Source organism: Globicephala melas, chromosome 4, assembly GCF_963455315.2.
Source record: "Globicephala melas chromosome 4, mGloMel1.2, whole genome shotgun sequence".
NCBI lineage: Eukaryota > Metazoa > Chordata > Mammalia > Artiodactyla > Delphinidae > Globicephala > Globicephala melas.
This window is the reverse complement of record NC_083317.1, coordinates 15,559,374-15,631,462: the sequence shown is the minus strand read 5'-3', so window position 1 is coordinate 15,631,462 and position 72,089 is coordinate 15,559,374. Positions and strand designations below refer to the sequence as shown.

General features: G+C 39.2%; 1 protein-coding gene across 1 annotated transcript; it reads left to right on the top strand.

Annotated features, from left to right (window-relative positions):
- The first annotated feature begins 28,152 nt into the window (after positions 1–28,152).
- On the top strand, positions 28,153–64,569 carry MAP3K7CL (MAP3K7 C-terminal like). Its single transcript, XM_030880985.3, has 4 exons — positions 28,153–28,241; positions 41,572–41,633; positions 52,240–52,355; positions 64,389–64,569. Exons 1-4 carry the CDS (start codon positions 28,172–28,174, stop codon positions 64,567–64,569), a joined length of 429 nt encoding a protein of 142 aa, XP_030736845.3. The 5' UTR covers positions 28,153–28,171.
- Positions 64,570–72,089: the final 7,520 nt, after the last annotated feature.

Genomic DNA, 72,089 nt, shown 5'->3' with positions numbered 1-72,089 from the left:
CGAACCTATATCCCGTCCATTGGCAACCCCGTCCATTGGCAACTGGATTCTTTTTTTTTTTTTTTTTATCATTAATGGGTGTTGTTTGAATGAGTTTCTTTCTTTTTCTTTTCTTTTTTTAAATTAATTTATTTATTTTGGCTGTGCTGGGTCTTCATTTCTGTGCGAGGGCTTTCTCTAGTTGTGGCAAGCGGGGGCTACTCTTCATCGCGGTGCGCGGGCCTCTCACTTATCGCGGCCTCTCTTGCTGCGGAGCACAGGCTCCAGACGTGCAGGCTCAGTAGTTGTGGCTCACGGGCCTAGTTGCTCCGTGGCATGTGGGATCCTCCCAGACCAGGGCTCGAACCCGTGTCCCCTGCATTAGCAGGCAGACTCTCAACCACTGCGCCACCAGGGAAGCCCCAGCGACTGGATTCTTAACCACTGTGCCAACAGGAAAGTCCTCAAGTTGGTTCCTGACCTTCTCTGCTGATGGCTTACCACTTCCGGTGAGCCAAGCCATCTGTTTTTCTCACATCTGGATACTTCCAAACCCAAACTTTGTGTTGCTGCCTCTCCAATTCTCCATCTCCTTAAGGTTCTGTGCTCATTCATTACAAGACCTTTTGCTGTAGTTTTGGAAGAATTGAAATTAGATGCAATCCTCTATCCTTATAGAGGCAAACCTTTCTTACTCACTTTGCTTTGTGTGTCTTTCTTATAATTAGTATACAGCTAGGATTTCTTTTTTAACCCAATCTGACAATCTCTGCTTTGTAGTTTAATGATCGAGGCATTCTATTTATTCCACACCTAATTTTATATTTTTTATTTATTTTAGATTTCTATTTTTTTCTTTTTTGTTTCTTTGTTAGATCTGATCATATTGCAATTCATTCCTTTTTCTTTGATAATGACTATACTTTTCCATTGTATCTTCTCTATGTGGTCCTCATAATTATATATGTACTTCTTTACCATTGCTGGAAACAAGATATCACTTATTTCTCTTATCAAGTTGTTCTTTATACTTTACCATACATCCCTCCCATCTTGATTAGCCGACTCCTCCGGAATATTTTACTCTTCCTTCCACCTTCCCTCCCAGCAAATGAGACCTCTGGAAGTTTTACTGTAAATCCTCCCTACCTCCCAGCTTTAATTCTCAACTCCACTACTTTGGGGTGAAATAGTTGAGAACTTTTGATTTTACACTCCTGTTAGAATTTCTCCTTGCCATATATTTCTTCTTCAAGTGTCCCTTTTTGAGAATGATGCAGGGTTGTTGTGTTTAAAAACATTGGGATCCGGAGCCTGGGTTTGAATCCTGGTTCTGCCCCTTCCTTGTTTTGTGACTGTGGTAAAAGTCACAAGTTAAGTAAACTTAATCACTCTGTGCCTCAGTTTCTTCCTTGGTGAAGTGGGGGTGATACTAGTGCTGTCCTCATAAGGGACTTTGCAAATGTTTAGTTACTGCGTGACAAGAACTTAAAACAGCACCTCTTTCATAGTTAAGTAAATGTTAACCTATATTTTAAAATAAATTTATTTTATTTATTTATTTATTTTTGGCTGTGCTGGGTCTTTGTTGCTGCCCACGGGCTTTTCTCTGGTTTCAGCAAGCGGGGGCTACTCTTTGTTGAGGTGCACAGGCTTCTCATTGCGGTGGCTTCTCTTGTTGCAGAGCACGGGCTCTAGGAGCACAGGCTTCAGTAGTTGCAGCACACGGGCTTGGTGGCTCTGTGGCATGTGGGATCTTCCCAGACCTGGACTCAAACCCATATCCCCTGCATTGGCAGGTGGATTCTTAACCACTGTGCCACCAGGGAAGCCCAATGTTAACTTATTAATACTTTTAACTCATTCTTAGATATTAAATCATTGTTCATTTACATATATATTATCAAGATATATACGTATGTAACTACGTGTGTGTGTGTGTGTATATATATATATATATATATACAGATACATATATATATAATGTTTTAGTGCTTATATTGACCTATCTATATTATGTATGTATGTATATATTCATAGTTTATTACTCATTTGTTTTTCCTCTTTTTATCTCCCTCTGTGTCTTGGAACCTCTGTTATTGTTTTTACTGGCAGGATATTTGATTATAGAATTCTTGGATTGTAGCCATTTTCTCTCCAAATTCTTTATTTTTCTTTCATGATTTCCACCTATTTATGTTTTTGCTTTGTGCTTTAAGATTTTTATTCCATTAGATATTTTATACCACTATTTTGAATCTCAACATGGCTTTCTTTTCCTCCAACTCATCTCATGAAATGTCAGCTGGAAATGATCATTTTTAGCTTCAGATTGTTTTTGAACCTGATTTGGGACTTTTTTCATTTCTTTTCCCTAGGCATTCTCCTCCACCTCTATTTCTCCTGGCCTGTGCTAAATCGGAACAATCCAATTGATTGCTCTCTCTTTCTCTGACCACTAAGCCTCTTACATGTATCAGTTTTTCTTCATTACCCGCTGTGGCGTAGTTCTGCTTGTGGAGGTCTCCAAATGGCAGCAGCCAAGCCTCCTAGGAAAGCAGAATAAATGCAGGCAGACCACTGGCCCATTGCTGAGACACCTGGGACAGTCTCGATTCCTTCTGTCTCATGCTTTCCCAGCTTTGTGATCTGTGAGTGCTTAGCTCATCTCTCGAGGGCCAGGGAGACGGTCTCCCTGGGGTCCATAGATCCCTGCAGGCCAAGCTGGGTTCTCCAGCTCTGATTGCCAAGTCCTCTTCCAACCCACAGGAAGAAAGCCCTGCACCACTTCTCTCCTCTGCAACCCCCCACAGAGCCCAAGGCTTTCCTTGGGTTGCTTATTACTCGGCATCGTGTGAGCGGGGGAGAAAAACGGGTTGGAGTTGGTAGTGGAAGGGAAGGGAATATTGATGACTGACTCCCTGAAAGGAGCCTCCAAAAATGTGGATAAAGCAAAGCAGAGTCTAAGAAGCTTCCTGGGGGTAAGATGGTAAAGGTGGGGTATTTAGGGTGTCTGGGGTAAAGTGGGTCTTTCCATGCGGCAGGGGTTGACTGGGCTTGGGCAAAGTTTGTAATATAGTAACTGAGACTTGGGAAACATAAAGAGAGTTGTGAAAACAGTCAGGAAGCATAAACATTCATCTGATAAACCTGGTTAAGGAAACTGTTGCTCTGAGAAGGGGATATTTGCTCTGAAGAGGACCAGTGAAAGGTCTAGTGCTTGGATAAATGAATTTTTTGAGGAGGTTCCTGAAATGCTCAAGTTATTTGCAACTTCATCTTCCAAGTTTCCTGGAATAGTAGAGTGATGTTAATGTAGATAGTAAGATGTGTGGTTGCAGATGGTTCCTGGGTTCAGGGGTCAAGATCAGACAACCATTCTCCCATGCTTGTCTGCTACTAGCCACAGCCTTCACAGGTGTGTCTTCAGCTCTGCTTTTTGAGGGTCAGTGTTTCTGACTTTTGGTTGCACACAGAGCAATGATGCCACTAAAAGGAATTCTAGGCCAGATTGGAGGGACAGGTTGTCTCACAAAAAAAAAATGAAGAATGGATTTGAGGTTGGGGAAGACATTTCCGGAATCCTTACCTGGTCCCTGGTAGTTCTAAGCAGGGAGACGGGCTGGGAGACCTCCTAAAGGACACTGCTGTTGGTTAATTGACTAAATATTAAAAGTCATAGAGGCTCTGTGCCCTAGAGCCACGAGCCACAACCACTGAGCCCATGTGCCGCAACTACTGAAGCCCGTGCGCCTAGAGCCCATGCTCTGCAACAACAGAAGCTACCGCAGTGAGAAGCCCACACACAGCAACGAAGAGTAGCTCCCACTCGCCACAACTAGAGAAAGCCCGTGCACAGCAACGAAGACCCAACACAGCCAAAAATAAATAAATAAATTTATTAAAAAAAAAAATGTCATAGAGGCTCATATCAATTAAGCAGAAAATCATAAACTAGTCTAAGAACTATGGGATTCCATTGCCTTTACCGAATCCAATCAGAAAATAACATGATTGGATTTATTTATTTAATATGGTTTATCAGAGAATGCTAAGGTTCTTCAAAACCATTCGTTTCTTATAAGACTACACCATCAATTTCTGGGTCTGTTCAGTGTTGCTCACACGGTTCTAGTCCACACTGGGCAAGGGCATTTGGCAATGAGGAGTATACTCGGTTTAGGATAGCAGCTTCCGGACATCACTCGTGGCGTAGTGGTTGCGAGTCCGCTTGCCGACGCAGGGGACACGGGTACGTGCCCCGGTTCGGAAAATCCCACATGCCGAGCAGCGGCTGGGCCCATGAGCCATGGCCACTGATCCTGCGCGTCCAGAGTCTGTGCTCCGCAACGGGAGAAGCCACAATAGTGAGAGGCCCACGTACCACAAAAAAAAAAAAAAAAAAAAAAGCCCTGAGAGGGAACATAGGATAGCAGCTTCAGTGGTTCTCCTTGGAGATATCATTCTTGTCCAAGTCTGGGGGGCTTTTTTTACGACTTGGGGGGCTTTTTTTTTTACACTAAATTAATTATTTTTTACTTAAAAACTTGGGTGGCTTTTTTTTAGTGGACTATATTTGGAAGTTAGTTTTACAATTAATAAAACAAAAGATTTTTATTTTGATTTAAAAAAACCAGAAGCAGAATGCAGATAGAAAGCTAAACATTAGCAAATGATGATGATGATGATGATGATAACTTTCAGAGCTTACGTGATATGGATCAGGCCCTGGACTCATGAGGAATGTCTGCAGTCCATTCCCTTGAGCTCATAGATTTTAGTCAAAGCAAAACACCCACAGTTCCCTTAGATAGAAGATGAAGATGGAAAGGGTCAGGCAGGAAACTCTGAAAGCTGAAGGATGCAAATGCTTCTCTCAACGGGTTACTTGACCTTTGACTCTTTGACTCGGAGCCCTCAGGCAGTCTTGACTCTTTTCTTTAGTATTTGATCCTTAGCTGATGCAAGCCTTTTATTTATGTTTGTCCATTGGACCACAGGGCAGTTAGGCTGTTTTCACCTCTATAAAAGGAAGCGCAGAGTGTTTCCTTTGATCTGACCCACCCCTGCTGTGGCATCGCCATTCTCAGCTAACTTGGTCTTCCCCATGTAGGGCTCTGGATCCCACTCCTAAAAGCTCTAATTTAGGGATCAGAGCTTGAAATAGCCAAAAGGTATCCTGTTTAGCTGGTCATTTAAATAGCTAAGTCCCTGCCATGGCCATTTAAAACCCTCTCACCTTTCATTTAGCTAAGCAGTTCTTTTTTCAAATTAGGCTTTTTTGTGAATGCAGCATCTCTTTTTCTTTATCCACTGCAATTCTGCATCTATAAAAAGCATTGACTGAAGGAGGAGAGAGTGAAATCAACATTCCTTTTAGTAAATCACTTTAGTTGGAATTGTAGAACTAGCAGGGAACTGAGCATAATGGCTTCCGATGTCTCCCCCCTGAGTTCAGAGGCATGTAGGGTATGAATCCTGGCTCCAGTGATGGCTAGCTTTTTGACCTCTGGCAAGTTACTTAACCTCTCTTTGTCTCAGTTTCCGGATCTATAAAATGGGAGTGAGAATAGTGTTAATCCTCTAGACAGGACTGGTTATATAACTTGCAGAGCCCCTTGTTCAAATTCCAGTGTTATGAAAATGCTGTGCCCATTGATCCAATTTCAAGATGGTGGGAACAGAGCATTAAACCAAGTGTGGGGTCCTTTGGAGCATGAGGCCTGGTGTTGCTTCCCAGGGAGCTGGCCCTGCTCTTAGGACTGTTGTGAGGATTAAATGAATTATTGTGTTTAAAGTCCTTAGAGTAGTGTCTGGCACATATGCAATCTATGTAAATATTAGTTAAATCTAAAAAATGGCAGTGGGTTGATCTGGGAACTGAAGAGCTTGTTACCAGCTCAGGGAAACAGTGAGTTGGTGGTAAAGTGAGGCTTAGCAGGGTCTGTGCTATGGCTCCCTGCCTAGTTTATTTACATATACTCCATGCTTTCTTCAGTGAAGTTCAGTCCTTCAATCAGTATTTTTGAATGCTTTTAATGTTCCATGCACAGTGGTAGAAAGTGACAATATGTAGCTCATGAGTTTTTTAAATTTATTTGGTATTTGTTCTTTATTGACAGTGCTGCAGAACTCTAGAATAGACCCCAAGCTATTCTAACTCTGTCATTGGACAAGCCATGAGATTCTTACCTCATTATGCCATAAGAATTTAGAAGAGTCAAGGAAATGACATTGGGATCTTGTCATTAAAATATGAACAAAAGTTGTGAGTATAAATTATTTTAAAAATATAAATATAAATTATGGATGAGTTTTCTCATGGGTTAAACCCGGGGGTAATTTAGGCGATCTAAAAGAAATCTTCCAATTGCATGGCGGCCTGGCCCGGGCTCGCCGCCTCTCAGAGTCTTGGTGCTCCTGGGTGCGCGTTTCGCCCTTACCCGCCCAGTTGTTGCTGCCTCGCCCCCTCCCCCTTCCAGGTACCTGGAAACCTCGGGCTGGGGAGCCAATTCTTGCTGGGGACGTGGGCCTGGGAGGCCGCGGGAAGCCAAGGATACAGTATTACATTTAGTCTTCATGTCTCAATAGGCTCCTCTTGGCTGTGACAATTTCTCATACTTTCCTCATTTTTGATGACCTCGACAATGTTGAGGAGTGCTGCTCTGTTCTAAAGCCTCAGAGTTTTCTGCTTCAGTTGGCAGAAAGGGAAAGAGACAGTGGAGGAGCCACTTCAGATTCATAAAAACCCAAGCTTGGAGGTAAAGATCAAGATTCTCCTTATGAATAGCCAATTATTTCTCCGCTATTTGTTGAAAAGGCTTTCCTTCCTCCCATTGAATTGATTTTTGCCTTGGTCAGAAATCTTTAGAACATATAAGGGAGCTGTCCTTCCTTCTTTATTTCTGGTATGGAACGATGGAGATCTCCTCTAGCACCTAGTGCTAAGGCAACATTTTCAATTTGAATATTCCATTGGTCAGGCTGCTGCTGGCGGCCTGGCTTTAGAAGACTAGCTGCGTGGCTGACAGAGTCTTGGTGCTCCAGCTGGGTGTCAGACCTGAACCTCTGAGGTGGGAGAGCCAAGTTTAGGACATTGGTCCACCAGAGACCTCTCAGCCCCACGTAATATCAAATGGCAAAAGCTGTCTCAGAGATCTCCATCTCAAGGCTAAGACACAGCTCCAATCAATGACCAGCAAGCTACAGTGCTGGACACCCTATGCCAAACAACTAGCAAGACAGGAACACAACCCCACCCATTAGCAGACAGGCTGCCTAAAAAATCATAATAAGTTCACAGACATCTGAAACATACCACGAAATGCAGATCTGCTCAACAGAGGGACAGGATCCAGCCTCATCCTCAAGAACACAGGCACTGGTCCCCTCCAACAGGAAGCCTACACAACCCACTGAGCCAATTTTACCCACTGGGGAAAGACACCAAAAACAATGGGAACTATGAACCTGCAGCCTGCAAAAAGGAGACCCCAAACACAGTAAGTTAAGCAAAATGAGAAGACAGAGGAATATGCAGCAGATGAAGGAGCAAGGTAAAAACCCACCAGACCAAACAAATGAAGAGGAAATAGGTGGTCTACCTGAAAAAAATTCAGAGGAATGATAGTAAAGATGATACAAGACAATAAATGAAATTTAAAATTCTCTAGAAGGAATCAATAGCAGAATAACTGAGGCAGAAGAACAGATAAGTGATCTGGAAGATAAAATAGTGGAAATAACTACTGCAGAGCAGAAGAAAGAAAAAAGAATGAAAAGAATTGAGGACAGTCTCAGAGACCTCTGAGACAAAATTAAACACACCAACATTCGAATTATAGGGGTCCCAGAAGAAGAATAGACAAAGAAAGGGACTGAGAAAATATTTGAAGAGATTATAGTTGAAAACTTCCCTAATATGGGAAAGGAAATAGTCAATTAAGTCCAGGAAGCACAAAGAGAAAATTCAAGGAGAAACATGCCAAGGCATATATTAATCAAACTATCAAAAATTAAATACAAAGAAAAAATATTAAAGGCAGCAAGGGAAAAGCAACAAATAACATACAAGGGAATCCCCATAAGGTTAACAGCTTATCTTTCAGTAGAAACTCTGCAAGCCAGAAAGGAGAGGCAGGACATATTTAAAGTGATGAAAGAGAAAAACCCTGCAACAAAGATTAGTCTACCCAGCGAGGATCTCATTCAGATATGATGGAGAAATTAAAACCTTTACAGACAAGCAGAAGTTAAGAGAATTCAGCACCACCAAACCAGCCTTACAGCAAATCCTAAAGGAACTTCTCTAGGCAGGAAACACAAGAGAAGGAAAAAACCGACAAAAACAAACCCAAAACAATTAAGAAAATGGTAATAGGAAAACATATATTGATAATTACCTTAAATGTAAATGGATTAAATGCTCCAACCAAAAGACATAGACTGGCTGAATGGATACAAAAACAAGACCCATATATATGCTATCTACAAGAGACCCACTTCAGACCTAGGGACACATACAGACTGAAAGTGAAGAGATGGAAAAAGATATTCCATGCAAATGGAACTCAAAAAAAGCTGGAGTAGCAATTCTCACATCAGACAAAATAGACTTTAAAATAAAGACTATTATACGAGGCAAAAAATGACATTACATAATGTTCAAGGGATCAATCCAAGAAGAAGATATAAACATTGTAAATATTTATGCACCCAACATAGGGGCACCTCAATACTTAAGGCAAAGGCTAACAGCCATAAAAGGGGAAATCGACAGTAACACAGTCATAAGAGGGGACTTTAACACCCCACTTTCACCAATGGACCAAAATGAAAATAAATAAGGAAACACAAGCTTTAAATGATACATTAAACAAGATGGACTTAATTGATATTTGTAGGACATTCTATCCAAAAACAACAAAATACACATTCTTCTCAAGTGTTCATGGAACATTCTCCAGGATAGATCATATCTTGAATCACAAATCAAGCCTCGGTAAATTTAAGAAAGTTGAAATTGTATCAAGTATCTTTTCCGGCCACAATGCTATAAGACTAGATATCAATTACAGGAAAAAAATCTTAAAAAAAAACCTATCCTTCTCAAACTCTTCCAAAATATAGCAGAGGGAGGAACATTCCCCAATGCGTTCTATGAGACCACCATCACCCTGATACAAAAACCAGAAAAGATGTCACAAAAAAAGAAAACTACAGACCAATATCACTGATGAACATAGATGCAAAACTCCTCAACAAAATACTAGCAAACAGAATCCAACAGCACATTAAAAAGTTCATACACCACGATCAAGTGGAGTTTATCCTAGGAATGCAAGGATTCTTCAATATATGCAAATCAGTCAATGTGATACACCATATTAACAAATTGAAGGAGAAAAACCATATGATCATCTCAATCGATGCAGAAAAAGCTTTTGACAAAATTCAACACCCATTTATGATAAAACCCTTCAGAAAGTATGCATAGAGGGAACTTACCTCAACATAATAAAGGCCATATATGACAAACCCACAGCCAACATCATTCTCAATGGTGAAACACTGAAGCCATTTCCACTAAGATCAGGAACAAGACAAGGTTGCCCACTCTCACCACTATTATTCAACATAGTTTTGGAAGTTTTAGCCACAGCAATCAGAAAAGAAAAAGAAATAAAAGGAATCCAAATCCGAAAAGAAGAAGTAAAATTGTCACTGTTTGCAGATTATATGATACTCTACATAGAGAATCCCAAAGATTCTACCAGAAAACTACTAGAGCTAGTCAATGAATTTGGTAAAGTAGCAGGATATAAAATTAATGCACAGAAATCTCTTGCATTCTTATGCATTAACAACAAAAAATCTGAAAGAGAAATTTAGGAAACACTCCCATTTACCATTGCAACAAAAAGAATAAAATTCCTAGGAATAAATCTATCTAAGGAGTCAAAAGACCTGTATGCAGAAAACTATAAGACACTGATGGAAGAAATTAAAGGTGATACAAACAGATGGAGAGATATACCATGGTCTTGGATTGGAAGAATCAACATTGTGAAAATGGCTATACTACCCAAAGCAATCTACAGATTCAATACAATCCCTGTCAAACTACCAATGGCATTTTTCACAGAACTAGAACAAAAAATTTCACAATTTGTATGGAAACACAAAAAACCCCGACTAGCCAAAGCAATCTTGAGAAAGAAAAACAGAGCTGGAGGAATCAGGGTCCTAGACTTCAGACTATGCTACAAAGATACAGTAATCAAGACAGTATGGTACTTGGACAAAAAACAAATATAGATCAATGGAACAGGATAGAAAGCACAGAGATAAACCCACACACACATGGTCACCTTATCTTTGATAAAGGAAGCAAGAATATACAATGGAGAAAGGACAGCCTCTTCTATAAGTGATGCTGAGAAAACTGGACAGCTACATGTTAAAGAATGAAATTAGAACACTCCCTAACACCATACACAGAAATAAACTCAAAATGGATTAAAGACCTAAATGTAAGGCCAGACACTATAAAACTCTTAGAGGAAAACACAGGCAGAACACTCTATGACATAAATCACAGCAAGATCCTTTTTGACCCATCTCCTAGAGAAATGGAAATAAACACAAAAGTAAACAAATATGACCTAATGAAACTTAAAACCTTTTGCACAGTAAAGGAAACCATAAACAAGACGAAAAGACAACCCTTAGAACGGGAGAAAGTATTTGCAAATGAAGCAATGGAGAAAGGATTAATCTCCAAAATATACAGGCAGCTCAAGCAGCTCAATATTAAAAAAACAAACAACCCAATCCAAAAATGGGCAGAAGATCTAAACTGACATTTCTCCAAGTAAGATATACAGATTCCCACAAACGCATGAAAGAATGCTCAACATCACTAATCATTAAAGAAATGCAAATCAAATCTACAATAAGGTATCACCGCACACCAGTCAGAATGGCCATCACCAAAAAATCTACAAACAATGAATGCTGGAGAGGATGTGGAGAAAAGGGAACCTTGCACTGTTGGTGGGAATGTAAATTGATACAGCCACTATGGAGAACAGTATGGAAATTCCTTAGAAAACTAAAAATAGAACTACCATATGACCCAGCAATCCCACTACTGGGCATATATCCTGAGAAAACCATAAAATCATGTACTGCAATGTTCACTGCAGCTCTATTTATAATAGCCAGGACATGGAAGCAACTTAAGTGTCCATTGAGAGATGAATGGATAAAGAAGATGTGGCACATATATACAATGGAATATTACTTAGCCATAAAAAGAAACGAAATAGAGTTATTTGTAGTGAGGTGGATGGACCTAGAGTCTGTCATACAGAGTGAAGTAAGTCCGAAAGAGAAAAGCTAATACTGTACGCTAACAAATATATATGGGATCTAAAAAGAAAAAAAGTGGTTCTGAAGATCCTAGAGGTAAGACAGGAATAAAGATGCAGTTGTAGAAAATGGACTTGAGGACATGGGGAGGGGGAAGGGTAAGCTGGGACAAAGTGAGAGAGTGGCATGGACAAATATACACTACCAAATATATAATGGATAGCTCGTGGGAAACAGCCACATAGCACAGGGAGATCAGCTCAGTGCTTTGTGACCATCTAGAGGGATGGAATAGGAAGGGTGGGAGGGAGTTGCAAGAGGGAGGAGATATGGGGATATATGTTTATGTTTAGCTGAATCACTTTGTTATACAGCAGAAACTAACACACCATTGTAAAGCAATTATACTCCAATAAAGATGTTAAAAGAATTTTTTTAAAATAAAAGAAATCTTCTAGTTCTAACATTAGTAATATACTTACATGTGCCCTAATTCTTCTTTCTTACTGCTCATGTAGACACAGTGGAAAGGCCTAGTTGAAATTACTCTACTTTTTGTTCTTAATGTGCCCTTCAAGAAAATTATTATAAACAGATCAATGGCAGATAAAATTTTCTTAAAATCTTAGTTTAAAAACTTAAACGAGGGCTTCCCTGGTGGCGCATTGTTTGAGAGTCCGCCTGCCAATGCAGGGGACACGGGTTCGTGCCCTGGTCCGGGAAGATCCCACATGCCGCAGAGCGGCTGGGCCCGTGAGCCATGGCCACTGAGTCTGCGCGTCTGGAGCCTGTGCTCCGCAAGGGGAGAGGCCACAACAGTGAGCGGCCCGTGTACCGCAAAAAAAAAAAAAGAAAGAAAAAAAAACAAGTTAAACGGAGTAAAAATTACTATTCTGTCGATATTCTTATTTATCTTCATTTACTTTTTCTTGGTAAAAAGGGAATATCATTCTTCTTCATTGTGAATTTCAGAATCTAAATTTGGAAATAGAATTCTAAAGGCATGCTAATTAGACTCTGAAGAGAGTTCTTTAAGATTTTGAATATATAAATAATTTGACCATTCAAAGTGTGAATTGGTTATAGTTAGTCTAGCGGGCTTTTTAAAGTAATACACTTTTTTCATGTTCAGGAGTGTTTTTCTGCCATTTGTGTGGAACTCAGACCATACAGAGCCCTGTAGTACAGACTTGTCTAATGTGAATTGTTTGGATTAATTTGGCAGTCTGTGAAGTACCACTTTGATTCTTATCTTGGTTATGCTCACCTTAAGGAAGGCATTTTGTTGGTTAATAATGCAAGCTCTCATTTTATCGCAAAAGCATTTGTGAACTCTGTCCTAACTATTGATAGATTTCTTATATTTAATGTATTCTTAAGTCTCATAAGGAGGTGATCTCCTGTCGTTCACTGGGATTTTTCTGTTCCAAGAAAATGTCAGTTTCTATTTGTAGACTCTTATAGGAAATCTTCATTCTCCTTTAGCTGGAGCAATGATGGGAAACTGCCCCTTCTCTGATGGACTTAACAATGCTATTTCTGCAACTCATTTGAGAGGCTGGCCAGCCATTCATTTGTGGTTAGTACTGTAATTCTTAAAATGTATTTTTAAGAAGGGGATGGAAATAACTGAAACTCCATTTTAATTTGAATGCTATCACTGCTCAAGCACATACAGAACTGTCAGCAAAATGTTTGTGTTGAGCAACTCCTATGAATTGAAAGTAGCTAAGCTAAAAAAAGGGAAATTGACAGGTGTCTTATTAGGCCTTAGCTATTAGTCATTTTTGTATCTGCACAAGTAATTGACACTCCACTTCTAAACTAGGAGTGTGCATTTGCATGCTTTCAGGAAGAAGTCCTGCTGGGTGATTCTAATCCACTATTTTAGGATGTGATGGTTTAATTTGAAAAATGTTTTGATGAACAAAACATGATCTCTTCCGTGTCACTCTTCTGGAAGTCCTCGGGGTTCACAGTATAATCAGGGACTAAATGGATTTTGCTCGGGTATGAAATATCTGATGACTAAGGGAGTTTAGCAGTAAAATTGGGGGTGGTGTTGGTAACCGGCTTCAACAGGAAAAGGAAGAAGGATTATCTTCATTCTGTTCTTTTCTGGACGATTGCTGTAAATGTATTTTTGGTTTATTACAAACCATTTGACTCTTTACTAAATCAAAACTAGGGAAAGAATTCTGAGGATAATTCCTTTTTCAATTAGGGGCTGTTCCACCTCCTAAAATGAAAGCGTTTAGAACTGTAAAGAATTTCAGAGCATCAGTTTTAAATCTTTTGCTTCCAGATGAGAAACTGTTGTCCAGAGACATGAAGTGACAATCTCGATGGGGCTAAATGAGTTAGAGACAGAACCAAGATGAAAAGATTACTAAACCAGTTTGATGCCATTTATGGATCTAGACTCCTCTTTCTTCTGTCTTTGTGACTTTTCCCACAAATAGATGAATTGCTAAACCACATCCCACTCCCCACCCACTGCACTTCTGTGTTGTTTTGCTTTTGACCCTACCTCTGAAAACATGGAGTACATCTAAACTGATCATCGAATGGAAAAGTTTGAGTTAGTGATTTGATGAATTAAATACCACTGCCTCAACGATAAAATGTTTCCCTACCAGCAGCTTCTCATTTAGGTGATTGTTGCAACTCACCACGCTATTGGTCTTTGTGACACTATTCAGGAATCGTGTCATACCTAAAAGTGACAGTGCCCTTTGGGTAACCTCTGTTGTCTCCCCACAACCAGCCTATAAGGGGGGTGTGGGGAGACAACAGAGGTTACTCAAAGTGGGGAAAGGGTTCAAACTATAGTGAAATCACCAATGCCCTCTAGGACACATTAATACTGTTGAGCTGACTGATGGCCCTGAACCTTTGTGCTGTCATGCTGTGTGAGTTGGCACAGTGGGCAGTGGGGTAATTTTGGTAGGGATTTCTACACTGGCTTGGCCAGCAACACACTCTATATTGAGATAGAGAACCACATAAATATATGGACATTAATGTATCCCCAACTCAACTTCCATTTAGCCAAATTCTCACACCTTCTCCATTTTCACCCATTGCGGGTGTGGAAGTGTGACAGAGGGGAAGTTGGAATGGTAAGAGACAAAAGTCTTAACCCATGCAATGAAAATATCTTACTTTTGCAAAGTTTACAAAGACATATGACCATATGAACCCATTGTAAGGGTCCCACCCAGGGCTTTGGAAGTGGTCTGTGTGAGTGAGGGTCCCTGAAAGCTGCCTCTGCTCAAGAGATGCTTTCCACAGAGAATGATATTGACCCAGTCCTCTCTTTTTAAAGAAAGGTAAACAGTGGTGGCTGTGGGGAGAATGATCTAGAAGAGAGTCAAGGTAGTTTAGTGATGAAGCCATCACGTGGATGTTGTGAATATCTTTGAGGAAGAATTCACCCCATTTGGTTGCCAATTCTGCATGCAGAGATGATGGAGAGGAAGTCCTGTTTGAGAAGGATTGGTGAGATTAGGAATTTTTCCTACCTCACTTCTACCTTTCTTTCAAAATCTAAATGTTATAAATCCCTGCCTTCTCAGAGTCTCATTCTGCTTTCAAAGGTATTATTTGGATAGTATTACTGTACTTCTGTATAAATTAAGCTAAAAAACGGAGAATGATGCTGCTGCAACAGGCATAAACTTTTAGCACTAATCTCTTTCCTTTTTGTTCTCCAGTTCAAAGGCATAACAGTTTTGCTGGGCCTGTTTCCTCAAGAAGGAGGTAGATTAAGATCCTATTCTATTCTAATATTCTGTGTTTTTCTGATTGCTAATTATATGGACTTCATATTAATTCCTTGCACAAGGAATAACATATGGTCTTATTCATTGGATGAGGTGATCAGATTTGTACCTACCGGTATTAAATTACTAAAATAAACAAATCTCTTTGTATTTCCTGAGACTTTGCACCTCATTGCTTTTTGAGACTCCCAGTCTGGCAATAGGAAAAGGTATCTCTTACAAAAGCAATTTTAGCCATATGCTTTAAACAGATTTTGGTTTGTAGATGAAGAGATTTATTTTGGCAAACAAATTGGCTCCAATGCTTTATTAGCTCTGGAACTCTGGAGAGATTACTAAAACTTTCTGAATCTCAGTTTGTTCTTCTATAAAACAGGAATGACAGTAGCTATTTTAAAGGGATGTTTTCAGAATTAAATGGTATCATATGTATGAAAAGAGCTTAGCTGAGTGTCTGGCCCCATCAAGGTCATTTTTAATCATCATCTTGGAGCTAGAATATTTTCATGGGACACAGACACATCCTACTTATGAGGATATTAGCATAGGATTTTTTTTTTTTTTCTTGCGGTACTCGGGCCTCTCACTGTTGTGGCCTCTCCCGTTGCGGAGCACAGGCTCCGGACGCACAGGCTCAGCGGCCATGGCTCACGGGCCCAGCTGCTCTGCGGCATGTGGGATCCTCCCGGGCCGGGGCTCGAACCCACGTCCCCTGCATCAGCAGGCGGACTCTCAACCACTGCGCCACCAGGGAAGCCCTAGGATTTTTTTAATAGATCTTTATTGGAGTATAATTGCTTCACAATACTGTGTTAGTTTCTGTTGCACAACAAGGCAAATCAGCCATATGCATACACATGTCCCCATATCCCCTCCCTCTTGAGCCTCCCTCCCACCCTCCCTATCCCACCCCTCTAGGTCATTGCAAAGCAGTGGTCCCATCTCCCTGTGCTATGCTGCTTCTTCCCACAAGCCAACTATTTTACATTCGGTAGTGTATATATGTTGATGCTACTCTCACTTTGCCCCAGCTTCACCCTCCCAGCCCATGTCCTCAAGTCCATTTTCTGTGTCTACCTCTTTATTCCTGCCCTACAACTCGATTCATCAGTACCATTTTTTTTTTAGATTCCATATATATGCGTTAGCATACAGTATTTATTTTTCTCTTTTTGACTTACTTCACTCTGTATGACAGACTCTCTAGGTCCATTCACCTCACTACAAATAACTCAATTTTGTTTCTTTTTATGGCTGAGTAATATTCCATTGTATATATGTGCCACATCTTGTTTATCCATTCATCTGTCGATGGACATTTAGGTTGGTTCCATGTCCTGGGGCATAGGATTTTTAAGTGGCCTTTTCTTTTCTTCCCTCCCTCCTTCTTTCCCTCTTTTCTTCCCCCCTCCCTCCCTCCCTCTCTCTCTCTCTCTCTCTCTCTCTCTTTTTCATATGCCCAACATTAATTTATCAATTTGGAGAATTATTCTCTCTCTACTCATGACACCGTCCAAGTGCTCTACTCCTTTTCCACAGCAATGGACATGGCACTCAAGCTTGACCAGTGACTATTCTAACCAAGTGTTCTGAGGGAAATGATATTCTCCTTCTGTTGGGCTTTTGAGCTGGGGGTATGTAAGTTTAGGCAGCTGGTAGCTACCTCATGGGGACACTCCATCTGAGAACGAAGTTAACATAGGAGAAAGCTGACCCAGGAGGTGGAGAAAGACCGATTCCTGATGTCTTTTTGCCTTTGAATAAATCCATTTCTGAAACAAGAAGCCTTCCGGATTTCCTAGTGATGTGAGCCTGTAAATACTCTTTGTTATTCAAGCCAGTGTTGAATTGGCTTTTGACTCTTGCAACTAAAAGAATCCTAAATCAGATCTAAAACTTTTTTCTTTCCTCTCATTCACACGGGAGGTTTGCCTGGCATTTGGTCCTCTCTTGCACAGAAGGTTTTTGAAGTAAAGACCTACACTGAAAGGGCAGAAAGCCACCATATTTAATGGATCATGCAGCTCAGTATTTGGGATTTTTAGAAATAGTTCAATGAGTTTCCTTAATAATTTTAGTAAAAATGTGACCTTAAAGTTGAAGCTCATTTGAGAAATGTCAGAAAGGCATTTGGGATACATCGCTTTAGGCCTTTTGATTTTAACAGGCTTGTGTTCATGCGTTAATATGGTACAAATGAAGCAGTTGTGGTACATGTGGTACAATAAAGGTACAATAAATACATGTGGTACAATAAAGGAGGCCAACGTTTACAGACCCCAGGTGTTCAGCACTTTCCTTAAACGTGTGCTTGTTGTATGAAGGCCAAGAATGTCATGGGTACCACTCAAACATGGGTTTCAAAGCAGGTCACAGAAGAAAAGTCCCACAAGGAACCAGTCATCATGCCCATGTCAGGGTGGAGAGGAGGAGCCCTAATGTATCAGCACTCGAGGAGTCCTATGTTCAAGCTGTGTGTACTTGCTTATTTTCAGGAAAGCATTCTGTCATGTTACATTAATGTGGTCAAATTCTATTTTAGCTTTGGTGCTTTATTTGTATTCAATTTGTAAACTTGGTTTTATAAGAGCCTTATAAATTTGGTTTTGTAAGAAGGTTACACATAGTTTTATGCTGTTCTTACTTAAATAACATTATTATCAAAATCACCTAAGGTCTTCATCGCTGTGCGCGGGCTTTCTCTAGCTGCAGCAAGTGGGGGCTACTCTTCGTTGTGGTGCACGGTTTTCTCATTGCGGTGGCTTCTCTTATTGTGGAGCACGGGCTCTAGGTGTGCGGGCTTCAGTAATTGTGGCTCACTGGTTCTAGAGCGCAGGCTCAGTAGTTGTGGCGCACGGGCTTAGTTGCTCCGCAGCCTGTGGGATCTTCCCGGACCAGGGCTCGAACCCGTGTCCCCTGCATTGGCAAGGGGATTCTCAACGACTGTGCCACCAGAGAAGTCCCCTGTTTTCTTTTAAGAATATTATTCACTGCTTATGAAGTTGTCCTGCAAAAAAAAAAAAAAAAAAAAAAAAAAAAATCAGGCTTGAACCTGATCAAGTTTCTGGATCTCATTGTCAATTTACAGGTAATCTAGAGGACAGAGAGGCATGTTAAATGACATGATGGGGGTGCAATTGTGGGAAACTCTATGGTTTTTAAAACAAATAAATTTCCAAAAACTTAGTTGGAGGTGGTGCCTATAGATTTTTAAAAATGTAAGAATAGTAGGAATCAATTATATATTTGAAACTTGTTTGGGCCTTGATTGACTTAAATGGTAAGGAAATCCAAAAAACAGGGGATACATGTATACATATAGCTGATTCATTTTGCTGTACAGTAGAAACTAAGACAACATTGTAAAGCAACTATACTCCAATAAAAATTAATTAAAAGCAAAAAAAAATACTAAAAACAAAAACGGTAACTCAAAAAAATAAGTTAAGACATTTGTGAGAAAACTGGAGGTTTGAATGTTGTTTGGATAGTCGATGATGTTGGGGAGAGTTATGACTGTGGTAGTTGTTGTTTGGTATGACAGTGTTTTTGGTTGTGTTAAAGACGGGAGTGGTCTCGCCTGTTGGGGTGCACGATGGGAATTTTACAAATAATAAGTTTATGTTTTCCTTAGGATAACATGAAAACAATAAGCTAAATCTATCTGTACTATAGTGACAAGTTATAAAACTTGGTTTTAGTAATCCTTCCAGATTGTATTCTTGGGAAAGATGCAAATGTTGATATATAAGATAAATATGATTTCTCATAGTCAACAATATTAAAGGAAATTTCATTGTCTCTCCAAGAGCCTGATGTCTAAGTTATTTTAGAAATAGGAACATGTGAGTCAAATCTAATCAACTATATATGATATGCTTATAATATAAAACCATACAAATTCTACATAAGGTTAAAAGGCAAAACAATGGCTACACACACACACACACACACACACACACACACACACACACACACACACTATATTATTCCAATTTGGGAAACCTTAACTTTTCCTTTGCTTGCTTGTTGGCTAATTCTATAGGTTAAGGGTCTGAAAACTATGGACCTTGGTTCAGATCTGGCCCACTATCTCTTTTGGTGTGGTCCATGAGCTAAAAATGCTTTTTAAATTTTTAAACCATTGACAAATATTAATAAGAGAATAATATTTGGTGACATTTGGGAATTGTGTGAAATTCTAATTTCAGTGTCTATAAATACAATTTTACTGGAATACAGATGTGCCCATTTATTTACTATTTTTGTAAATGAAGTTTTATTGGCATCCATCCATCCATTTATATATTGTCTATTGCTGCTTTCCACAATAGAAATGGCAGAGATGAGTATAGTCTTATCCCTCAGCAGTGGATTTGTTCTAGGACCAGCCCCCCCATACCCAAATCCATGGATGCTTTAGTCCCTTATATAAAATAGTGTGGTACAGCATCTGTATCCACGGGTTCTGTATCTCCTTGTTCTGCATCTGAATCCACGTATGTGGAACCCGGAGATATGGAGGGTCCACTGGAAATGCCACAGAGATTGTACCGCTTCCTAAGTCTAAAATATTTACCCTCTGGCCCTTTACAGCAAAAGTTTGCAGACCGCTGGTATAGATGAAAAAACAGGTCCCAGAGATGTAAAGTGTCTGTTCTAAACTCACACAGCTTTTGAAGGCAGAATCATAATTCAAACCTAGATCTTCTAACTCTTCTAATACTGTTGGGTGTGGTTTTCCCTATGTTTTTTGCCCCCATGAATTCATAATTTCTACTTACATAGTGCTTATTGTCTTTCTGGCATTGTTGTAAGTACTTTACTTAGAAATAGAACTCTTCGAGTGGTTTAAAGGTTCTAATCCTACTCACACCTCTCTTGAGCTTTAGGGCAAAAATGATAGAAAGTTGGTCACTCTGCTATCTTAAGGCTGAAGCAAACTTGGACTACGAAAGTGTCTCCCAGTCACCTTTAAAATGAAAGGCTGTGGTAGTGTATGATCAGAAGTTCTTGGAGGAGGGCTATCTTGTTTTTGCTTTGGAGCTTCAGTCCTCGCTTTGTGATCTTTCACTGTATTACCCTGACAAGGAGGTTTGGGAAGGAATGGCAACACCACTGGAAGTAAGAATTGCAAAGAGACTTCTTTGGGACCGTGGGAAATCTTAGCTGAGGCCTGACTGGGGTCAGGAGGAGAGGAAGAGACCACTCAAAAGAACAGTGGCATGAGACCATCTCACAGCACACAACAGGTCCTCACAATGCTTTCCCGCCCTTCACTTGCAGTCCCGTGAACAAAGGGAAGCATCTCATCGACTGAATCTCTACAGCTTTATTGTGGTGCATCTCATAAAAGTTTGCCTTCCCCTCATTAGACCAAGGAAACATGCTAAATCCTTGTACTTATTTGCTTATTTAAGTATTTATTCCCCTGTGTTTGTTTCAAACAGATGTATCTGTGCTTTATAGAACAGCAGAGTTAAGAAAGAACTTTGGGAAAACCACAATTCAAAAAGAGACATGTACCACAATGTTCATTGCAGCTCTATTTACAATAACCAGGACCTGGAAGCAGCCTAAGTGTCCATCGACAGATGAATGGATAAAGAAGATGTGACACATATATACAATGGAATATTACCCAGCCATAAAAACAATGAAATTGAGTTATTTCTAATGAGGTGGGTGGACCTAGGGTCTGTCATACAGAGTGAGGTAAGTCAGAAAGAGAAAAACAAGTACCAGATGCCAACGCACATATATGGAATCTAAAAAAATGGTTCTCATGAACCTAGGGGCAGGACAGGAATAAAGACACAGATGTAGAGAATGGACTTGAGGACACAGTGGGGGAAGGGTAAGCTGGGACGAAGTGAGAGAGAGGCATGGACATATATACACTACCAAATGTAAAATAGCTAGTGGGAAGCAGCTGCAAAGCACAGGAAGATCAGCTCGGTGCTTTGTGACCACCTAGAGGGGTGGGATAGGGAGGGTGGGAGGGAGGAAGATGCAAGAGGGAGGAGATATGGGGATATATGTATATGTATAGCTGATTCACTTTGTTATACAGCGGAAACTAACACACCATTGTAAAGCAATTATACTCCAATAAAGATGTTAAAAGAAAGAAAGGAAGAACTTTGGGGCTGTTGTGAAGGAAAGTCTGACATGTAAGAGTTTTTCTGTGGGGATGGAGTTGGGAGGGATGAATAGAAGAGAGGCAACTGAGAGCGGCAAAAAATGAAAAGTTAATTTTCTCCAAGGAGACTCTGCCCTGCCCCTCTGGGAGAGGTATGTCCACTGGAGCTTCAGACTGTGGTGAGGTGAGATAGGAGCTGGTAAACTATGGCTGTGGGCCAAATCCAGGATGCTGTCTGTTTCTGTAAATAAAGTTTTATTGGAACACAGACATGTCCATTTGTTTCCCGTTTTTGTAAATAAAGTTGGAGCACCTCCATTCAAATACATCTTGTCTGTGGCTGCTTTTGTGCTACAATGGCAGAGATGAGTAATTCTGAGAGAGATTGTAAGAGCTCATTCAGTGTAAAACATTTAGTATCTGATCCTTTACAGAAAAAAAACTGCTGTTTTTTTTTTATAAAAACTGTTTTTTTTTTTTTTTATAAAAACTGACGGTTATAAGGGAAAACTCATTACTTCACCATGGTGAAACATTTCTTTTGGAGATTATAGGCTACCTACATCACGCAGCAGTGGAGAGCTAACTTTAAAGTATTGATGAAAATGTCTTCTAAACCATTCTTTAAATGCTGTACACAAATATTAGCACTTCTTGTTTAAATTTATAAAACCCTGGACCTACCCCAGCCCTACTGAGTCACCCCCATGGCAGAGCCTGGGAATAGGTATTTTTAAAAGGCATGAACCCACAATGAGGCAAATTTGGGAAATGCTAGACTGGCACATACCAAGTCTTCCCAAGATGCTTATTGAATTGTACCAAGAAATTGAGATCACATTAATTGTGATAACAGTCTGTACCATGAGCTGCTGTGTGTATTATAGACCATAATTCAGAAGCAAGTCAAGGATTCATCATTTGAAAAGCTCCTTGAATTCCATTAAAAATAACTTTCCATGTAACAGTAAAAATCCATTTACTGTTGAAAAGGAGAAAATAAAAAGTTTACACATTGCTTCTATCCAGAGACATACTGTTAATCTGTTAATATTTTGATGTACACATACTGTCCTTTCTGGATTGAATTAGTATAATTCTATTGAATTCTTAAAATACCATGTAGTTATTTTGGGTTACATTTGTGGGAAGGGATTTCACTTGAGTTTCAGATTTGTTATCCTCTTGGAAGTGTTTAGATAAAGAGCCAAGAAATACATCACTGCTCCCATGGGAACAGAAGAACTGGTGAATATTATTATTAAAGCCTTGAATTTATGTGATCAGGCTTGGACAGAGCACATTTAGACTATTTAGATGTATTCTTTTTGTTTCTTTCTTGTTGTTGTTGTCATATTATCCTTTAATGACATCTTTTCCTTTGTATCTCTTTACCAACTGGCATCACCATACCACTGTTGATGTCATGAGGATGCAGCCACTGACATTGCAGCCCACACAATGGATGGTCCCCAGGATTGCTGTAAAGGTGCTGGAGAATCCTCTGGATAAAGATCTATGCGCATCTGTCAGGTGCTTTTGACAATATCATAAGAGGTGATATTTCCATTGTATTTAATATATAACTGTCGTGTTCTATCTCTGGTTGGTTCGCCAAGGGCTTTTATGATCAGGGCAGAGGAGGAAGGTGCTACCTCATTCTGGGCCTTTCCATTCTGAAGGGTCAGTTTCACTGGAATCCAGATGCTTCCAGTTATGGATTTCCTTGGCAATGTCCTTGTCACCACCAGCTTTTCTGAAGTCACACCCATGGGCTGATTTGGGAGCCAGTGCAGAATTGGTATCCACTTCCCCACCAGCACACACAAGATCCACAACTTCGGTTTCCTTGAGGTTGAATTTAGGTGTCACGGTAAAGATAGCTGGTGTCGGATGAACCTGGATGCTAACAGATCATGAAGAAAGTTATAACTTTGTCTCCTTCACTCCAAAAGTTGAGTGTCAGACATCGATAATGAAACAACTCAATTTGATATTTCATACACAGTGCATCCTGGTATAGTGGAAATAGCATGAACTAAAAATTGGAAAACCTGGATCTTATCTGGGTCATTATTCCATAATGATCATTTATCCTTGAACCTTTTACTTAAATTGTTTGAGTCTCAGTTTCCTCATCTGTTAAATAGGGCTGACAGTATTGGCCATGTTTATTTCATAGGATTATTGGGAAGATGAAGATAAACTCTTTTAATAAGACTCTTTCTGGGGCTTCCCTGGTGGTGCAGTGGTTAAGAATCCTTCTGCCAATGCAGCAGACACAGGTTTGAGCCCTGGTCCAGGAAGATTCCACATGCCACGGAGCAACTGAGCCCACAAGCCACAACTACTGAAGCCCGTGCACCTAGAGCCCATGCTCCACAACAAGAGAAGCCACCACAATGAGAAGCCTGGGCACCCCAACGAAGAGTAGCTCCCGCTCGCCGCAACTACAGAAAGCCTGTGCTCAGCAATGAAGACCCAACACAGCCAAAAATAAATAAATAAAAATAAATAAATTTATTAAAACAAGAGTCTTTTTAATCAATTTTAATGCAATACATAAGACGATATTATTATCCATAAAATAACATCAAACAGTAATAATAATTCCTGGAAAGATTTGCAGTTAGAAATGCAAATAGGTTTATATGTGAATGTTTTTAATCATCTGAATCTATGCCCCTTATTACTGTGGATAGCATAACAAATTAACCTTTTATTCATTAGACCAAGGAAACCTGCTAAATCGTTTTACTTATTTAACATTGTTTGAGCAGTTTAAGGTTTACAGAAAAAAAAAATGAGTGAAAAGCACAGAGTTCCCTTCTATTCCCTCCCCCCCACTTCTCCTCCCCTATTTCCCCAATTATTAACATCTTGCATTAGCGTGGTACATTTGTTACAATTGATGAGTCAATATAGACACAGTCTTATTAACTAAAGTCTGTAGTTTATAACTCTTGGTGTTGTACATTTTATGGGTTTTGACAAACATATGACATATATTCACCATTATAGTGTCACACAGAATAGTTTCACTGCCCTAAAAATCCTATGCTCCCTATTCATCTCTCTCTCCCTCTCTTTAAACCCCTGGCAACTACTGATCTTTTTCCTGTCTCCATAATGGTGCCTTTTCCAGAATGTTGTATAGTTGGAATCATGCAATATGTAGCCTTTTCACATTGGCTTCTTTCACTTAGTAATATACATGTAAGTTTCCTCCATGTGTTTTATGGCTTGATAGCTCATTTCTTTTTATTATTGAATAATATTTCATTGTCTGGATGTACTACAGTTTGTTTATCCATTCACCTATGAAAGGACCTCTTGTTTGCCTCCAAGTTTTGGCAATCATGAATAAAGCTGCTATAAACATCTGTGTGTAAGTCTTTGTGTGGACATACGTTTTAGTTCCTTTGGGTAAATACCAAGGAGTGTGATGGCTGGATCATAATGGTAAGTACATATTTAGTTTTGTAGGAAGCTGCCAAACTGTCTTCCAAAGTGGCCACACCATTTTTCACCCTCACCAGTATTTGGTGTTGTTAGTGTTTTGGATTTTGGCCATTCTAAGAGGGATGTAGTGGAATATCAATGTTGTTTTAATTTGCAATTTCCTCATGACGTATGGTGTTCAGCATTTTTTCATATGATTATTTGCCATCTCTATATCTTCTTTTGTGAGGTGTCTGTTCATATCTTTTGCCCATTTTTTTTTTTTTTTTTTTTTTGCGGTACGTGGGCCTCTCACCGCTGTGGCCTCTCCCATTGCGGAGCACAGGCTCCGGACATGCAGGCTCAGCGGCCATGGCCCACGGGCCCAGGCGCTCCACGGCACGTGGGATCCTCCTGGACCGGGGCACGAACCCGTGTCCCCTGCATCAGCAGGCGGACTCCCAACCACTGCGCCACCAGGGGAGCCCTGCCCATTTTTAAATTGGGTTGTTTTCCTACTGTTGAGTTTTAAGAGTTCTGTTTATATCTTGGATAGCCATCCTTTACCTGGTATGTATTTTGCAAAGATTTTCTCCCAGTCTGTGCATTCTCTGGATACTTGTTTATCTTTAATTATTTAACCTCAACATCAACATCCAACTCTTTTAAAGTTCTACCCATCTTCAGGTTGATAGCTATTAAAAAGTTTGAACAGTTTGAACTTTCCCTTCCTGTTTACCATTGACTCAGTTTGCGGTCGGTTGCATCGTAGATGGGATCAAGTCATCAAGCCCAACAGCAGCTCAACCTCAGACCTCACGTTCTTAAGCCGAATCATCGCTGCCATCATCTGAGAGTCGGCTTGTGGCCTGTCCAAGCTGGCTGGGTCCCGGGGAGCTGACTGGAGCGGCCGACATTTTTGCTGACTGGAGTCATGCTATCTTTGCCAGTTTGCTGGAATAGACACAGACACCGATTGGGTCACGCTGAAGACATTCCTGTCTTGTGAAGCAAGTCTGTTTGTATTTTAGGTTTGCCAGGACTAATGAATTAAAACATTTGGACTCTCCACGACTTGCTGTTTATCAATGCCTCTGACAGGAGGAGGGATTTCTTTTGCTCTTGCTTTTTCTAGAAGCATGACAACATCCTGGCTGTTGGAGAGACAAGGAAAAGAGAGAGGGGTCGTGGAGGGAAGTGCAACAGGGAGGCCCCGTGGGACGCCGGAGTCTGGGGGACAGCAGGTAGCAGCGAGCCGCCCTCCCAGCTGTCACTGTTCCTCAGATTGTCAGCGGCTGCTATGCGGCAGGTGCAGCCTGCTCTGCCACTAGGTCTGTACTCCACAAAGGCAACGACCGGCCAAGGCAGTGGCTGGCCCTCGATTACACAAGTGCAGACACTCAACTAAGTGAGGTAAGGCGACAGGTGTGAAAACCCAACTAAATGCTCAGAGCACCAGCAACTTAACCAAAGCTCTGCTACCGCCGAGAGGAGGAATCAGTGGCCCATTTCCCCAGGCGGTGTGATGAAAAGGCAAGTTGGTTCAGGGGCTCTTGTGGCTGACACCGTGTGGAACTCAAAATCCACCCAACTTTGCCGCCGCCATCCTTTGGGAGGCGGACAGATGTTCTCTGTTGTGTGGAGGGGAGGGACTCTAATTAGCTGTGTTGATCAATTCCATTTCTCGTGGCTGGAAACACTGCCAGAGATCTATTTACAAAATCCCAGGAGGCAAACTTCTACCTCTTCTGGTTTATTTCTTGGTGCAGGAGAGCATTGGGAGATTTAGCCAAAAGAGGAGTGAAGCTTTTCATCCTTAGATGTTATGATAAAATGGTTTGGTGATGGTACAGGGCGTAACAATAAGATTTTTTTCTTTTCGCTACAACTTTAAGGGGTTTTTTATTGTCTGTTTTGTTAAATTTGAGACAGTCTGTTCTATTCCCTAGGAACAGGTGGCTAACAAGATGGTTGATTCTAAGCAGACGAGACTACACAGAAATGTATGTCAGAGCTAAGATAAAACAAATTTTGAGTCAAGTAACAGTGATTTTATATTACCCTTTTCTTGAGTCGAATGTTTCACATTAATACTTCTTTTCTAACTTAGAATGACATGACTTGGAGTGCTTTATGGTTCATTGCTACTTGTAGTGTTCAATGAATGGGCCAAATATGATTCTAACTGGGTGATGAACAGTTGCTGGTTTTTCTCCAAAGCTATACTAGGTGTTTAAGCATGTTCTTTTTTCATATACTGGTGATAAGATGATTCCATATGTATGTATGTCTAAATATATATATTATATGTATATATGCATTCGCTTTGGCTCTATAAATAATTGTAAAAACAAAATTCAGTGTTCTAGACACTATTTTTAGATAGAGAAAAGTTATGGGAAAGAATCAGAAACCTTGCTGTGAGAAAATGTCCTGCTAAAGCAGTTCCCAGAATCTCGCTAAGGATGGTTAAAGAGATGATTTATATTTTGCCATTTTTAGAGACATTTTCTTTAAAACATCATTCAGAGTTTTTGGTTTACTGTCTCCATGAGAAGGAAAGTAGAAGGCTTAGGGGAAAGCATGACTAAAAATAGAAAAGTTAAATATATGGATTTAAATGACAAAGATATCTTGTGTTTATAATTATATCTTTTCCCAGACCCATTGAACAAAAATTATCAAATATCTTGGTTAAATTATTATACAAAGAAATTTTCATGTATTTTCACCCACCCCAACCCATATTATCTGTAGCATGCTTTTCCATTCATTCTATCTTAGTTTATTAAATGATAAATTAGTAGGTGATGTAGATCATGAATAGGATGTTTTTAGGATGTGTCTTTTGCTCATATCACACAACCTTAGAAATGTTTGGTAGATTAATCGGTAGCTTAATCAGATATTTAAAGCGCATACTATTCATAATATAACTGGGGGATATTTTAAAATAGTCTTTGGTATTCTTGAAATAATTCCATGATAGGTATTTGTTACCACTCCCAGATCAATAATTCAGATCCAATTTAGGCTTTTGAGTGTGAAAAGATGTCTGTTGCCTTATTAAGACTTCTTTATCCCCCTCAATTAAAAATAAAATACTATATAAGACCTCAAAGGGCCAGGGTTGGACTGGTCAGTGTAAGGGATACTAAAAAAGTGAGGTGGGTGGAGATTTTGCCCCATCTTTTATATTTTGTTCTAGATGTATTTCCAAAGCAAATGTTTTTATAAGCCAGAAAAAGAATTATAAATGGGACAGGTGTAGGGAAAGCAAGCTAGGAGCTAGGAATATCTTTAAAATAAGAAAGCAGTGCTTACTAACTTTCCCCTCTAAGTTCCAAAGGCCTCTGAGTATTCGAGGGGTAATGTTGGGTAAAGTGACAATGGCTCTTTCTTGTCATTACAGCTGGAAGACCAGGAGGAAGGCCAAGGCTCAGGTGCCCACATGATCAGCACAGCCAGGGTACCTGCAGATAAGCCAGTACGCATTGCCTTCAGCCTCGATAATGCCTCAGGTATGCTCTGCTTTGAGGGAAAGTGTTGCCTCCTCAGCCTGCCGCCTTCTTACCATCATTTTTTCTAGTTCCACAAAGGGCATTTAAAAATGCATGCCTGGGGACTTGCCTGGTGGTCCAGTGGTTAGGAGTCCGAGCTTCCACTGCAGGGGGCACGGGTTCGATCCCTGGTCGGGGAACTAAGATCCTGCAGGCTGTGTGGTCAAAAAAATAAAAATGCATGCCTGGCATGAGCCAATGATGGGGAGAGTGATTCTTCATCATGCATCGTTGGAGAGTGGCTTCCAGAAATGCCTCTGGTGACGCTTCCATCTCCAAACCTTTGGTCGTTTGAGCACATTTCTTCTTCTTCTTTTTTAAAAAAGTATTTATTTATATTCATTTAGGCTGTGCTGGGTCTTAGTTGCAGCACTCGGGACCTTCCTTGTGGCATGAGGATTTTTAGTTGCAGCATGTGGACTTCTTAGTTGCAGCATGCATGCGGGATCTAGGTCCCCCACCAGGGATCAAACCTGGGGCCCCTGCGTTGGGAGCACGGAGTCTTACCCACTGGACCACCAGGGAAGTCCCTCTTCTTATTTTTTTACTTTTTCCATTTTAGTTTTCTTTTATTATAAAATTCATGGAGCTATAACAATTTCTAATGAGAACAAATTATGTCATTGTTAAAACTGCACGAGGAAATGTTTATTAAGAGCTGGCAGTTGGCTAGGTAATATAAAAATATCACTGTCCCGGTTCCAGCAGCATTTCCTGAAGCCTAAGTTCCAAATGCTGGTTTCTCACTGGTGCTCCCACACTTCCGGCTAATAAACAGACTTCAGCGGGAGTGATGAATGAGACAGGTGAGGCAGACCTTCTTGAAATAGTATGGTCTGAGGTGAGGCTGCCATACATAGAGCCCTTTGTCATGGCTTCCTTCAATGACCTCTTAACACACATACTCAGTTCCACCGTCTTTGACAGGGGACCTCAGGTGGTGTGAGGTCACAGCAGTGAGGAAGGGAAGGCTTGGATCTCTTCCACTGGTGTCATCTTTTGCTTTCAGTCTAATGTCATCTGTTAAAATCACATAGTCATACGCTTAAACAACATTATCATTTAAACCTTGCATCTTCTGAGCATTGATTCCCTCCTTCCTTCCTTCCCTCCTTCCCTCTCTCCCTCCCTCCCTCCCTTGCTTCCTTCCTTCCCTCCTACAATGCTCCTGTAGGAAGGAATGCTTTAAAAAGTAATGATTGAAAAGGGACAGGTTCCTCCCCAAAATAATGCAAAGTAAGGATCTGGGCTTTGTGAAGTCTGACACTACACAACCTATTTAGACTTTATTATACCAAGTGATTATGGTGGTGACACCTCTGCCCTGGGGTTCCTGGACTATGCAGCCCCCAGTGGAGAATTCGTTCTAGAGTAGGAAGAGGTGAAGCCTTGACTCTTCATCATCTGTTCTTCTAACAGTCTTCCCATGGCCGCTGTTATACTATATTCCCAATCAAGGTTGCCTTGCAAGACAATGATGAAGGGGAAACCTCCCAAAAGGCAAACCAATCCGTCTCAACTAAGAAATGACAACTACCACTAATTGCATTTGTCTTTGCATTAGATCTTCACTTATATTATTTCTGATCTTTAAAATAACCATGCAATGTAGGCATTACTATTTCCAATTTGCAGAGACAGAGATCAAGGTCCAGAGACCCCACTGTTAGTGAGTAACTGAGTTATGATTTAAACTCAGGTCCCTAGACTGGACTGTCTGAACTCTTCATTATCCCATCATGCATCTCTAGGAAGAAAAGGAAGCTATGTTTGTAGGGAAAGAGAGTATGTAAGAACTCTCTGTATTTTCTGCTCAATTTATCTGTAAACCTAAAACTGCACTAAAAAATAAAGTCAATAATTAAAAACAAAACAAAAAAGAAAAGCTCCTTCTTTTTTTTTTTTTTGCGGTACGTGGGCCTCTCACTGCTGTGGCCTCTCCCGTTGCGGAGCACAGGCTCTAGATGCGCAGGCTCAGCGGCCATGGCCCACGGGCCCAGCCACTCCGCGGCATGTGGGATCTTCCCGAACCGGAGCACAAACCCGTGCTCCCTGCATTGGCAGGCGGTCTCCCAACCACTGTGCCACCAGGGAAGCCCGCTCCTTCTGTTTTTACGCATTTCATAAATACAAGATTTTGAGGAATAATCAGTGCTTGAGTGGCTAGCTCTCAAGACAGACACATGTAAACACAAAATCCCAAGGGAGAAAGAAGATGTACAATTTTCTTCCCTGTGCTTGTGTCCCACATGAGCAGGACAAGTCCTGTCGCAATCAACAGTGTTACAGAAAAAATCTAGTATATAAAGCTTGTTTATTTCAAACAATATTATTATATCATAATTTTGGGCAACACAAATAAACACATTGGTCCCTCATATTCATTTTAACAAAATTTAATTTATGTACAGAAAAGAACCATGGAGAGGTGGATCTTCTCTTTGGGCTACATGAAAGACTCTTCCTTGAAGTACAAGATGTACAACTTGTAATTAATTTGCCACCATCCTTGGAACCCTCTTGGCCCCTGACTGGGAATTCCTACATGTTTTTCATCAGTCATTTTCGATTGGTTTGTTCCAGTCTCTTTCAAATGTCCCAAGAATGCCCACTTCTGAAATTCACAGTTTTTGATACAGTAGCTTCAAATAAGGGTTGTCATTTATTTCAAGTTAATTCCTGACTTCCAGTTCTACAGAAAGATGCTCATGAAGCCTTATGAAGAACCTTCTAAAACTAAATTTTGTAAAATGATCAGTGTGTCCCCATATCTCTCGAAAGGGCCCCTACTAGAGAATCCAAGACAGGAGCTGGGGTTCTGTGTTTCTCCATCTTTCTTAAAATAATCACCAGAGAGCACTTATCAAAAACATATGTTCCATGGCCCCACTCCTCCTGCAGTAGGCTCGGACTGAAGCCCAGCAATCTGTATTTTCCCATGCACCTGAGCTTACAAGTGCACAGAAAGATGCCTTGCAGATATCTGGGGACACTCCCTCTGAATTCTCGAATAAGGAGTGTGTGGAGTGTCACACCAAGCAACACTTGCCATCATACACACTATGCATGCCTTTTGAATTCCAGTGCATGTGGTCCATAGACCACACACTTAGGGGGAAAAGAAAGGAAAAATCCTAGACTTTTACAATAAATGGGAAAACTAAGGTAAACTTTTAGGGAGTAATTCCTTATTATTGAATTTATTCTTGAGGAGTAAGCAGAGTCCATGATAAAAGGAGATGTCTTTGCCTGTGAACGTTGACTTGTTCATTTCTTATGAGCCTAATACAGTGCTTATTCCTCTGGTCATGTTAGGACTGTTTCTTTTCTTTTTTTTTTTTTTCTTTTTTTGCATATTTATCTGAGACAATTTAGTGTAGAGGTTAAGGGAATACGGCTTTGAAATCAGTGAGCTGTGGTTTCTAGATCCATTTCCATCACTGTTTGTATGATCTTGGGTAAGTCACTCAACTTTGCTGAACTTCAGTTTCTCATAAGATGTGTATAGTAATAACTCACAGAGTTCTTGTGAGAATTAAATGACACTATATAGATAAAACATGTAGCATAGCACTTGACATAAATTAAGGACTCAGTTAGGCCCTGTGTTTATGATGACTGATTCTGGAAAATAAAGGAAAGTATAAAGCATGAAGCAGCTTTGTGTTTCATCTCACACTTCTACTTCTTGTCAAGGTAGGGTTTATAGTATAACTGAGCTGTAATTATTTAGGGAGTAATTATCCAGTTGCTGGATTGTGGGTACCTCTCCTTCTGCTCTTAGCAGTTAGCTGAGCTTTACTTAGTTTCTATATTTCTAGCATTCTGCCAAAGGCTGGTGATATGTGCAAAGAGAAGTACAATATGATCTCTCCTGTGGGGAAAAATCTGTCCCCCAGAGCAGATGGGAACAGCTTCTTGGAAGATGTAATAGTCATCCTGGGCTTGAAGGCGGGTAGTGTAGGAAAGGTGCCATTTCTGGATACCACATATAAGAAAAGGAAGCTACACATCTTCTAACAATTCTTCTTCCTTTTCCCTTCAAACAGAAAGTGTGAGCAAATCCTAAGTCAGGAAGAGCACGATTTGTTCAGGAAATACTAAAACTCTCTTCAGCTGGAACAGAGGTCTGAACTGTGGAAGAGTTCCTGCCATTTACTTGGCCCCTCTCTGAGCTGGGCATTGTGCTGGAGTCTTAGGTAGAATGTGTATTTTAGATAGCAGTAGACTAGAGTTACCAAGTCAATCTTAAAAGTTCAGTGAAAGAGTTTGGATTTGATCAGAAGCAATAGAGTTTCAAGAGTCCTTGAGCAAGGGAGTAATATGATGAAAATGATGAGTGTTCAATTGAGATAGTCTAGAATGTGGGGAGATGAGAGAATGCAAGGGGCTTTTTATCATGGTACACAGACAAAGTGATGAAAGCCTGGATTAGAGAATGGAATGGGATGATTGAATTCAGAGTACATTTGGAAGGAAGGGTTGAAAGGACTTGGTGACAGACTGACCTGGGAGATGGGGAATTGATCATTGATCATTGATAGCAGAATGAGCCACAAGTTTTCAGAAAGACTAGGGACCTCTAGGGGCTTAAATAAAGGAAGCAAGTTGTTAGAGGGAAAAAAAGCCTTCTAAAATACAATCACCATTTCTAGCCTACCATTAGAACCCATCCTTAAGTAACACTTAGCTAGCCATACCTCCCAGAGGCAGCAACGCCTGTCTTTCTTTTTTTTAAGAATATATTTTATTTAATTAATTAATTTTTTTGGCTGCACCGAGAGGCTTGCGATATCTTGGGATCTTAGTTCCCCAACGAGGGATCAAACCCGGGTTCTCGGCAGTGAAAGCATGGAGTCCCTAACCACTGGACCGCCAGGAAATTCCCAGCAATGCTTGTCTTTAATAAACTATGATATGACTGGTATTACCTCCAAACTGGGAATTCCAAAGAGTTGACTTTCTAAATTGGGACCTTCATGAAGTTACTTTTCTCAATAGAAAATGTGCAGAAGAGAAATAGGAATCCCACTTCTTGGGTTATTAGAGACTCACTGGCCCTTCTCCAATTAGAGAGAATTTAGAGTTAGACAGACGTGAGGATTTGATGTTAATTACTTGAGAATTTTCTTTATCTTCAGCAGAGCCAAAATCTGGCACATTCTTGTGTAAATCTAGACCTTGGATTTTTTTAAAAAAAATTTTGGTTGTTATTTAGAATCAAAGATAGTGGTATCAGCCTTAGCTGGTAGCTTTAAACAATTTGTTAAAAAATTTTTTTTTCAAGCTATTAGAATTTTTCATATCTGGGCATGAATTAATCATAAGACCTTTAGTTTAAAAAAACTAAAGACCCACTCTGCTTAAGTAATACTATTTTGTCCTCACACATCTGGTGTTTTGTGTGGCAGTGGGAACTATGTGGAATAGCTGAAATAGCTATCCTTGAATCTAGTTTAACTGGGTATCGTGTGAATGTCTTTTTGCATACATGTGCAAAACTGGCTCTCAGCAAAATTGTGATGCAGGTGAAATGTCTCTTGTCATTGTCCCCTTCCTTCAACTTTTTCCTCCCTGTGGTACCTTTTGGTGTTATTTCTCTCTCCCTCTTCAGGGCCCAAAAGTTTCTGTACTCTCTTCTCTTCGCAGTCTCAATCCTTGCTTTTGGGAAAGACTCTGGAAAACCTCATTCACGCTAAGCAATAAGTGTCGAGGTTTACCTTTTTATCTCTCTCAGGGTGTATTTTTGTGTATCAGTAGGAGGTCTAGGGATAAAGTTCCCACTGGAATTCTACCAGCCAACTTGGTAAGGATGGCATTTGGGGACATGGGCTGGGTGAGCCTCTTTGAACTCTCCCAGGTGGCATTCTGTCCCAACTCTGACCCTACCTTGAGGGCTGCCTCAGCATGTACTGATAACAATAAGTTGAAAACCACTCAAGAGTGGGGTGGGAGTGGGGGGGGTCTTCTATAGTTACATCCTTTACAGAGTTGAGAACCACAGTAGAACTTAATTATCAAATACTATAAAATCAATAATACAGTATCTATAACCCCTTTGAGTTTGTTATTCTGATATCGGGTGAAGATTCTTTGAGATACAACTGGATTTATTGGTTGGAATCGTTTGCTTAAGGCTGTAAAGAAAGGTCAAAAAGGAAATGAATGCTTATGGAGTCCCTAGGTGCTTTTACTTGTACTATCTCATCAATTTAGTATAGGTGATAACTCTGCAGGAAGATGTTATTATACCCATTTTACAGATGTGGAAACATTGGCTAAGGGAGGTTAAATAACTTGCCTCTAATCAAGCAGTTAATAAATAATGGGAAGGGATTCAAAGCCAGGCTCTTGGGGCTGTTTTTACTTTATTGCCCATTTGGAGGCAGGATCCAAGTAATAAGAGAAAAGAATGATTGTTCCTGTCAGCAAATAGCTTCCCCAATCATCCTGGGAAATGATGGAGGAAAGTTAGTTCTGATATGTTTTCATAGAGTAGGAAAGAAGAAAGGGAGAGGTAAATTTTATTTAGTGGTGTCTGACAAATAAATATACTTCCAACGAGTTCATCTTGAAGCAGATGTTTCTGGGTGAGGGAGTATGTTTTTAAGCTGAATAAGTCAAAATATTCTTACAAAAGGATAAATCAATAAGATTCACCAAATTATAGCTACAATAATAGTGACTAGATGAGTGTTTCAAAGAAACAAAAAATCTGTCTTTAAACTGAATCAGGTCTCTCCATGCAGAGAAATATCATTCAGTCTATTTGATGTATGATCTTGTTTGCCTGATCGTTTTAGGTACTGGTTAAGGTAACATGGTGATTTTTATTAATTATAAACAATTGACAATCTGCTAGGTATCATACGAAAGCTCTCCCTTTATCCATATCCATATCTATAGTTTTAAGTTTATGGGCCCTGAAAATTCAATGTGTATTAGCTTCGCATCTCTAATGTTTAACAAGCAGAAAGCAAAGGTTAAAAAAGCTTTTGATGTGTTTCAAAATGATATGATGCTCTAACAAGAACCAAGGTATCCAGAAAGTTTAAAATAGTTTTTTTGATGTATTGGTAATGTGATTTGCAAACTTATGTCACTTATTTTATTTCTAAAAATAAAATGTGAATCTTGATTTAGATTTAAAGGAAAAGTACTCAAAGACCTTTCATGTGTAAGTTAAAAAAATTTTTTTTACAATATTTTATATAGAAAGTGCTTTGATAAGGAAGTAAAAGAGAAACACTTTTAAAATTCAGACTTAAATGAAGAGAGCTGAGGTTATGGCCACACCAGGGAAATCTCCCTTAACTTGGCCTGGGGAAAACTCAGTAATTAGAGTCAGTGATCTTGACCCTAGCTGTTCTCTTTGGATTATTCGGATGAGGAAGATACCCTTAACCCCCATCATTAAACACATACATATGCGCATGCGGACACACACACACACACACACACACACACACGTCTTGCCTCCCCATTACCACTTGATTGAGTTTATGGTGAAAAGGAATTTAAACTCGATTATATTAAGCATTCATTGTTACTACTGATTATTTCCCAGGTGCCAGGCTTTAGGCGAAATGGTTGACATATGCATTCCTTTACTAATAAGTTTCTGAGACAGAGAATGTCACGTCCATTTTGCAGAGGAGAAAACTGAGTCTCAAAGAGATTATGTTGATTGTCCACATTCACCAATTAAAAAGTGGTCAACCCAGGACTTCCCTGGTGGCGCAGTGGTTGAGAGTCTGCCTGCCGATGCAGGGGACACGGGTTCGTGCCCCGGTCCGGGAGGATCCCACATGCCGCGGAGCGGCTGTGCCCATGAGCCATGGCCGCTGAGCCTGCGCGTCCGGAGCCTGTGCTCTACAACGGGAGGGACCACAACAGTGAGAGGCCCGCGTACCGCAAAAAGAAAAAAAAAAAAAATAGTGGTCAACCCAGAGATTCAAAGGCAGGTTTATCCATCCTACCAAATGGCACCAACCTGCTGTGTCCTTAGTGGTTAGGAGCCTTCACAGGCAAACAGTTACCAGGAAAGGTTTTTCATGAGTCTCTGCAGTGTAGCCACTGCCCAACTCACTTGCCTCTTAAGTGTCAGTTTGCCCCTGGTGCCCTGGACAGTCTCCAGGAGACCAGCACTCAGGGGTTGTCCTGGAGGCAGGACCATAATGTGTAGAGGCACAGTGCAAACATTCTGAGGCTCTTCAAAAATTATTAAAAATTTCAAGACAATGTACCCGGATCATTAAACCAAGCGCGGACCCGCCTGCGAAGAGCTCCTGCGACTGCGCAGGTGCATTCCCACGAAGCCGGCTTTGACTGCCGGAAGCGTAGACGGGTTGAACGGATTCTGGGCCAGCTGCCTCTCGAAGTTCCTGGTTGGGGAGTGGAGTGAGGTTTGGGGATGTTCTCTGAGCGTGACTTCTCCCTCTCCCGAGGTCTTCTTCTCTGTGTGGAAACCGACACTCATTCTATCAAGGATTTAGAGTTTCCCAGCACAGACCCAGTTGTACAATATTTAGGATGGAGGGCACAGTGGGATGGGGAGAGAGTTGACTCCAAAGTCCAGTCAAGATGTTGTCTAGGGCAGTTGTTCTCAAATACTGGTTCACAGACCTGGTCTGGTTCTGATGAAGTTTTCCTCTCTGATGTAAAACAAAAGAAATAAGGACAGCACCGTGAGGTTGTGTGTGTGTGTTTGTCTATAAAGCTAAATTTATCCATTATGATGGATACACTTGCATTCTCAGATTATATTTGTCTTATAATTTTGGTGTTAAAATGTTCTCTGTCATAAAGAGATGTTAGAGATACGTGGTCGTTGTTTTGGAATCTTCACTAGCTGAATAAAAATTTGGACAGTCTAAGGGCATGATTCCCAAAGTTTTGGGGAAAATTTTACTGGCTCATGAAATACAAGTGCACGGGAACCCATGAAGCAGAAGGTGAAGAAGCACAGGGCAGCATGAGAAGAGCCCTGGGCGGGGAGACACCCCTTAGTCTTACGAGACTCTTCCTTTCGTGGGGCCCTTGTCCTCAGCTCTGCTCTGAGAGACTGGGACCAGATGACCAGCAGTTCCTTCCAGCTGTAGCATTATCTGAGAGCTCTGGCTGCATAATTACTAAATAACAGTGAGGATTTGGATTACAGACCCAATGGGCCTCCCTTATCTGATTCATGGAGAAGCACAAAGCAGACAATTTAAGGAAACCTGAAGCAGGATAACCACCAAAGCAACCCAACAGCTGCTAAATAGACACTGAGACAAGCCCATCATAAAATGTACTATGGTATGTCATAATGGTTGGGATACCAATCAGAAAGTTCTATATTAAGTACCATTGACTTAGTCACATTGTGTTTGCAAAACAAGCAGTGAACATCTGCTTATTAAAAAAAAAAAATTCCTCTTTCATTCTTTCCTTTATCTTTCGTCCTTTAACAAATTCCTGAGGATACATTTTTCTTGGTCCATCAAGCCCACAGTGTCATTTTGGAAAGGAAGCCTATGAATTATTTTCTTAATGCATTAAAAAGTGTGGTAAAGTGATTTGCCGGTTTGGCATAGAACCTCAGTCCCTGCCTTGAATGTAATAGGCATTTAATAAATATTTGATTGATAAATAAATTTTAACAAAAAAGTACTTGCATTCTGATTTTTTATCACATTATAAACATATCTAGCAACTACTCTCCTTTTTTTAAAAAAGCTAAATTTTCCAAGGGGGTGTCTTGCATAGCTACTGTACAATTTACTTTGTGCTTCTGGAATTGTCAAAACAAACTTAACTGCTCTTAGGAACTCCGATCTGATATCACTGTCAAAATGTTTTACAACGATTTGGCCAAATGTTTGTGGAACAGCTGTGCTACTAGTCTGCCTAAGTCATTTTCCTTCTTTCTTTTTGGCCCAATCCTGTGATTCATCATTCTGCTTTTAGAATATTTGCCTATTTTTAAAACCAGTCAAAGAAGGCAGCCACTGTTTAAAAGTAAACACACCACACATCAACTTGGAGCAGCTTTGTAAGCAGCTTTGCAAGCCCTGAAATTTCTGGCTGGCAGGGATGCCAGCTAAACCAGATGGCATCAAGCAGTGAAATACCGGACTGGCTTTCAAACTCAGTCATCTCCTTACATCTGTCTTTGGTTTTCTTGTTTCCAATGCCATTTCCTGCTTGGATTAAATCAACTTTAACAAAACTCTTGCTTTTATTTTGCCTTTCTAAAATATTTATTCTATGTTTATTTCTATGTCAATCAATTAGACTTTTATTTTTTCCAACTCGAGGAATCTAATCTTAAGCCTTTACTTATCTGCAAAATTATCAGCTTGGTCCCATATATATGCCTTTACATGGTGTGACTATCAATAATGACAGATTTTTATAATGGGTTTTATTAATTCTGGGTCATACCAGATATTTGCTATTGACTATAGTAATGCAAATGAATAACTCTTTTCCTTTTTATTTTAAATTTTTTATAATTAAGCAGGAAGGAGCGTGACTTCATGGGGAACAAGGTGGATTAAGTCCCAGGAAGACTTGAGTTCCATTCCTGGCTGTCCTTTAGAATTCTAGAATGTACTATCTGCTCTGTACTTTGTAGAAGTGGTTTCTCCTTCTAAAAAGTGGCTGCTCATCTGTGACTATTAAGGTTGGGGTGCCAAAGTATAATATGTTCCCATTTACCCATACCAAGTTGTTCCAGCCTTGAACTCAATGAGTGGAAATAATCATGATGTTTGGGTTGTTGATATTTTGTTCAAGTAAATTGAAATGCACCTTAGACCAAAGTCCATTTTATATACAAACTATAGGTTTTATAATAAAGGCTATCTCCAAAGGGTCAGTAGAAACAAATGGTTATTTCTGTCTTTTTAAAAAAAATTTTCTGTTTTTTTGGTGCAATTCTTTGCAAATGATGGGGTAGATTGAAAAAGCCACAGTATTTGGCAGAAGTTGTCACCTCCGAGTAGAAGAAAGCATTCCAAGGGCCAAGGGATTGACTCTCCTTGTTTCCTTGTGAGATGGCACTTCAACCTGCAGCGAGAGTCTTGGGAAGATTTCCCTGTTGCTACTTGCTCTCTGCAGCTACATAACGTCGGTGAACCTGGGGGCATCCATTGTCTGGCAGGTACAGGAACAAATGGATTCACAGTTGGTGCCCCATTGCCATTGTCTGAAGCCACTCAAGTGGGAGTATTATTACACTACTCTTGACTAAATTATAGCAGAGGCCCTTAAGGTGTTTGGAAGAGGTGAATACTGTCCTTGTTTGAATGATATTTCTGGTGATTATCTTGGGTGCCTTTGAAGAAACGTAGTCTCTTAGAAGCCAGGAGCTCCTCGTGTGCTGTGTTTTATTGTGGATAGTACTGTCAGTGAGTAGGGAGAGGATGCTTGCTTCTGCGTTGTGCATGACCCGTATTACTTCTCGTTCAAAGAGGACTTCAACAGTTTTTATAAATAAATTTGTTTATGGTAGTGAGAACATAAAAAGCATGATCTTTCTTTCTTATAATTTAAAATAGATTTGGTATTGAAATTATTCATGTAGCCTGTATTTCATCATAGTCTCATAGTCATACCTGTGGTACCTGTGGTTGTCAACAAGGAGAGGATTGGAAATCTATGGCCAGTGGACCCACAGAGCCAGATAGAGAGGTTCTGCTGACAAGAGGGCTGTCCTCTAGTACCAGAGCTAGGTCAGCAGTATGTTCTTTTTTTTTTTTAAATTTCCAAGGACAGTCTTTATTAGTGCTAAAATTACTTAGTTAAACTCCAACCTGAACTGCTACACTTCTATCTTTATCCGTAGAAAATAATGGAATAAACACCAATAGCTACTCACTGCTCTAGATCCCATAACTCTTTAAACTTCCTAGTGAGGGTCAAAATGCTCTACTTCAAGATCATATTATTCTTGAGAAGCACTTTATTCTGACTGTATGCACAGCTTTTCTTCCTTTTCTTTTTTTTTCATTATTTATTATTACAAAAAATTGGAACTCAATATTCACCAATAGGAAAATGGACAAATACATTCAAATAATAAATGAATGAGTGAATACTGTATATCAGTTAAATGAACAAACTAAAACTAAGTTTATTTAGTTCAATCTCAAACACATAATGTTAATCAAAAAAAAGAACAAATTTTAGAAGAATATCTACAATGTGATTCAATTTATAGTTTAAAATCATCCATGCATAGTAATACTATATTACCTATATAGTTTGTGGGTGTATACATACATAATAAAAATATAAATACATACATATACATGATAACCTCTAAAATCAGGATAGTGGTTACTTCTGAATATGAAGAGGTAGAAGGGGAATAGAGTTGTCTCCACTCACCTTATTTCTTAAGTTAGGTTCTTACCTTTTCTTACCATATGAATTCAATTGGCATGAATTCCATTAGAAATTCTGCAGTAGAAAAACTCTCCTCCTTGCCAAATAATTGAATGGTACAATTCTCAACATCTTTTTAGTCTAAGGAGGTCAGCCTTATGGCTATGGCAAGGATAGCAGAAGTATGTTCTTGAAGAGATTCGGATAAACTTCTCTCAGGTTTCCTCTGATGCTTCTGTGAACCACCTCTTTTGATCCAGCAACACCTGCCTGTTGCCAGTCAGCCAGATGAAGGCAGCTGAGGACAGAGTTGCGGGCTCTCCCGCATCAGGACAGTGTATGGGCCTCGGGTTGGGATTGCTGCCTGGTGCGTTGGGAAGAAACGCCCTGATCAGGTTACTGCCTGTCACCCACTGTAACCCAGAGGAAGCTCTGGTCAACTGCCTGTCAGTGGTGGTTTGTGGTAAGAGCAGAGGGCAAACCCATCAAAGCTTGCCACCCTTGGAGTCTTTCAGAGCAGAACTAACACTTTTTTTCACTAACACGTTCTTCTGTCTCAGTGAGGTTGTTCTGGTCACCTCATTATTACCTGGTTAAATAAAGCACTTTCCTGAATATCATATTTTTTGGTTTTGGCTAACGTAGGAGTATTGAAAGATAAGCAGTACTTCTTAATTGGAGAACTACTAGACTGAACATTTGAGGATTCTGATACTTGTTTGCAAAATTTTGGTCAAACCAACTACACCTTCTGTGCTTCTGTTTGTACCAAAAAATGAGCCAAATTGCCTCTGCATTCTTTCTGTCCCTAACTGATGTATACTGATGGTGCAAGTCCAAAGATGGTAACAGCAAGAAAACTCTCCTGAGAGAAAGGGCTCTAATAGTGAAGAATCACTTTATTTTCATGTTTTAGATGATACACCTCCTGAAGACGCCATTCCTCTGGTCTTTCCAGAATTAGACCAGCAGCTACAGGTAAGGATTTTTCTGTAGTCTTTACTCTTTCCTCCTTAGTTTCACAAAATACAGTGAGTGGAAAAGTGGTCTAATTGAGAAAGATTGACCTGGAGACAGAGTGGGGGACATTTCACGTCATCAAGGCTTGCATTTCTAGGGTTTCAAGGTCATGAAGCCCTCAGGTAATGCCCCTGTCTGTTTATGTGGCTATAGCATGAGAATAGCAAGAACTTAGGGGACTTCCCTGGTGGCACAGTGGTTAAGAATCCGCCTGCCAATGCAGGGGACACGGGTTCAAGCCCTGGTCTAGGAAGATCCCACATGCTGCGGAGCAGCCAAGCCTGTGTGTCACAACTACTGAGCCTGCACTCTAGAGCCCACGAGCCACAACTACTGAGCCCATGTGCCACAACTACTGAAGCCTGCACGCCTAGAGCCCATGCTCCGCAACAAGAGAAGCCACCGCAATGAAAAGCCTGCACGCTGCAACGAAGAGTAGCCCCCGCTCACCACAACTAGAGAGAAAAGCCCTCATGCAGCAACGAAGACCCAATGCAGCCAATATTTAATTAATTAATTTTTAAAAAAAGAACTTAGGGTGTAAGCTCCTACTTTTAAGGAGTTTTGGAGCCTGGGGACAGGGCTGGTCCCTGCTTTCCTTGCTTATGGACGTTTCTGGGCTATTGTAGTTTTGGCCCATTTTGGATTAGTGATTTAGTGATAAACTAAAAGGGACACTTGTCATGTGTGGCGAGACTTCAGAATAATCTTCCTTTCTCTACTCCACGCTCACCCTCTCCCCAGTTCTCTGACAATTTGTAGTAGAATGTAATTATTTTAAGTTAAGCCTTCTGAATCCTGTCTGGTTTGACCTATGAGAAAAATATTTTGTATGTGTAGTCTATGGATGACCTATCAAAGATATCTAATTTTAATACACCAGAATTATTTGAAAGAAGATAATTTATGACCCTTTCATTTTCTTTAGGTGATATATGGTGATTCCAGAAAGATGTCTTTAGGAAGAGGCTCTGCTTAAAATACCTGGATACTGGCCTTGGGTCAAATGTTCACCTGAGTACTTCACTTTACTGTCACATTTAGTCCAGTCTAATAGGGGTTTTGAATCCTGTGCACAGATGTTTGCTTAGTCACCACTTTTTTCTCTAAATACTGATTCTGAAAGCCTTTAGGAGGGGTCTGCCACCTCCAGTTCCCAACTGATGTTTCTTCTTGTCTTACACTTGGTAGCATTTCCCATGTGTGGGTGTGCTTGGCGTCCTGAAGTCATTTGAGTTTGGGGCCCCTGGACCAGAACAGCCCTTGACAGAGGTGGGAAGAACCAAGAATGAGCCCTTATGCAACCTAAGATAGAATCCTTTTTTTTTGGCTCCAGTTCTTGTCTCTGTGCCCAGTGCACTGAATTAAAACCTGGAAGCAACTAGGTTGGGTCTGAAGAGCTGGTGTTTCACTGCTGGGGTGGTCCCCTGAAGATCTATCCAACACAACTCAGGTGTGACCAGACCTCTTGGAGGAGCTCTTGTCTCATCTCTGAGCAGGCCTGGGCATCGTCACAGCCCTCCGACAGAAAGCCTGCCAACAGAGCAATATCAGTAATGTAGAGATTTCTGAAGACTGTTCAGGAGGTTATACTAATGACCTTGCAGCTGTCAAAAGACAGCTCTGTTCTCCTCTAAAATTTCCTCTGCAGCTATCAGCCATCGTATCTCCTTCCTCTCCCGTCCCCCATGCAGGGTCTTCAGCCCAGCTCTCTGGTTCCTGCTGTCTAACCATATCCCCCAACATCTCTTCTTCTCACCATGGAGGACAACTCAGCTGTTCCTCTGCTTTTCCGTCTGGTGTGCTTACATGACGTACAACCTTCCTTGCTTGGGTTCTGTCCTCACTGATGGGCTGTATGTGTGCTGCTCATGGTGTAGTTGGGATTGCAAAATAATAACTATATTTTTTTCCCAGTCACAGTTTTTCCCCTTTATTTTACTGTCACCACAAAGCTATTTTATTATCTTAGGAGTCAGCTGAAAATAAGGAGTTAATGCGTTTTGCAAATAAAAGAGGGAAAACATGTTTAGATTCATATTCCCCCACCACTATTATGGATCATTAATTCTACTTTCTTGTGCTGACAGTTTTTTTCCTTTGGGAACATTAATGGTCTTCCCTAGCTCATGGATCATTCTTCCCAGGATTCATGGCACCTCTGGCAATTATCCAGATAATTTTTCCGTTAAAGCATCGCAAGATCCCTTTGAATTTTATAGCTTTAATTCCATTTGACATATATTAGAAATTAAGTCTACTTAATTATTTTAATCTAATGAGACTATTTCATCTTCATTGATCCTTAATAAATTAGTCAGTTGAGAAGCTGATTTCAGACTCAGGGGTTATGATACCCCCAACTTCCCCACCCTAAAATATGGTATTGCTTTGCCTCTTCATGAACAGAGAGGACTTTCCCAGCACTATAACTAAAAGCATTTCAGTAAGGGCTTGTTTTTTTGGTTGAACGATATGATTGAGTTTGTTATAAACATTTACCAGTGGCCAAACCATTTGGTTAGGGTTGCCTCTGTCTAGGGCTGTTGTCAGTTACCTTTATTCTACACTCCAGGGTGTGAGTAACTAAAATATAAGATGGAGGGGATTGAGAGGGGAAAGATAACACAGAAAGCTACATCTAAAAGCAGACTCTTGTTTCCATGCTTAGCATAGCATATAAATTTAAGACATTCTGCAGCAGGAAGTCTCTATTGAAAGCAATGAAGATGCTTTATGTATGAAAGGAACAATCCATTCCATGGAGCAGGCTGTCTTTACAGTCAATCCAGTGTGCTTTTATCACATAATAATGACTCTTGGGATTTAACCAACCATCATAATCCTCTACAGAAAAATAAGTTAGGTTACAAAGGCATATGAAGGGCCTTGTGGTTGTTACTATTTGCTTGAGGATGAATTGACTCTTACTTATCTCTGCTAGAGCCTTAGAAATGTGCCCAGTGAAAACTAATTGATGCCAGCTGATTATTCCTGGCCTTCCTCTCTGAATACCCTCAGATTTAAATCCTACTCATGCATATTGAGTACCTCTAGGCAAGGGGGGTTTCCCCACAAATGACCTCATTTGATCCCCGCAACAATTGTGTAAGCTAACGATTATGTCTCCACTTTAGGGATGAGAAATATGAGGTCAAAGTTTGGTCTACATAAATTTGCTAATTCAGACTAGATCCCTGATTCTGAATCTAGGTAGCCTTCATTTCCTTACAGCTTTGGTGGAACCTATGGCCTGCTTAAATTATGTTGATAGGTGGAGGGTTTTTGGTTTCTGGCTTGCGAAGTTGCCATAATGTGGTTATAGAACAACCTAGTAAAATCTATTCTGGCTTCCTGATATCCGTTACACGTTCTTTCATAGTTTATAAAATGCAGCTATAAAGTATCTGTTTGGTAGATACGCTATCACCACTTTGACCCCCCCAGAGTTTTCGGTTGCTTTGCCAAGAATGTGGACATGTTTAAGCATGTAATTCGTGGGGCTTCTATTTTCACAGAAGCCAAAAAAAGCCTTGGGCAAGAATAGCAGTGACAAACATTTTTCTCGATGTCTCTATTAAGGCAAAATGTTGGGCAAGAGACCTTGGGCTAAGGTAGGTGTTAAAATGAACCTCTCCTTATAGGCCTCCGCCCAGGGGCAGGTGGTAGGTTGGTTCTATTTTGTGCGGATTCCTTTCCTGGAATTTGGCTTCTAAATCCTTCATGTCCATTAGGGGCCATGTTTGGGTAGAGCTAGTTTAGACCATACAGTCAAAAGAAAGGAGGTTCAATTCTATGTCCATTTGTAAGAATGAATGAAAAATCACTACTTTTCTTTAGGCCTCCGTTTCCTTCTATTTGAAGAAGAGGTAATGATGGACCTCCCTCCCTTTTCTGAAGGATAGCACAATCCTTTAATAGTCTCAAGGTCTGGGTCAGAACCAAATTTGTCTTAAAATTTAACCACATTGTAATGTTTGGGAGGTTGTGGTTTGACCTATAGATGATCCAAAGCTAAGCTTTGTGGTCTTTGTTGCCTCGGAAAGAATATGTTTTATTTGTAATCAGGTGGAGGACATGCTGATAACTAGATTGTAATAAATCTAATGGGAGTGACAGTGACTGGGGCATAGGCACTGGCATTAGGCTGGCATGAATTTGGACCTCAGCTCCGCACCTACTAGTTTTGTGATTTGGGCATGTTATTTACTTTCTGTAAACCTCACTTTTCTGACCTGCAGAGTGTACATAATATCTCACATCGTTGTGTGAATTAAATGTGATAATGAACAGATCGAGCATGGTGCTTGGCAAAATAATTGCTCAATTAATGTCAATTTCCTTCCCTAGTGAAATTGTTTATTGAATGAAATATTTAAGCACTAGTATCTTTATATGTGTAAAATGAAATGAGAGAAACATCTCTGGATTCTTGGGTTAGGAACAGAGATGCTGATGCCCTCTTCTTTAAGCTAAGGTACTTGGAAAACAATACGACTCTTTTTTCAAACCAAATTGAGCAATAGCTTCAATCCCTCCTAAAGTACTCCCATCTAATCTGAGAAGACAGTAACAGGTGTCTCCGTGGTACACATTGAACTTGCTTTTTTCTCAGACAGAGTTTGGTAAGTCCAGAAACTGATGTCACCTCCACAAATAAACAATTTCGTAGCTTTGGTTGTGTACTATAGTATCTTGTTGTCCGAGCAGTCACTCCAGAAACTTCCTTTAGGTCTTGCATCAGTGTATCACTTGCTATCTGGGAAACAAAAATGGTAGAAAATGGAGGAGTCTTAGCATTCTAAGATTCTACTGCACTAGTCTTGAACATCTAGAGAAAACACTGAAAAAATGTCTGCCATTTTCTCTCTGAGGCACACGTTGAAAAGTATCTTACAGTTGTTTTTCTGGCTGCTGGGACCACACAGAAAACATATATAGATATCTTGGAGCTTAATTTGATCCCTTTAATTTTTTTTTTTTTTTTTTGAGAAGCCCAGTTCATTAGGACATGCATTGTTAGAAGCGTTTGGGGCGCTCGAGTTCTTGCTCCCTTTAATATTGCCTACATCGATAGAAATGACTTAAATACCTTCATTCCAATATTGTATAATGTATAAGATGTGTAGTATAATTAGTACTAGTGCTGACTTTGACCATAATGTAGATAGTATATTTTAAAAATATTTACAGTTCTTGATAACAGAGTTTTCAAATATTGCAATTAGTCCTGTCTGTGTTTTTCCATTTAGTTTTAGCAAATTATGCTTGTTAATTTGGGGACATTAAAATGCAACATGAATTTAAGCCAGTCACCCCCATTCTGCCTCCAAAATAAAGATAACACTGAGAATCAAGGAATAAATACAAATACAGTCTGCTCAGCAACTGTAGAATATTTAGCTTCCTAAATATATCTTCTGTGTGGGAAGCTGGGAGAGGAAAATTAAATTCTTACATTTTTGAAGTGGATGGGGCCAGTAGTATTTGAAGAAGCCAAGTAGAAAACGGAAACGCTTAAGCTGGCTTTGCCTCTTGCGGAGAGATGCTTGGCTGGGTCTTTTCCCACGGGGCTCCTTCCAGAGGACAGAGTCCATTTCGGGAGGAGCTTGCTATAAACCGGTGGATGGGATGGTGTGGCTCAAGCCTGCATTCTTGGAACAGGAGCCTGTGGTTTCTCTCTTACTTCATCTTGTTAAATTGGTCCAGATGACTGGGGTGGATACCAGAGATAGTAGCGGCTCTCTCACACTGCCATGTAATTTAAAGCCCTTGCAAGCTCCATCCTCAGGCAGTAGCAGGATAAGGGGGGATAGAGGAAAGGGGGTGTGGAGGAAGTGCCTCCTCCTGGGCTCTGACCTCATCCAAACCCCAATCTGTGTCTTGGGAAAATGTGTTTCAATGTTGGCTTGAGACACTGTTAAGGGAAGGTCTTAATTTAACCTTCTTAGAACTGGCTGGGTTGTGAGTAGACCAGATACCATGGCATCGAGTGGACCGGAAAAGTTGTTTCTGTGACCCTACAGAGTTTGTCCCCTAGTGCCTGAAGAATACTTTTACCTTTTCATTTTCACATGAAATATCTTTGGCTTCCTTTTCTTTGAAATTCAATATTCATTCTTTAAGCAAGAGCGTGTGATAAATGCATACAAACCATGGGAGGATGTAGGGTAATTGTGGAGAAAATAACAAGGAAACTTTCTCTTCCTGAAGAGAAAAGAAATTCACTATCAACATGGAGTTTATTTATTGCTTGCCCATTCCCAGCACAGGATTATAAGTATGAAAATCTCTTGGATGAAATAGTCAAAATCAAGCAATGAGAACTGAAATAAAAAGTTTTATAGATAAACAAGGATTTACTGTATAGCACAGGGAAATATATTCAATATCTTTAATAACCTATAATGGAAAAGAATCTAAAAAATAATATATGTGTATATATATATATATATATATATATATATATATATATATACAACCAACCAAACCACTTTGCTTTACATATCTGAAACTAATAAAATATTGTAAATCAACTATACTTAAAAAAATTTTTTTAAAACTGTGTTAATTTTTATTCCAAGATGTTAATAGCTGTTTTCATCTGGGTTATCACAGGCATTCTTTTATGTTATTATTATTATTTTTAATGTGAATACATGTTAAATAGTATCTTAAATCCATGTACAGTTGATTAATTCATGGGTGCCAGTGTTTTAAATGTCACATGATGTAAGCCTACTAGTAGTTCCATTTTTAAATTGGAAACCTGATTCTTGTGCTTGAATTTTAGGAATCTATTTCCTCGGGTAAACACTTTATTCAGTGAACCCTGTTGGTCATATATTTTCTCCTGTTTTCAGGGCTTATAAGAAGGTAAGAGAGAGTCACTCTCAGTGAGGACCTTATGATGCTACACACAAACCCACATTATATCATGAAACAATGAGAGTATGCTATGTCATGCAGGACAATACATTTCATTACTCTGTAGTTCTACTTTTTATATCAGGTAAATTCCTGTTGGGATGAGAACAATATGTGTTTAAAAAATTCTTTGATGAGTTTCCTGAACTGGAGTAAACATCCAATGATGTCAAATGGCTTTCTAAGAACAGTGGGTCCTGCTGACCAGAGGGCACTTTGATTTGTCCAGCAACGTTTGGGTTTAGTGGTACATGGCTCCGAATTATAAAGGGGTGAGAAATTTTAAGTTTCCTGGGGAGAAATTTGGGAAGGAGAGAAAGGTAGGGTGTGAATGAAGTGAGTCTCAGATAGGGAATCCTGGTAGCAATGCTTAGAAGATGGGCTGGGGGCAGCAGAAGGATCTAATGATACTTATTTTTGCATTAAACTTTTTTTTTATTGTGGTAAGAACACATAACACAAATGTTCTCTTCTTAATTTTAAGTGTACAGTTCAGTAGTGGTAAGTATATTCATATTGTTTTTTTTCTTATTCGTATTGTTGTGCAACCAATCTCCAGAACATTTTCATCTTGCAAAACTGAAACTCTATACCCATTAAATAATAATTCCTCATTTACTCACCTCCCCTCCACCCCCAGCCCCTGGCAACTAATTAGATAATTTTACAGTGTTGTGGTGTGTTGTGCAATATAACTTCCCTTCTTGCTTAAAAAATAATTAATTTTGTTCTTTAATGCTTTCATACAAATTGGAAGAACATGTATGTACTGCTGCTGAGTTACATGTCAGTCTGGGTATAGACAGAGCTTTTAGGAGCCGGAAATTGAAGTGACACCTGGCATCCATTTACTCCCTGAAACACTGAACACTAAGTATTTTTGGCTTTTTTAAAAATTGGCACTATTTCTTAATTGTGGGCAATCTTGAAAATATTGTGACGTATAGCATGATCTTCCTGCTGAGAACATATGAGGATACTGAATATATCCTGAAATACTCTATATCCTAATGTCCCCTTAGCATGATCATGTTACCTGTACATAAAAACATCTTCAAATTTCCCACAATTAAATAGTGCCAATGATAAAAGAAGTCATGAAAACATTTCCCCCTTAGTAAAAAGCATTGCAGGTTGGCAAGCCAAGGGGGAAAAGAGGACTCTCTCTTCTTAAGAAAATTATTTTCTGTAATTTTCAGTTTTTCTTTTAAATTATAGCAGCAAAGGGTATTTCTCCCTTTCCATGGCTGCTCTCATCTGTATCCTCTTAGGCATGCAAACACAGACTCCTAAAATCTTCTGGCTGTCGCATAGGTAACTATGCTGAATTCGTGGTTCAGGTACCTCCATGTGGCAAGTTATGGGCTGAACTGGGTGTAGTTTATCAGTGTTCATGAGGACAGGAAATAGGATACGTTGAGTCTTGGGGCTTACCAGTATGCAAGTCCTTTAACAGGGCACAGGTGGTTTAATAGCAGCTTGGTGAGGGTGCCCAGAGTAAATTGCTTTCATTCCTCTTACTATTATACCTGGTCATTTGCCAGTGTAACAGGTGAAAATTGATGAGGGGGTGGTGATTTCTAGGATTGGAGGACCCAGGAGTTCTGAATGCCTTTGACAATGCCTTTATCTGCTGCGGTGAGTTGTACTGTAATACTCCCAGGCACTACTTTTTAATTTATTTCACTATAGAAAGAGATAATGGCTCCAACAGGCTGAGTTTATGCTGTGAATATGTTCATGGGGCAGTAGGGAAAGATGCTACATAATATAATTATTAGATGAATTTCCATGGATTAGAACACAACAGATGTTCCACATAAAGGTTAATTTCATCCAAGTCTATTTCAAATTTTATTTCCTTTTGAAGATCTCTACTCAGAGGTTTCATGATAAATAGGAAGGGTCATCTTACTTATCAATCAGATTTTATAGAATTTTGTAGAACTTTCTAGAATTTCTTTTGCATCCTGGGTGAGGTCACTAAATATGACACCCAAAGAAATCTGTGTCCTGGAAGAATATATAGTGAGAGGAGCAAGTAGTAAGAAATTCATTAGTATAAATTAATTAATATAAAATTAGTGAGACTATGACCTAGTCAGACACATAGTTTACATATAAAGACTATTGTGGAGAGGATTAGACAGAAGAGCCTATTAACAATTAAGTCATATTTCTCAGATATTATATAACATTTTTCTATAAATAATTGAAAAAGGTGATTAAAACACTCTTTAAAAGACTATTAGCTAATATTTCTCCAAGTAATGCTTTTAATAATGTGCCACTATAGAGCAGAAACTAACACACCATTGTAAAGCAATTATACTCCAATAAAGATGTTTTAAAAAAAGAAATAATGTGCCACTAATTAGAACTAAGGATTACAAACTCAGGGAAAGCTAGTTCTTTAAAAATAATTTCTGGAAAGAAGATTTTCAACATGTTTCAGTTAGAAAGGCTTGAATGCTGGCCTCTGTTTCCCTCATGGATGGGAGAGAAGCAAAGACAGGAAGCCTTGTTCTCTTTGGCCACACGCTTTATAAGCATCGTTTTATTTGGGGTTTGGTCTTTCATATGCTTTGTTAATTCTTGCAAGCATTATTTCCAGGCCAGCATCATTTTTTCAGTTTGGATTCCTTTCATTTTTTAAAAATAATTTTTATTGGAGTATAGTTGATTTACAATGTTTTGTTAGTTTCAGGTGTCCAGCAAAATGAATCAGTTATACATATACAAATATATCCACTCTTTTTAGATTCTTTTCCCATATAGGTCATTACAGAGTATTGAGTAGAGCTCCCTGTGCTATACAGTAGGTCCTTATTAGTTATCTTTTTTTTTTTTTTGCGGTACGCGGGTCTCTCCCTGCTGTGGCCTCTCCTGTTGCGGAGCACAGGCTCCGGACGCGCAGGCTCAGTGGCCATGGCTCACGGGCCCAGCCGCTCCGCGCCATGTGGGATCTTCCTGGACCGGGGCACGAACCCGTGTCCCCTGCATCGGCAGGTGGACTCTCAGCCACTGCGCCACCAGGGAAGCCCAGTTATCTATTTTATATATAGTAGTGTGTATATCTCAATCCCAATCTCCCAATTTACCCATCCCCCCCCATTCTCCCTTCGTAACTATAAGTTTGTTTTCTATATCTGTGACTATTTTTGTTTTATGAATAAGTTCATTGGATTCCTTTCTTGTAGGGCTCCTCCACCCTACAAGATTTGATAGAGCTACAGGAACAGAAAACAAGGGGGGGATTGAAACAGACGACTGAACTATTTCCCCATCACTAATTCTCTAAAGCAGAGTCTAAGATTTCTGGGGAAAATTACAGAATTATCAGGGGACTTATTTTTCCTCCAGCGCATGGCAGGTAACTGATCTGTAATGGGTCTTATGGCTCTGGCTTGGGCCTGAGAATGCCCTGGAATAACACAGAAAGATACATGTGGGGAGGATCAGACCACTTCTCTATTTGTAGTCAAGTAGAATCAGCTGAACTCTGTCCAATGAGGGTTGACAGTGCTATTCTCATGCAAAAACTCTCCTTCTAAAGAACATCAGTAGAGCACGATGGTTGGTAATTTATTCTGCTACAAGGAAATGGACTGATTTCTTCTTCTTGTTGTTTGTGAAGCCTCTGCCGCCTTGTCATGACTCCATGGAATCCATGCAGGTGTTCAAACAGCACTGCCAGATAGCAGAAGAATACCGTGAAGTTAAAAAGGAAATCGCCCTGCTTGAGGAAAGAAAGTAAGTACTGTCCCCCTGAGCACCCTCAGCCCTGAATCCTGACTGCTGGTCATGGACCAGGGGTCATGGATTGGGAGTGGCAGGGGAGGAAAAGGCTGAGCATGGGAGCAAGAGGGAGGGAGACATACAGGGAGGAGAACTGACATTCTGTAGTTCAGAGGTTACACGCATGTCATGTTTGATTCTAGAAATGATCCAAATGGAACGGCGCTAGATGAAAGGCTTTACAGAGTAGTGAGGGGAACCACAGGAGTGCTTCCTACTCAAATTTAATTTTTTAATAAGCATTCTTTAGTTCAGGAAATTAAAGATGCCAAAATACCACTTAGAGCCACATTTTGTTCCATGTGAATGTGCCCAAAGGCCCCAGAGCACTTTGTCTTGGGGTGAATTTTAATTAATGCTTGAATGGTGGAGTACCCACATGAAGCAAAGAAGTCACTGTGATGGCTCTTTGGAATAATGTAAAAGGATTAGTTGCCTAACTACATTTTATAGCCCAATAGTCCAGTAAGTTTTTATCTTGATAGCTTCTATTACCATTACAGTTCTGCTATAGGGAATTAGGCAGTTCTATTAATTAAAGCACTATCACTTTACTTACTCATAACTTTATGCTTCAGAATTCTCCTTTTGATTGCACTAAATTCTGCTGATGTCTACCCAGTGATCCCCATTCTTTCATACTTTCAAAGCATCATAGCGCTGGTCGGTTTGTACTTACACATTTATTAGGGAGATCTTTTGATGAATATTTGCATCTCCTGCCAAGTGGTAAGTGTCGTAAAAGGGAGGATAGTCAGGTGTCTCTCACCATCATATTCCTGAAGCCTAGCACAGTGCATGGCATGTAGATACTGAATAAATTTTTGTTGAATGAGTGTCACATAATCCAAACATACTGTGAGTTTGTAAGTTTCTGCTTCTTCCCTTCTTCTTACTGGAGTGATACATGGTATCACTCCATATTTATATCAGTATTTATACTTTGTATTTATATTTATATAAAACTTATTTTTTAAATGAATATAAATGAAACATATTTTGTTTTGAGAGATTTATTAAATTCGTGGGACTCTTTGGAGACTCCCCAGAATAGTGGTTGCACAGTATAATATGCTAGGGAGCAGCATGGGTTTTAGGGTCAGACTTCTACATTCACTGTAAGACCACAGTTAGCATGTTATTTTCTTACTTCCTTGCTTCAAACATAAAGTCTTACCTGGACTTTTGGTTATAGGACATTGAAGGATGCTTATGAGGAAATCAGAAATACAACTTTTCCTTTGTATGTCTGAGACTTTCTTTTTGGTCTAAGAGTTTTCATAAATTGGTCGGAATGCTTAGATTGTCCATTTACACACAATATGAGCCCTAAAAACAGTTTCATAAAGGAAGAGAGGAAGCTTACTAATAATGTGACCAGTGATTAAGTTAAAGGAGGACTTGTATAATCAGTAGCCTATAAAGGTATCTTCCAGTGGGTGTACGTGTGTGTGTGTGTATGTGTGTGTGTGAGAACTGTGGTGTTGTGACAGGAAAAAAAGCCCCAGGTAATTATGTATTTATTTGTAAACACTTTAGACTGGAAGTACAGTGTTATTTAAATTAACCCCATGTGTAGCTTTTTTGGGTAGGGGCAATGCAAGACTTACCCACTAAATTATATATTTTGTAAGTTTATATTTTTGTATATTGCATTAAAAAATACAATAGGATAACAATATGAGAGTGATTCATCTGCTCTTTTATTAAAACATATTCCTGCTGTTTCTGCAAAACTAATCTTACTTCCTCCTTAAACCTCTTTGAACTTTGGAGTTTTCTTGAAACCATGATGTTGTCTTTTTTTTTTCTTTTCTTCCTAATAATTGACTAGATAAGAGACAAAGACCAAATTCTTTGATTTTTTTTTTCCTTTCTTTTTTATAAAGTCTCTCAAGTTCCTTTTCTTCATTCCCACTTCTGCCATTTGGGATCAGGACTTGTTACTTCAAATCTTGATCAATGTAATATTATAATTGCTTTCCCTACCTATGGTTTCCTATTGCTAGAGAAGGGCACCCAGTGCTTGGCCTGGATTGAAAGATCTACCTTGGGCCTTAGTACCTCTGCAGAATGTTCTAGCTCATCCTTCGTCTTCAGCTACGTTGACCTATTCACTTTGTCCACCTCGGTGCCCTTGCTCACACCAGGCTCTCAGTATAGAGTCTCCCTCCTTCCTCTTCACCTGTCCAAATGCTGTCCTTGAAAAGAGCTTAGCCTGTATCCGTAGCCCAACCATCCCACAGTGATCAGTGCTTTTCCTGGATGAAGGAAAATTCACTGGAATGATTCTTTGGGCACTTTTTGTGGGCTAGTGTTATCAATAGCTATCCACTGAAGTTTCTGTCCTTTCTGACTATGTATAGTTCTCTGCAGACCTGGATAACCTTGAACATCTCTTTGGATCGTAATCACTGAATAGGGAGCTGCACGTAGGGTAAAATACGAATAGGGGTGATTTAGAGTAGCTGATGATAGGAAACTGTTATAGCCTCCATGTATGCATTTTTTAAATTTGTAATTTGTATTGTCTGTATTTAAAATATGGAGTCAATATCAGCAATAAAGAATTGCTAAGATAAATTGTTAAAATTCAAAGTAGGGTGATATTTTATATCTATAAATAAATGAACTTGGCCCTCCAAGGGTTATGGGTGATCCGTGTTTTCATTAACACTTTACTGAAGCAGAAATTCATCTTACAACAGGTATTTTCCTGAACAGTCTTTGTGTTCAAGCAAGATAAATTGGGCCAAATGGATTTGACCCAAGTAAATTCCCTCTCCATTTTTTTGATGATTTGGATGAGAATTTCTTCCCCATCATTTAATAAAGTGTGGCTGATTATGTTGCTTCCAGTGATTGGCTAGCATATGCTGGACACACAGAGAGGCACTAAATCAGGTATTTTAAAAGAGAGTTTTTGAATATTGGAGCCATGTGGGCACAGGTTAAGCTGAACTTCTCTCTCATCTCCAGAGGGGGTCTCCCTGGACCTAGTTTGGGAGACTTCGCAGAGGGGAGGGGAGAAGAGTTGATTATAACTATTGTTTTAAATCATGTCTGTTGGGTGGATAAAGACAGTCAAACATTTTCTGGGATTACAAATTCAGCATGGGATGAATTTAATTTAAAGAATAGCTTCTGGCTTATTGACCAGTGATATGCAAAAAGCTTGTTCTTACTTTCATTGGAAATTTTTCTCTTCTTAACTGGAAAAAAATGACAATTTTATTGAAAGCTTTAAAAATTTACCAAGAATTCTGACATCTTTACAGAACTCCTACTATCATTTTTGTCTATTTTTTCTAGGCCTTTTGGATGTGAATAGGTATTTTTTATATAATTGCTTATATAGTAACATAAAATGTATACATACTTTTTTCAATAAATATTCTAAGCATTTTTATAGAACACATACAGGTTTTGTGTATGTAATGGAAACTCATGGAAGTGAGGTACAGATATTTTATGGCATTTGATATTTATCACTGAATTGTTTGGCAGTTTAAAAAATATATGGTTAAACTGTAATTAGTTCTACAAATAGATTTACCATTAGTAAAACTTGCTTTGTGTTTTATCTTGTTCAGAGGAGAGACCACTCTTCTGCTTTATATATGAAAAATTGTGCGAGGTGTTCCGGTGTTTAAAAGATTGACTTAGACTGTCAGAAAAAGATAAAATCTTAGAAAAGTCAGGTTGAAAAATGTTATATAACTTAAAAGAAATAATTCAGGGGCTTAAAAAATAATTCAGTGGTTTTCAGTAGACTCACAGAGCTGTGAAACCACCATCACGATTTTAGAACATTTTCATCGCCCCAGAAACAAACCTTGTACCCCTGAGTGGTCACTCCCCATTCCCTCCCGCTGGCCACTGGCAACCACTAGTCTACTTTCTGTCTCTATGTATTTGCCTATTCTGGATATTTGAGATAAATGGAATCATGCGGTATGTGGTCTTTTGTGACTGGCTTCTTTCACTTAGCATGATATTTTCCGGGTTCATCCTTGCTGTGGCATGCATCAGTGTAGGCAGACCTCAGAGGTACTGCAGGTTTGGTTCCAGACCACTACAATAAAGCGAGTATTACAACAGAGAGTCACACACAGTTTTTGGTTTCCCAGTGAATACAAAAGTTATGTTTACACTATACTGTAATCTATTAAGTGTGCAATAGCATTATGTCTAAAAAAAACCATACAAACTTTAATTAAAAAACACTTTATTGCTAAAAAATGCTAATCATCATTTGAGCCTTCAACGAATCGTGGTTTTTTTCCAATAATAAAATCAAAGATCACTGATCACAGATCACCATTACAAATATAATAATAATGAAGAAGTTTGAAATATTGCAAGAATTACTAAAATGTGACACAGACACATGAAATGAGCAAATGCTGTTGGAAAAATGGTGCCAATAGACTTGCTCATTGCAGGGTTGCCAAAAACCTTCAATTTGTAAAAAAACACAATATCTGTGCAACACAATAAAACAAAGTGCAATAAAATGAGGTATGACTGTACTTCATTCCTTTTTATTGTCAAATAATGTTCCGTTATATGGTTATATCACATTTTAGTTAGCCATTTGTCAGTTGATGGACATTTGGGTTGTCTGTACTTTTGGCTATTATGAATAATGCTGCTACAAACATTTATGTATAAGTGTTTGTGTGGATGTATCTTTTCAATTCACTTGGGTGTGTACCTAAGAGTAGAATTACTGAGTCATATGATAACCCAATATGTAACCTTCTGAGGAGCTGCCAGACTGTTCCTAGAGTGGCTGCACCGTTTTATATTCCCATCAGAAATGTATGAAGTTTCCAATTTCTCCACATTTTGCCAACACCTATTATGTCTTTTTGATTATAGCTACACTAGTGGGTGTAAAATGATGTTTCTTTCTGGTTTTCATTTACACTTCCCTGATAGCTAAAAATGTTGGACACCTTTTCATGTGCTTTTTGGCATTTCTATGACTTCTTAGAGAAATGTCCATTCAGGTCCTTTGCCCATTTTTAAGTTGAGTTATTTGTCTTTTTATTATTGAGTTAAAAATGTTGTATATAATTTTAGTTGCAAAACATTAGAAAACTGTTTTCATATGAGAGTACCACAATCAGTATAAGACCTGTATTTTCATGCCTTTTTTAAGATACACAAAATGATGATTGAGGGAGCAACATCTCATTGAGGGGAACATATCAGGATGGAGGAAAAGGGAGCACAAGTAATTTGTAAAGGCATAGTCTAGAAATAGCCCTATTCTGATTTGTTTTTAGTCATGGTATTTACTTTATCCTGAAATTTCCAACAAGTGGTTTTTATTATTAATCAGAAACATTTATTTCTTTATGGGCATTCCTGAAGGCAGAGGCTTTTAAACTGGGTTCTAGGAAACCTCTCAGAGTTTGGGGATGGTGAGCGTGATGGGGGGGCGGGGTACTGTACAAGGGCCAAACAGGGGAAGTTCAATTTTATGTGTTTTATTTGCTTCACTTCAGGGTACAATTTTCTTTGCAAAACGATACCGCAGTTAGAAAACATTGAAAACCAAACCTCACTTTTTTATTCCAGGGACATTTTTCTTAAATCTTTACACAGCCCTCAGAAAGCAGGTTTCCACTGTCATAAAGAAACAATAAATTGAGGTATTTCTCCACAAGTGTTTGCAGGGTATGTAGTAATGTGTGGAAAGTTCTATCCTCATTCCTAAGATGTCTAATATGGATAAGATGCCTTTTGTATAATTTATAGGTTTTGAGTTCATTTTCCAACAGTGGAGATACACCCCCCGAGACTAACAGTCTATAGAGAATTGAGGACAGGGCTTGGTTTGCAATAGGATTTCAACAAATACTTGTCAAGTGAATGAGTAGAAGGACCAAAGAACTGTCTTGGCTCTTCACTCAGAGGCAGAGGTGTGGACAAGGGGATTCTTTTTATTTTTTAACATCTTTATTGGAGTATAATTGCTTTACAATGGTGTATTAGTTTCTGCTTTATAACAAAGTAAATCAGCTATACATATACATATATCCCCATATCTCCTCCCTCTTGCATCTCCCTCCCACCCTCCCTATCTCACCCCTCTAGGTGGTCACAAAGCACCGAGTTGATCTCCCTGTGCTATGCGGCTGCTTCCCACTAGCTATCTATTTTATTTGGTAGTGTATATATGTCCATGCCACTCTCTCACTTCATCCCAGCTTACCCTTCCCCCTCCCCGTGTGGACAAGGGGATTCTTTTGTTTGAGGATTTAGTTTTATGTGAAATCCCAATATACCAGATTTCATTAGACTGTGAGATTACACTTTCCATTTATGCCCCAGTCATAATGATTTGGGCCTTTTATACCTAATTATAGGCAGTCCAGTCTTTTAACTGGAATCTCATTCCCAGGTATCTCTCCACCTAATCCTCTCTGCCTGGAACCACATTAAAAGGGACAGAATATTTACCTCTCTTCAGTGAGAGTGCCTTTAATTTTGTCTCTCTTGCTAAGGAAAGAAACTCCAATCTTTAGGGGAGCAGAATGAGGAAACATTTTTCCCTCAGCCAGTTTCCCCAGTCGTTAGCATGTTACATTACCATGGTACATTTGTCGAAACTAAGAAACTGACATTGATATATTACTATTAACAAACTCTAGATTTTACTTGGAATTCATCTAATTTTTCAATTAATGTATTCTGTTGATATTTTTGGTAGACTCCAGTCTTCTATTGAAATATATCATCTGTTCTTCTATTTCTTGAATATATTAATCATAGTTATTTTAAGTCTATGTCTAAGAGAAAGACAAATACTGATGATATCACTTATATGTGAAATTTAAAAAAATACAACAAACTAGAGAATATAACAAAAAAGAAGCAGAACTAGCATATATAGAGAATAAACTAGTGGTTACTAGTGAGGAGTGGGAAAGGGGAGGGGCAGTATAGAGGTAGGCACGTAAGAGCTACAAACTATTAGGTATAAAATAAGCTACAAAGATATATTGTACAACACAGGGAATATAGCCAATATTTTATAATAACTATAAATGGAATATAACCTTTAAAATTTGTGAATCACTGTATTGTACACCTGTAACTTATATAATATTGTACAGCAGCTATACTTTAATAAAATTACTTAATTAATTAAAATAAGGAAACAAAAAACAGAACGAGGAAAACATTTTGCCTTTCCCCTTATTCCTAACCCAGAATTTAACTCTTTTTCGGGTGATTGATAGTGGAAATCTCCATTTCCTATAGAGTAGGGGTTTTTCACTAGACTGATTCCTCAGCCTCCTATCCCTAGGACATTGGCGATGTCTAGAGACATTTTTGGTTGTGATGATGTGGGGTGAGGGGAGGTGCTACTGACATCTGGGGAGTAGAGGCCAAGGATACTGCTAAACCTTCTATAATGCCAATGTCTGGGACAGCCACCAACATAAAGAGTTGGCCCAAAAGATCAATTGTGCCAAGGCTGAGAAACTCTAGAGCAAATCTTACTTCTTCCTGCAAAGGTAAGGTGTTGCCCTTTGGCTCCCAGAAGATAGGGTAAATTTATTCTTCCTGCATCATTCATTTGTAGGGCTTCAATACCAAAGTCTAGACTGTGTTTTGGAAATTCCATTTCAATACCATTTATTGTTCCTTCACCTGCATAAGATGAAGGTGAACTTTCACATCCTTTATGTCATCTTGAAGCATCTACTCCTCTCCTGTGTATAAATGTTGGTGCTAGAACACACATCTTTCAAGAACCACTAACAGTACAGTCTAAATCACAATTTAAGCTAAAATTCTCCTATGATGAAGATAGTATTTTATTACACTATTATTTTTTTAAATTAATTAATTTAATTTTATTTATTTTTGGCTGCATTGGGTCTTCATTGCTGCACGCAGGTGTTCTCTAGTTGTGGCGAGCGGGGGCTACTCTTCATTGTGGTGCGTGGGCTTCTCATTGCGGTGGCTTCTCTTGTTGAGGAGCACGGGCTGTAGGTGCGTGGGCTTCAGTAGTAGTGGCTCGCGGCTCTAGAGCACGGGCGCAGTAGTTGTGGCGCACAGGCTTGGTTGCTCTGCGGCATGTGGGATCTTCCTGGACCAGGGCTCGAACTCATGTCCCCTGCATTGGCAGGTGCATTTTTAACCACTGTGCCACCAGGGAAGACCCTTTGTTACATTATTATTCAAAACGCTTTAGCTCCTGGGGACTAAACTGCCTAGGATTTTGTCTTTTCCAAATAAAAGTCTTTAGTTAACTTAGAAAGTTCCAAGAGTTCTGGTCTTTCCAGAAACAGAGAAATACTTGTACTAATGATGAATCCATTTCCCAACCTCCTACAACATAAGGAATCTCCTTAATTTTGAAATTAGTTTGCAGAAAGTTTTAGTTCTCTTTACCGACTCACTTGGATTTCCCCTTCCCCCCATTTGTTTTAGCAAATAAAAACTTATCCAGGCATGTGGCTTAGGATGGGGCCAGCAGATGATCTATGGTGGACCCAAGGTTATGACCTTTTCACTGTTGAGGTACATCATCTGGAAAACTATGGTATAAATAAGATTCCTGTAATGATGATCTTCTACACCTTTATCACATTACGCTGAAGGGAAATGATAAACAAGAAATCAAAGGCAGGACCACATTCTAGCCAATTGTACATATTGACTTGCTCCCCAGATCATCTATTTATAAGATTATCTTTGTAGGTTGATGTGCTGGGGTTTAATTATGAATTGCTAATGAATGAGCATCAATTTTTCTATATAAATAGGTCTTGGACAGGAGGCAACAGACGTTTTGACAGTATTCATTAAATAGATGTGTAACTGCTTATCAAATACATGAAATTAATTTAGAAACCTATCAGTTGAGTCTTCTTGATTCCAGTAAGGAAGAAATTATTATTGACTTTCTCCAATGCAAGAAGATTGGATTAGACAATCATGACCATTCCTTTCAGTTGTAAAATCTGTGATTTATTTTCCCTGTTAGTCAAAACTAATAACAGATATCCTCAGGAATTTTAAATGAGGTCAGATATGGAGCCTGGACAGTAGCCATTATTTGTGTGACACAGTTAATTTGAAAGGAAGAAAAGAACAGGAGTAGATGATCTGATGGGTGAGGGATTTAGAGGCATGTCTCTTTTTACTTACATAAATTTTACTAATCAATTTCTTTAAGATAGTTACGTAAGAAACGTTACTAATATTTAATTATTGACATTTATTGCTTAAACTATGTTTAGAGGCAAAGAACCTTAAGCATTTAATCAGAAGGATAGGTTCGATTCATGGCTGCTTCTTATTAGGTGTGTGACTTTTTCCAATTATATTAAGCACTTTGAGTTTCTGTTTCCTCATCTTTAAAATATACGTTGTCTCTGAGGTACCTTACTCTTCAATTATATTTATTCAATAAGTATTTATTGGGAGACTTTATATTCTTTTTTTTTCCCCCCTTTGGCCGCACTGAACCTGACCAGGGATCAGACCCACGCCCCCTGCAGTGGAAAAGCGGAGGCCTAACCACTGGACCAGCAGGGAATTCCCTATATTCTTTCTTTAAACCATTTTAAAAAATTGAAGTATAGTTAATTTACAAGGTTGTGTTAGTTTCAGGTGTATGGCAAAGTGATCCAGTTTTATACAAATATATATATATATATATATATATATAGATAGATTCTTTTTTAGATTCTTTTCCATTATAGGTTATTACAAGATATTGAGTATAGTTCCCTGTGCCATACAGTAGGTCCTTGTTGTTTAACTATTTTATATATGGTAGTGTGTATATGTTAATCCCAAACTTCTAATTTATCTCTGGGAGCCTTTATATTCCAAATACTATGGAAGATTCAAAGATCAATAAGAGCCCAAAGGAACCTTGTGTATATGCATATGAATGTTCCAGATTATCTTCCCTTTGTCCCTGTTGGGCATTTTCTTTCCCGTGCCTGGTTTTGCTCAGTGGTCACCAAATTGTGTACACAAAGCAGTCTGTTGAATACAGGAAGAAAATACTAGAACTTCTATTCTGATTTGCTTTTTATCCTTTTCCTGGGGCAACTGTGTGATAGTTTCAAATTTACAGAAAAGTTACAAAAATGGTAAAAAGAACCCTCATACTTCCTTTACTGCATTCATTAATTATGAAGAATTTCCCCAGTTGTGCTTTATTCTCCCTCTCCCAAAGCTACATACTACTGGGGCTCTCTCTCTCTTTCTCTCTTAGAGAGATGGGGTGTCTATCCATCTATCTATATCACATGCACATATACAATTATATATATGTGTGTATATATATATATATATCTCATGCTCCATTGTCCTAAATACTTCAGGGAGTATTTTCTAAGAACAAGGACATTCTCTCACTTGACATCAATACAATAATTAAAATTAAGAAATTTAGCGTTGATTCAGTAGTATTATCTAATTCACAGGCCATATTTAAATTGCATCACTTTCCCAATAATTTCCTTCACAGCTTTTTTCTTTCCAATCCAGAATTGCACATTGCATTTCATTGCCATTTCTCTTTAGTTTTTCTAAATATGAAGCAGTTTTAACATTTTGAAGCATACAGGCTTCAAATGCTTTTGTAACATTTCCCTCAATTTGAGGTTGTCTGATGTGTGCATTTTTTGGCAGGAATACCACAGAAAAGATGTTGTGTCTTTTGTGATGCATGGGGCATCTATTGGTCTCATTACTAATGATGTCAAGTTTAATCACTTGGTTCAAGTGGTCTTCCAGGTCTCTGCACTTTTGCATACAGAGGAGAAAGAAATATGACATACCCTTATGTTGAGGCAAAGGAAAATTCAGTTAAGTCTAGTTTAGGATTAACTGACACATATAAGGGGAATGGACCTGTTTTGGGTTGTCATGTTTATTAAATCTAAATATAGACTGCAAATCTTTAGTTCCTTATTATGTGTATTTACATCAATGAATTATTTACAAATATTTATTGTTTTAGGCGTTATCACTACAAGTTCCCTCCAATAACCTTAGCTTACTTCCTAAATTCAGGAGTCAGGACAGCACCAAACATAGAGATATTGCTTTGTTAGTTAGGGCGACAAGATATATATAAGGGCTAGGGAAAGACATGGAAAATAATATCTGCAGGAGGCAACTGGAATTTCTTCATAAAGATTTGTTACTTTGCCTAGTAAAGATTTGTTAAACTCAGAAATAGAAAACAAAAGAAGATAATAACTGAATTTGAAGGACAAAACTTAGGTAAGGGACAAACTATGATTCACCTATCTGTAAGACAATAGCATCTTAAATTATAAACAAATTTTTCTGTTCTTTTCCTACAAAATAGTCATAATTTTTTATAATTTGTTGTACTCTTTAAAAGATCACCCCTTTTGACTGTCAAAGGACTTATTGCGCTTTTGCTGGTATATGTTTATTTTATTTCTATTTATTTATTTATTTTTAATTGGAGTATATTTGCTTTACAATGCTTTGTTAATTTCCACTGTACAGCAAAGTGAATCAGCTTTATGTGTATTTATATCCCCTCTTTTTTAGATTTCCTCCACATTTAGGTCACCACAGAGCATTGAGTAGAGTTCCCTGTGCTGTACAGTAGGTTCTCATTAGTTATCTATTTTCTACATAGTATCAATAGTGGATATATGTCAATCCCCATCTCCCTATTCATCTGATGCCCCCCTTCCCCCTTGGTATCCATACATTTGTTCTCTGTATCTGCGCTGGTATATGTTTAATATTTTGGATATATCTAGACGAGGTGCTGGAATAAAATAAAGGCATCTAACATTTGTGAAGTTGGAAAAATAAAAGTAAGGAGGCAAGCAGAGATGGGTAAAATTTGGAAGAGTAGAATGACATATTCGACTTCCATTATGCTGTTGCTGTATAATTCAATCTGTTTGCATTATGTTTTATGCTTCTTCCTCACCTGCCCCCCTGAATCTTCAGAAAGGAGCTCATTGCCAAGCTGGATCAGGCAGAAAAGGAGAAGCTGGATGCCGCTCAGCTGGCTCGGGAATTTGAGGCACTGACAGAGGAGAATCGGACATTGAAGCTGGCCCAGTCCCAATGTATAGAACAACTGGAGAAACTTAGAATACAGTATCAGAAGAGACAGGGCTCGTCCTAACTTGAAATTATTCAATGTGAGCGTAAGAGGTTGGTGGCTGCTATGCACTGGCCAAAAGATTTTTATTTTAAAGGGATAGTGAGTAAAATCTATTGCTTCTCCTTATTACCCACATGGCCAACGTCTATACTAACGAGTTTAATGCTTGCCTGATATAGTTTGAGAGAAGGGTTATTTTATTTTAAATAAGGTAATTGAAACAAACCTATTACCAGATGTTTTCAGAGATCATAATTCGTTTCCAAAGATATTTTTTTTTCTTATTTAGCAAGATACGATCATACTGTAGATCTCGGTAGAAAATGATAGAAATAGAACATTGACTGATTCTACTAAGAATCATGAACAGAATTCAGCCATGAAACAAACTAGTAAGATGCTCACTGCAGTTTCTTATCTGTGTATTTTAAAATTTCACATCTTCAATATTTCTACGGTGCTCTAATCTGAACTGTCAGAAACTTCTCCAAATATATTTATGTTCACCAGAGTTAGGTTTAATCCCTCAATGATTGATTGTACTAAGAATAAATGGTTGCATATCATAAAAGCTTTCTCATGAAAATATTAGCGGAAAGCATGTTTGTGCCAGAAGCACATTTGCCAGTGCTAACTTGCTGTTGTAATAAAAAGCTGATAAGGCTGCATTTTCTCCATGCTACGTTACCTCGTGGTAAACATCTCTGCCTTTGCTTGTGTGTGTTCTGGGAGAAATGGAAAAGTATTGTTTGGACGTTACCTTGGTGAGTTCCCATGAAAACAGCCCAGTAATTTGAACAGTAAAATTCTAACTATTACTCTGTTTTGGATTTAAGGAGATGTTTTGGATCAATGATTAATAAGAATATATGAGTAAATTTAAGATTAAAATGATTTTTCCCTTGTTCTATCTATCACCATAGTTTTCCAAATTGATCTCTTTGTTTTATGTCCATTTCTATTCCTGTAACTTCTTTTTCATTAAACATAGATCAAAACCCTCAGTCTGTATTTTGTCTCTTTCTTAACCTCAATTTATGCTAAAAGTTGGGATGGGTTAACCCTAGTCAGAATTTGTTCTTAGTTGTATTTGGAAGTGCCAAAAAAGCGGTGAAGTCCCTTTTCTTGTAAGACTGGTTTCTCATATAAATAACTCAGAGCTCTATACTGAATACGGTCATTAGTGTCTTAAAGTATTTGCCCAGAAAACATAAAAGAGAATAGCTGATTAAAGCAATAAGATGGCCTGGGATAGACTGGTTGTTATCAACTGGGGGTGATTTTACCCTCAAGGGACATTTGGCAAAGTCTAGAGATATTTTTGTTGTCACAACAAGGATGAGGGGGTGGGTGCTACTGGCATCTGGAGAGTAGAGGCTGGGGATGCTGCTAGACATCCTGCAATACACAGGACAGCATCACAACAGAGAAGAATTGTTTGGCCCAATATGCCAATGGCACAGAGGTTGATGCACCTTGGGTTAGACTAATCACTGGGCAGCTGGGCAAATGCCAAGCGGAAACATGATACAGGGCCATGGGTTTCTTGTCATATGGTGTGTGTCCATAAGGTCTTTAGCATCCTTAACCTCAGTCTCCTCATTTGTAAAATGAAGCTTTTCAATAGCTCTCAACGTTTGAATGTTATGTGAGCCTATTCACCTTTCAGCTGCTTTAACATTTAACTAAAGGTGAAAGTCCCTATTATCCTGGTAGCGCCTTCTTTTTAAAAGAACCCCAAGGCTTATATATACTAATATAAAGAAGGACTTGTTGACTAAATTTATATAAATCTAAGGCCAATGGAATGGAAGGATGAAGGGTAAGTTACCTAGCTTTAAATACAACGATTAGTTGTTGATCACTGCCCATCTGAAGAGGGTTACACGTATTTACAGAATTCAAGCAGTCATGGCACCTTATAGAAAATGGGAGGGGAGGGCATGGAAATATAGTTGCAAAATCTCTCTGCTCTACTAGAATGAAAATAATTTTACAAGGTCAAAATATTTGAACACTCTGTTATTATGTCAAGGAGACACTGAGTAAATAGTTTTCATATCTGTTCTAGTTTCAGCCTGGAATTTTACTGTTTCCAAAAGATATCTATTCATAACTCAAAAGTAAGCATTTCTATAGGTGTGTGTGTGTTTTAATATTTTTTAATTGAAGTATAGCTGATTTACAGTATTATATTAGTTTCAGGTATACAGCATAGTGATTCAACATAGGAGGGTGAGTTTTAAGCAGACTTTTATTCATTAAAAATATAAAAACATCTACTTTTGTAGCATTGTCAGAGAAACCTAAAGGCAAAATTTCTTATATTGTCAGTTTCATCTTTTCATTCATTTGACAAATTTCCTCCAATCTTATTTACCGCTGCCTATCGTCTGTATAACACAGAATCATTTAAGAATTTTATATCTTCAAATATATTTACAATGTTCTTGCTATTAGCAATAATGAAAAATTTATAGAGCATTAAAAATGAGCACAGAGGTTCTATTAGTATTAAGATGAAGTGCTTGCTTTAGAGAATTTAAGAAAATGTAACCCACATTATACTGTGTAACTGCTCTGTTAAAGAATTTGCTATTTGTGGGCCATTTAGTTTACATAGACATAAAAGAATGTGGTTACAGGTGACTAAAAGCCCACTCTCTTCTCATTGATGTTGGTATCTTGATGTCATTCTGGTACCTGGGCTTGGATGTATCATTAACTCAGTACAAACAAGGAACTAAAAGGGATCTGGAATTCAAATTCAATTCAACAGAAGTTTACTATTTACTTACCAAGTGCAAGGCAGAATAACAGCAAAAATGAATGACACAATCCCAGTGTTCCACACTTTGGGAGGCAGTAGATAGTCTTCTCAGAGGGTATATGTAGGGGAATAGTGACAAATTAAGTTGAGAAGTTCCACTGGGCCCTGGTTGTGGGAGAGTTTGGACAAAATAAACATTTTGAAAAGAGGAGTGAATGGTCAGGGCTGGTCTTGAAGACAATGAATAGGGTTGTGGTGTACAGGATGGATGGATACCAGAAATTGTCAGGCTAATAGGAAGGACTGTGCAACAAGGGAGAGTGGCAGCAACTGGATTGGAGGAACAGACTAGTAGGGTTGGGAGAGACAAAATGAGAAGGAGAATCCACGTGCCTTGGGATGGATGGCAGGTGTCATTGAAGCAAAAAGATGAATAAAAGTAATGTTTAATGAGCCCTTTCTGTACCAGAAAAATCCAGGTTCATCATATAGGCTGTATTATTTAATTCTCAGAACAGCCTGAGAGGTAGCTATAATTATCCCCATTCCCCAAAGCCAGAAACTAAGGTTACATAATTTGTACAGTGTTTTGCAGGGCTGGGATTCAAATGCAAATTGACTTTTTACCTTCCCTCCCTGCCTCCCTTCCTTCCCTCACTCTGCCTTTCCTTCCGTCTTTCCTTCCTTCCTCCCTCCCTCCCTTCTTTCTCTTTCTTTCTTTCTTTCTCTTTCTTTCTTTCTTTTTCTTTCCTTCCTTCCTTCCTTCCTTCCTTCCTTCCTTCCTTCTTTCTTTCTTTCTTTCTTTCTTTCTTTCTTTCTTTCTTTCTTTCTTTCTTTCTTTCTTTTCTTTCTTTCTTTCTTCCTTCCTTCCTTCCTTTCTTTCTTTCTTGCTTTCTTTCCTTCCTTCCTTCTTTCCTTCTTTCCTTCTTTCCTTCTTTCTTTCTCTGAATGCTTGTACTTTGCCAGGCATTCTGGAAGATGTCAGAGACACAACAGTGCACAACAGGAATGTGGGTCTAGTAGTCAAGGAATCCTTAGTCTAGTAGGGAAGGTAAACATTTACTTAACTACCTACCTGGGGTAGTTTTAAATATATCCAAAAATCCCCTCAAAAGGTAGAGCTTATTTCTCTTCCCCTTTAGTGTGGGGTGGACTTAACTTGTTTGTGACAAACAGAATAAAGCAGAAGTGGCAGTATGTGGCTTCTACGCCCAGGTCACAAAGACACAGAGCTTCCTTCTCCTCCGTTCTCTCTTGGATCACTTGCTCTGGATGAGCTGGCTGCCGTGTTCTGAAGAGGCTCCAGCAGGCCTACGGAGAAGCCCATGTGGTAAGGACCTGAGGCCACATGAGTGAACTGTGAAGCAAGTCCTCCAATCCCAGGTGAAGCTGCAAATGGCTGCAGCCTCGTGAGAGACTCTGAACCAAAGCCACCCACCAAGCTGCTCCTGTTTCTGAGTCTCAGGAACTCTGAGATAATAAATGCTGTTTTAAGCCACTAAATTTTGGGGTGATTTGTTATGCGGCAATAGATAAAAAAATACAACAAATAAATGAGGTAAGTGCCAAACAGAAAAGAAATATAGTCTATGAGTTCATATACAAAAGAGAATCTAACTGAGATTTAGAGTCTGGGATGACTTTCTCAAGGTGGTGACTACTGAGCTGAGATCTGATGGATGAGTAAGAGCTAAAGAGGCAAAGAAGGCAGGAGGAGGAAGGTGTCTAGACAGAGTGAAACATGTGCAAAGGCCCTGGGGCATGTTCAAAGACTTGGAGGGAGGCCCAAGAGGTATGGAGAGTGTGGTACAAGATGAGGTTGCAGGATAAGGCAGGACCTTGAAGATCACATTAAGAATTTTGGCCTTAATCCTAGAAACAATAGGAAGCCACTGAAGACTTTCAAGGACAGGGACAACATGTTAACACATTATCTTCTAGGGTAACATGTTTCAAGGGTTTTCTTTGTTAAGTTACTTCATTTTAAGTTGCTTAGAGTGCTATACTGTATGGCGTTATTTATACTATACAGATTTAGCTAGCTATACAGTTGATAGGGTTATTTGTATAGGGTATTATATACATTTTACTTGAGAAGTCATTTTAGTGACTATTTTTCTCCTTAGAGAGAAGGTAAACCTTTAATTGTATCATGTGGCCTGGCTTAGAATAGAAGACAGAATTTACCTCCGCTGTCATCATTAACATATTTAATTGAGTGACACTAATAATCCTGCCTTTTAATGAAGATTTCTATGATCTGTTTTTTAATGTTTATTTCATGTTTCAAAGTTGCCAAACTCACAGCTCGTAAGAGAATATTCTTAAGCAGTTAGAACTTTTGAGACAATATTTTCCACCTGTCCATGTTATTTTTAAAGAATGGTAATAATCAAAGATGGACGTGCAGATCATGTCACACATGTGAAATGTTCACAAGGCAGAGATGAAATCACCCACAAAGCTGATAGCCTTAAACTTTAGCTTCTTTGAACACCCTTCCAGTTCTAACCTTCTATGTTTTAATTAACGGGGAATATATTATTTCCCATGGTTAGAAACAAATGCTCCCCAAAAGAAAAGTGTCTTATATACTCAGGGGGGTTTTAAGTTCTAGTGTTAAAATCATATCGATTTCAATTTGCTCCCTGAAACTTTGAAAATGTTCCTAATCAGTCCTCCTATTTTCACATTTCTCAGACAGCTCTGGGGAAGGGAGATAAAAGAAGAGGCTTTTATGAGAGTAGATTATTGAGGCTACAGTAAGTAACGGCCATGAGGTGATGGTCTGAGTCACACAAGCTGGAAAATAAAGTTTTCCCCAAGCAGTTTCTCTTTTAAAAACTTTTTGTTCTTTTGGACTAAGAAGTTTAAGACAAGAAATTCTGAGCAGAAGGACTGAGCTAGTGTGAAAAAAAGGAGGAATCAAGTTTTTTAACAGCCAAACAAGGAAGAATATGTGTCTGCCATCTGCTACACTAACATATTGTATCTGTCACTGGACGTGTCTGGGCAGTGGCAGTTCTCTCAGGTCTGAGTCTTGAAAAGGGAAAGATAAAGAAATAGTAGGACAAGGTAAAATTATGTATTAAACAGCTTTCCTCCTGCCACCCTGAGCTTTTTAATTCCTGTTCACTTCTCAAAAATGGAGTAAATGCTGAAGTGCTGACTTTCCCCCATCATTCCTGTAAATAAGGATATGACTCACAAGCCCTGTAATCTCCAGAATGCTATAGAGACTATGGTGATTTGATTATTTAAAAATAGCTGGGAAAAAAGGAAGAAATCGATTATGGGTAAGTTGGGGTGTTTTCTTTTTTTAAGATTAAAAAAAAAAATTAACTTGTTCCTGTGTCCAGCCCTAAGTATTCTTAGAACATCTGGTCAGTCAATCAAGTTTTGGGGTTTTATGATTTCTAGAAATTAACACGGTGAACACAGTGGTCAATTCCCAGATCCCAGGCAAGAAAGAAGACCCAAGACTTACCACGGGGTCATTGTGGTCTGTGTGCAAATCTCTATTTGGTGGTCTGTTCTCCTTTTCTCTAAAGTAGAGAGAGATGAGTGTTGATGGCATTTGAGTACACTGACTCCCACCCCCAAACCGTTACACAACCATTGCAATATTGTCAATACAGATATTTAGGGTGCTAATAAGAATAATAGTTGTAGGGATTGCAATAGCTTATATTAAGCCTACTGAGTGGCATGCATTGATCTATAGCTAGCTGGTCCAGAAATAAGAAAAAGGGCACCTCATTATTGTTGGTGCGAAAACCCCCAAAGCAAGACTTTCTGCAAACCTAGGTTTGAGTTTGAGATTTAGGATTAAGGCTCAGGCAAGGCATCTCCATTTGTCCTAAATCTTAGTCTTACAGGATATTACTCATGGTCCTTGTAAGGAAGCGTAGCACAAAAAGAGGCCGAAATAAGAGAACTTCATGGAGAGACTGTTTACAAACTTGGGGGCAGAGGCTTGTGATTTGACTCCAGCGCTCCTTCTTAGTCATAAAGCCCCATTAAATGCCTCGAAATATGAACCAGGACGACCAGAAGCTCCTCCTCCCTGGCGATGGATTAGGGGTAGGGTTGCCAGACAAGGTACAAGGTGCCCAGTTAAACTGAATTTCAGAAATCAGGTAAACAATGAATAGATTTTTGGTATACGTAGGTCCCAAACATCACATGGGACATACTTATACAAAAAAAAATTCATTTTTGCTGTTCATCTGAAGTTCAGTTTTAACTGAGAATCCTGTATTCTTACTGGCTAATACTGGTAATCCTAATTAAGGAGGGTGGTATGGAGAAAAATCCGCAAGTGCAGCCACGTAATCCTCCGTCCCCTGCCCCCTCCAACCCTGTCCTACCCTGCAGTATGTTTAGTGAGAAGAAAATGCCCTCAAAGTAGAAAGTGGTATAGTGCTTCCGAAAACACGCTCTTGCAACACCAGTGTTTGAAATGTAAAGTATTTATAAAAAACAAAACCAGAAAAGAAAAAAGCAATAAAAAACAAAAAACTGATTCATGGTCACACAAGTTTGAGAAACTCTGGGCTCAATTAAAGAGTTCTTGCAGCTGTAGGATTTCTCCCAGCATTTAAGGCTAACATGCACTGTGACACAAATAATAGTGTTCCCTTGCTTTATCTGCAAACGATCACAGCAAACAAACAACAGGCTCAATACCCTTTGGTTCCACAGGGACCATGGGTTTCCATTGAAATGCAGTTTAAATTTAGCAAAGTCATTTTGGTGTCCATCAGGTTAA

Coding starts and splice junctions, on each gene's coding strand:
- MAP3K7CL (XM_030880985.3), top strand. CDS start 28,172: ATGATCAGCACAGCCAGGGTACCTGCAGATAAGCCAGTACGCATTGCC. Junction 28,242..41,571: donor CAGCCTCGATAATGCCTCAG/GTATGCTCTGCT, acceptor TTCATGTTTTAG/ATGATACACCTCCTGAAGAC. Junction 41,634..52,239: donor AATTAGACCAGCAGCTACAG/GTAAGGATTTTT, acceptor TTGTTTGTGAAG/CCTCTGCCGCCTTGTCATGA.